At 36.8% G+C, this 72,089-nt stretch overlaps 3 protein-coding genes and 1 pseudogene across 4 annotated transcripts; 2 read left to right on the top strand and 2 right to left on the bottom strand.

Annotated features, from left to right (window-relative positions):
- Positions 1–39,719: 39,719 nt before the first annotated feature.
- LOC136838484 (carboxylic ester hydrolase-like) lies at positions 39,720–53,476 on the top strand. Of its 2 annotated transcripts, none has more exons than XM_067103471.1 (12): positions 39,720–39,911; positions 43,830–44,213; positions 45,743–45,895; positions 46,587–46,731; positions 47,659–47,844; positions 48,253–48,464; positions 48,601–48,751; positions 49,116–49,294; positions 49,990–50,146; positions 51,286–51,415; positions 52,002–52,116; positions 52,659–53,476. In XM_067103471.1, the coding sequence occupies exons 2-12, from the start codon at positions 44,004–44,006 to the stop codon at positions 52,779–52,781; spliced, it is 1,761 nt and encodes a 586-aa protein (XP_066959572.1). In that variant the 5' UTR covers positions 39,720–39,911; positions 43,830–44,003; the 3' UTR covers positions 52,782–53,476. The 2 variants fall into 2 exon arrangements, with proteins under 2 accessions (XP_066959572.1, XP_066959571.1); XM_067103470.1 differs by lacking the exon at positions 39,720–39,911 and adding an exon at positions 41,933–42,022.
- Positions 53,477–54,323: 847 nt separating this feature from the next.
- LOC136838485 (homeobox protein 10-like) lies at positions 54,324–56,683 on the bottom strand. Its single transcript, XM_067103472.1, has 2 exons — positions 56,617–56,683; positions 54,324–55,522 (listed from the first exon to the last, which is right to left on the bottom strand). Exon 2 carries the CDS (start codon positions 55,486–55,488, stop codon positions 54,439–54,441), a length of 1,050 nt encoding a protein of 349 aa, XP_066959573.1. The 5' UTR covers positions 55,489–55,522; positions 56,617–56,683; the 3' UTR covers positions 54,324–54,438.
- Positions 56,684–59,159: 2,476 nt separating this feature from the next.
- Positions 59,160–65,582, top strand: LOC136839057 (probable cyclin-dependent serine/threonine-protein kinase DDB_G0292550). Its single transcript, XM_067104720.1, has 3 exons — positions 59,160–59,568; positions 61,924–62,364; positions 63,099–65,582. The coding sequence occupies exons 1-3, from the start codon at positions 59,160–59,162 to the stop codon at positions 64,085–64,087; spliced, it is 1,839 nt and encodes a 612-aa protein (XP_066960821.1). The 3' UTR covers positions 64,088–65,582.
- A 1,382-nt stretch (positions 65,583–66,964) lies between these two features.
- Positions 66,965–69,401, bottom strand: LOC136839056 (probable serine/threonine-protein kinase DDB_G0284491; annotated as a pseudogene).
- Between the last annotated feature and the right edge of the window lie 2,688 nt (positions 69,402–72,089).

Genomic DNA, 72,089 nt, shown 5'->3' with positions numbered 1-72,089 from the left:
GCCCAAGTATCTGCAGAGGAAAGAGCAGGTTTTGCAAGAACATATTGTCATGCAAGAGCTTCACAGCGTCAGTAGTTGATGTCAGCACTGCAGGCAAAGTCAGACTGCAGGGACATTGTTCTTATCAAAGTTATCGACCTTCAGGTCTTTGTGGACGGAACAGCCGTTGTAATTGCCTTCGATTACTTGGGTAGCGTAGCTTTATATGCTCTTGTTTACGCAAGGACCTGAGGAAAGATGGTTTGTTGGATTCAATTATCTGCAGGAATGCTGCTATTGGGTGAAGGTAAAATTCAATACCGTGACTAGTATGTTATCCAATTATGTGCTTTATGTTACTCTCCGAGGAAGACATATGGCATCGAGCCTGCTTTGTGTTGAGAAGGGATAAATACGATTAATAGTGACATAATTTGAGGGTCTTTCCTACTCATCAAACCTCAATTATTTCCTGGATGTGTGGTACTGACATAATTGAAAGTTTAATGGTTGTGAAGGAGCCATTAATGTGTTTATTCTTTATTTATTCTTTATTCTTTTCGTCTTCGTTAAGTGCCACGAGGAAAGGCTGGTATTGCAAATACGCCTTGATAAATTAACGACACTGAAGGATTAGCCTTGACTGGGTGACAGAGAAAGTTTGTTTGACTCGGCTCACCATTGGTAAGGGTATATGAGGTTACATGATTCTTTTAGTGTGCGGCAGGTGGGCCATTAACTCTTTTGCATGGAATGTTACTGGTTTTGAATAGGTGGGATCAGCTGGTCCTGAAACTGGGTAACTAAAGCGTCCCAGTTCCATTACTAAGCAACTTTTGATTTTTCAACTGCCATAGTTGAGTAAGTTCTTGTTCCAGGTCTTTCACCGGGATAGAAATTAATTTCTCGCTATAATGTGGTTCGAATTCCACAATAAGCTGTAGGTCCCGTTGCTAAGTAACCAATTGGTTCTTAGCCACGTTAAATAAGTCTGATCCTTCGGGCCAGCCCTAGGAGAGCTGTTAATCAGCTCAGTGGTCTGGTGAAACTAAGGTATACTTAACGTTCACTGAGTCGTTTCTTGCTCCTTTTCCCTAACTCAGTAACTCAGAATTAGTGAATACATCCTGCACTTTTGTTCAGAACAAATGCTCTTCATTTTCTGGCAAGCTTTGTTAGAGGGTACTGGATTTCTGTTCTGTTTGAACTTATCCAGCCTTGCGCTGGTTAGTTACTCCGAATGTTTTGCAATCATTGCCTGAGTTTTTTCCGGTTAAAGCCAGAAGTAACCATCCAGTCATGGACTTAATATGCCAATGGCTAATGACATATAGAAGAGAAAACTGCAAATGCCGATGGAAACTTATAATTGAACAACATCACTGAGGTGATATATTACTCTACAATTACTTCAAGAGTGAAATTGAGTAATACACGGTGCGTTGTTCCAGTTTATTGATTGATATGAAGCATACTTTATTGTTTCTTAATGATTTTGTGTTTGTGGAATCCCTTAGCCTAGTGGACATTTGCGTGTCCCATTAATCATGTCACCAGACTTCGTGTGTATGTATGTGTGTGTTTGTGTGTGTGTGTGTGTGTATGTGTTGAAGGTGCACGAGAAGTTTGAGAATGTAGGGAAAAATGAATGTGACCTTTATTGACGTCTGCTCATAAGTATTAAGAAATGTGATGTGGAAGGATCTGAATATATATGACGAAAATACTGCAGATTTTGATGATGAAAGTAAACCCTGTGTAAAAATAATTGTATAGAAGAGTAAATGTCTCAATGTACCTTAGACAGTGTGTGTCATGCCCTCTTTCATCCTTTATTTGACCTTGGAGGAGTGATGAGGAGATGTCAGGTAAGGAACAGATGTGGTTAACTTTGTTGACTTTGAGAAAAGGTCCTGCATCAGATGCGGATTGCTTATTGATTGTTCATACAGTGTTAATTACTCACTGAGAAACATAGTTACAGTGACTAGTGAAAAGTTGAGAAGTTTTGTAAAATGATAAAGTATAGAATTAATGTTAGCAGGAGTAAGGCTATAAGAACTTACGGAAGCTGTACAACAAAATTAGGATTGTTAGCATAGATGGCCGAGGAATGGAAGAGATTAACTTACAAGAGTATTTGGATGACATTGTATTGACAGAAAGGCTTTTTTATATGGTAGGATAAGAGACAAGGTGAAACACAGAATGGGTGAAGTAAGAAAGACAGAAGGGATTATGCAGAAGGTGTGAAAGGAAAGAAGAGTTTCCAGGAAAACAAAATGTTCAAAGGAGGAAGAGAGTGTTGAGCCAACTTTCCTTTACAAAAATGAAGTCTGCGCAGTTAACTACATAAGAAAAGGATAAGCAAAACAAACATATGTTTACTAATATAGCTTAAGCTTTTTTTTCTAGTTTCAATAAACTTAGCTATATTTTGCAAAGTTTTCAGTTTAGTTGGATAGCAAGTAGACTTTACAACTTGATGAAAGTATCAGATCAGAGGGTAAACGTCTATTAATATCATAAAATGTCAGATTAAATCACTTCTGAACGGCATATTTGTTAACAGTAATTTCTTAACTTGTGGTGAATAAAAACTAAATGTAATTTCGTAATTAGGTATTCTTTCATTATATTTATTCCAAGAGATATTACAAAGCAGAAGTCTCGTACTAATGGCGACTATTCAGATACTTGGCTTAGATTCTGGCCCGATATACCAGTTAAGTTGCTAATGACAACTATTCGGATACTTGGCTTTGATTCTGGCCTGCCTTTACCGGTCAAGTCGCTAATGGTCATCCCTCCAATTTGAACCAGGATGACCAGATAGGTCGCCACCAAACTTGCACACTGGAATAAAAATAAATAGAAATTAGCTACCCACATTGTACGTCTCAGCATCTTTTAAGTTAAGTGAATGTTATTTCACTGAATAAGGCTTATTCTTTTGGGTCCTTACATGTACAGTACTTAGCCTCAACTTGTTTAAACTTCTGGATTTGACTGTGACTTCCAGCAAAAACTTCAAGATACGTTACCAGTAAAAGATTATTAGTACTTGATGTTAAAGGTTAATGTCATGTTCGTAGACCTATGTACAGATAAAGAGAGGTTAGAAATACTTACAGACACAAAGGTCCTGAAGTCGAGTTTGTACCATCCACACATCTCCAGCTCCTGCAGTGGCTCTAAAGCCGATAGAAGTATGTACACCTGTTGATACAAAATGGGCTATGTAGACCATGGCAAATGTTTTCTATTGAGAAAGATTGGACACAAATGATTTTTGCATACTTTACAATTTCTAACAATGATTGCTATTTATATTTTACTAAATCTCTAACTCATCTAGATTTTAAGTTTCAAGAAATTTTCCAGCATGAGGGTTTTTGTACATCAAGAACACTTGAAGTTCCAAGTTACTAAAATCCATTCTTCTAACATCGGGAAGTCTGACAATATGTTAACCACAGGCCAAAGGGAAAAGAAAATTTCATGTGTTTTGAGCTTGAAGATATTTTGCAATTGTTGGATTTTAGGTTTATTCCACCAATCAGATTTTCACTTTATGCAACAAGAAAGCATTCTTAACAAATACCTTGAAATTAATCATCGTATAATTTAAGGTACGTGGAGTTTCAGGCTTATTACTGTCATTATTTCAATTTTCTCCCATTATTCATTCTCTTTAACTTTAAGAAACATAAGAGGCTCCTTTCTGATTAATGTAAGTTGTGTAACCAGCGATCAGATCCAAGGCAAACATGATGCTACAATATCCTGCAAGTTCTCTCTTTCCATGAACCATATTAGATTTTGGATCTGTCCGTTGGTATTTTTGTAGGTGCCCTTAAGCAGGATAGCTAGGAACTGCTGTTTAATTTTCTACCAACAGGGTTATTACATATGAATGGGTGCTCATTATAGAAAGCATGCATCAGTGAATGAAAGAGGATTATTTTGTTTCCTAAAGAAACCAAGTTACTGCTTGCTGTGAGATGACTGGGAAATCTCAGACATGTTTGGTGCCAGAGAGGGCGGTCCTTAGTCTTTTACCTGCTCTTTGATGGCTCGGTCAAGTGATCTGCTGCTCTGAAGCCTAAGGATTTCAGCAGCCTTTCCAATCTGAAAAGAAAAACGGTAAATTGAGGGTCCACGGGAGGATGTGTTCTGTGCTTTTCTGGAAGTGTGATGTATTAAGGAAAGTTTTTCTTTTCTTTTCAAACACTGTCATCCTGAAAATATTTTATATGATTTAAAGGTTTAGATCAATCAAGTTTAAAAGTAGAATCATGGGTATATGACACTTCAGTGTAGGCCTTCCAGAAAACCATTCAAACAGTGTTTCAGAATTTGCTGCGCCCTTACTGTTTTTGAGAAACGGTCTCCTGTTCCACAAATGTAAAAGAGGCAAGAGCATCCAGAGATGACCAGCATAACGTTGAAGCCAGATAGCCATATGCCATGGAAAATTGCATAACCACAAGCAATCAAATTCATTGTTGTTGTCATTACACCCAGTGTAATTGTCTCGAAGAAATATCGGGCCAGTTCGTCCTTGCACGCAGTCGTCTGTAAAGGTGGAATTTTGCTTAACCATCTTGAAAAGGCAGTGGTCATACAACTCATCACATTCCATGTGCCTGTTGCAATTGTCAGAAGGTTGGAGCCAAGATTGTTACTGTTATTAGTTTTCTGCCAAATCTATAACCAAGGATTTAAATTATCAGTAGTGGTCAGGGGAGTAATTATTGTGAGAAAATGTTAATTCTACACAGAGGCTGGTGACTCGCCAACACAGACAAGGCATAATAAAAAAAATGCTAACCTTTTGCTTATAAACATTTGACTCTTTCCTTTATTAGACCACTTGATGGTGCTAATCATGGAAGAAAAACAGATTATGAAGTAAAGCATTAAACACGAAAATGATTTGAACTAACAAAATTTAAAATCTTGACTGTAAGTGCGTAAGTGCATGACTGTTAAGATTACTTTTATTACTGGAAACATAATGGAAATGAAAGTGTCTTTGAGACATATGTTCAAGGTCTGTGTCTCTGTCGGACGTTTTTTCTCGAGTTCAAAAGGTCAGGGAACTCCCAACTAACTATCCCTTTCTAGCTCAGGCATGAAGGAAACAAATGCAAGGTAAGAGGGTTGTTAGATTCTTGAGAAACGGAAGCAAGAAGAGTAATTCCAGGGTTGAGCAACAGAGGGAGAGTGACAGTATACTGAAAAGTGCAAAATTATTGTTAAATGAAATCGTAGGGATCCAGGAAGAGCGTCTGAGGCTTGGTTCACAGTGGATGTACCCCCAAGAACAGTCAGACACTTTTCCCGTTAAAGCACATTATCCAAAGAACGAGGACTCTTAAGCAACTAACCCTTACCTGGACTGCTATCGCTTCAAGCTTGCAGAGCAGGTCCAGCTGTGAATGAGTGTCCCACGGACCCTTTTTTGAAATCGTTTCTTCAGTCACTTCAGTTTCTGGGTCTGCAGAATTCCACGTGAAAGTTGAAATGTCAGTCGACTTAATTCTGTTGGAAGGAGACCTTGCAGCAGCAGCAGCAGCCTCTTTCACAGAATGCAGGAAAGAAAGAGACGTCAGGTTGAAGATCACTCTGAAAATTATCAGGTATAACGTACAGCGTGTTATTGACAGCAGAGTTGTCATGGTTCCAAATATCGCTGTTGGGATATCACATATAGAAGGATACTTCAATATGAAACCTACGATTAGGATGATCATAGTGACATTGGTGACCACCAAAACGAGGACCGTACCACGGGAATTAATTCTAGCTTCTTCATTAATCTTTTCAAGGAAAAGGAGATGGTGGCGATGCAAAATGCTAGCCAGACTTCGACTTTTCATGAGAGCAAGCCAGGGCAACACCACAACTGCGACAACTGTCTCGATCAGAGTGGTCACCATAACCGCCATAGTCCCGATGTTTATGTTGTCCAGACTCAGCAGAACGAGATATATGTAGTGAGGCACTGGAAGAATGGTCACATTTAGGAAAGTTGACCACAAGACTAGCTTGACGGATAGTACTGGAATGTTTGCAGGGTGATTACTGTCCCCCAAAGTATACGGGAATATCCCTATCGTCTGCAGAAGCAAGGTTATGTTTCGTGTTGGGGAATAGTTGCCTTCTTTGGCCATTTTGGTTATACAAGGTCTTCGCAAAGACCCCCTCCTCCCACGGATCTTGCCAATAGACTGGCTTGATTGGCTTCTTCCAGCCTTGTGTTTCGTTGGAGGTGTGTACAGATCGAATCTCTTGCGTAAGAATTATACAAACTGTGTATCTCATTATCGTAGGCTACTTTTAACGTGGTATTATGTAAACAAGTATAGATGTTCAGTACTGAATGATTGCCGCTAAACTAGGGTAGGCAATCGATCAATACCGAATGTTATCAGTAAGGGCGAAGTGTTGCCGTCTTTTGAGTATGCTGAGGTGAAGTTGAATTGTGCACGGTTAATTGATTTTATATAAAAAACTGGTGTCACGGCAAATATTGCCTAGGAAAGTAGTTCCTCCAGGCAATTCAAAATTATGAATGCGCTCTTCCCATTAATGTGATCATCATTGGTGTTTCTGATGAGCACCAAATTCTTTGGAAGCTTGAATTTCAAATCATTGGCCCTGTGGGCTTGTTTCATATGAATAGGGTTCATCTTTTAAATAATAATAATAATAATAATAATAATAATAATTTTCTGCTGTGTCTATCTAGGTTTAAATTCCTCTGTAGTTGACACCATCGCCCTTAACATTTTTTAACTTTCCTCAGCACCTTCGTATACATGAATACACGTATCTTAAGTTTTTGTATTAATTTCATTTGCTTTTTCTCTTGTCTGTATAACATCCATTAGCAGGCATTTATCATTATTCTTGAAATGACTGATTAACTTCTTTTGGCGCGGGGTTGTGTCTAACCATAGTGACAATTTCTGTTTCACGATGGCAGGTATCGCTTACCCAGGCTGGTAACTGTTATGAGATATTGAATGTTTATGACATGGCTGATCGGCGTAAGGCATTTAGAGGGTTCTTTGTGCTCTGTGCTGTATGCATTTGTGAGTGAATAACTTGATGAATTAGTGATGGCTTCTAAGGCTTCGTAGTTTTTCAGTTGCTTTTGGGTACGGAGTCTTCTATAGTTTCTTAATTAGCTTTTTCATTTTTTAGTAATGTTTTTCTCCTCTTATAATTTAGATTTAAGCTCCTCTTCTGCAGTAATTTCTTATTCTCTCTCTCTCTCTCTCTCTGTAGTTAAGTTTGTATTTTCTTTTCTTCATTAACTTATTGTTTGCTCTCTCTCTCTCTCTCTGTACTTAAGTTTGTATTTTCTTTTTCTTCATTAACTTATTGTTTGCTCTCTCTCTCTCTCTCTCTGTACTCTCTCTTTGAGTTTGCATTTTGTTTTTCTTCATTAACTTATTGTTTGCTCTCTCTCTCTCTATCTCTCTCTCTCTCTGTACTTGTACTTAAGTTTGTATTTTCGTTTTCTTCATTAACTTATTGTTTGCTCTCTGTCTCTCTGTCTCTCTCTCTCTCTCTCTCTCTCTCTCTCTCTCTCTCTCTCTCTCTGCTTAGGTTTGTGTTCCTCCTCTTATCCTGTACTGTACTTCTCTTTTTTTTTCTCTCTCTCTTTTAATTACCTTTTACCCTTTCCCATCTCCGCTTTCTTCATGGGAAAGGACATTTACGCCTTCAAGAACATCAAGTGCTGGAGGCGTTTCCCATTTTTGAAGGAACACAGCCGGATTTCATTTCTTTTATTTCTTCGAGAATATAAGGAAAAAAAATTTCTGTGACCGAAGCTCCAGATGATTGTGGGTTTAGTTTATGCATCATGTCAGCGCATGTCTGTAATTTTATAACTTAAAATTACTGACATTTTAATCATTTTGAAATGAAAAGGAAATAATTGACTCGACTGAAAGGGCAGCAGAGTTGCCTGAGCGTCTGTTATAGTCTGTCTTTTTTTCTGTGAGAGCATTTCCTCATTATCACTTCTTAGTAATAAACAAGTAAAGAATGCGCCGAAGTTTCTTCGGCGCAGTCGAGTTTTCTGTACATCGTATAATCAAGGCCACCGAAAGTAGATCTATCTTCGGTGGCCTCGGTATAATGCTGCATGAGCATGAAGCTTTAACTACGGCCTGGTGGGAGCCTGGCCTATATCGTTGTCAGACGCACGATTATATTTAACTTTAACTAAATAAATAAAAACTACTGAGGCTAAAGGGCAAAATTTGGTATGTTTGATGATTGGAGGGTGGATGATCAACATATTAATTTGCAGCCCTCTAGCAACAGCAGTTTTTAAGATCTGAGGGCAGACAGGAAAAGTGAGGACGGACAGACAAAATCCAGCACAATGGTTTTCTTTTCAGAAAACTAAAACATAGTATTTTAGCCTGCAACGCTCACCTTCAAGTGTCATCACCCTTTACGGGCTACCCTATGAGCAAGAGCCCGTGCTGACATAAAGCCAACAATCAATAACGTCAAGGAATTAGAAAGAAATAGAACAAACACTTGAGGGCAAAGGAAGATGAATACTGGGGAAATGTCAATCTAGGGAGCGAGAGTTCTTATGAAAACACTAATTTCCTGTAAGTGTTGACTTATCACCATGACTTGCCTTATTATGCATATTGCAAGCCATGACAAGCCACCTGTTATAATGTAGTAGTAAGTTATTCATTTCAAAGTATTTTTTTTTTGTTAGCTTTAGTATTAGATTTAATTGTTTAGGAGTTATTGTTGTTTCTGACTCAAATTTTTGTCTACTCAAATTAATGTTCATCTGTTATGAACGTTGATGATGAATTTGTTTGCGTACTATTTAAGGCAGTGGTTCTCAACCTGGGGTGCGCCCCAGTAGGGGGGCGTCAGCAATTTCGAAGGGAGGGGGCGCGAGCCCAGGGGAAAAATTAAAAATTCTCTAATTAATTATATTCGTTATTCTCTTAACAAGAGTCGCTAAGAAGCGAGTGCCAAGTATCTCACCAGTTCATTCCCAAAAAAATAAAAAGGACCCATTCTTTCTCTTTTTTTTATTTTCCATTACATCTGGGAGGGAATTTTACTCATAGATGGAAGGTGGGGCGTGGAGAGGACCAGTTCTTAGAGGGCGTGGTAATAAAAGGTTGAAGAAGTATGCCTTAGTTTACCAGACCACTACAGGCTGATTAGCAGCTCTCCCTGAGGCTGGCCCGAAGGATTGAACTTATTTACGTGGCTAAGAACAGTGGTTACTTAGTAACGGGACCACAACTTATTGTGGAGATCGGAACCACATTATAGCGAGAAATGAATTTCTATCACCAGAAATAAATCCTCTAATTCTTCATTAGTGGCTGGAACTCGAACTCCGGGCTAGCACAACTCTACCGACTCTCCCAATGAAGAACTGATTTAAAGCAAATTGTCATTTTGACAATAGTTCTCCTGTTGCGTTTTTCCGGAAGTTGGGCTCTATAGCTTGTTCCGTTTGAGTGCACACACCCTAATAATAATAATAATAATAATAATAATAATAATAATAATAATAATCATAATAATAATAATAATAATAATAATAATGAAGGTTATAAAGGTTATAATAATAAGACCCGCTTCCTTTGCGTTAAATCTTGGTATATTGTTAGAAGTACACTCAAAACTCTTTCATTTTTACAGCGATTGAGGAGGCAAGTTTACTTCATTTAGGAAACCTAATGAATCAACAGAAACGGAAATCCATCATTAGATGATGAATGGGTAGAATTTTTTATGATTTCCACAAATATCTGAAGGATTATTTTTAAATACTGTGAACTCAAAACATCTCGAAGTCTGCATTATGATGAAATCTGATGAACATTATGACAGTAGTTCTGCCTTCATATGAAATAGAAGTGACCTAGTGTATTGTTTTATTAAAGAGACTCGAGAGAGGGATGAAACCGAAGACAAGGTCGACTGCAGTCATTCGAATGATAGGTTACATCTTTAACTTGTAGTCTTGTCCGATTCCACGGCCATGCCTCCGATTTGGAGCAGGACTACCAGGTAGGTCGACACCAAACTCATGCACTGAAACGGTAACAGAATAAGTAAAAAAAACAAAATAATAATTCATCTTTAATAAGAACCGGAAGGGCACTGGAATTTGGTTTTAATGACCTTTGAAAGTCTATGTTCATTTTGCTTAATCAAGGAAAATAGGTTAGATTGCTACCTAAAGGAGATGGCAGTGTATTAAGGCGCGAGATCACCTTTATTGATAGATGACTGAAGTAAGTCTTCTGTCTTAGGATCCATAATAACTTACATACAAGGGAAGGCAAATCCTTAGAAATGCTCCAAAGTTTTCAATCCATATATATATATATATATATATATATATATATATATATATATATATATATATATATATATATATATATATATATATATAAAAGTTCATTCAAACTATTTTGTACTTTCCCTTGGTAGACTAAGTTAATGAAAAACGGTTTCGTTTGTCAGCAGAGAATGAATTAGGTAGACGCTAACCGCCTTTAGGAATTCCATAACAGATGATTTTGTTTTGGTTTACTATATTCACTGTCAGGATAATTAGCATTCGCCATAGGATACTTTCCATTGACAAACAAAACTTTTTCCATCCAGTGCAAAGCATTCTTAGCATATGTATATTACTTGATGTAAAAGGTCAATTATATCAGCTTATTACATGTGTTCAGGAGTCTACACATTATTCAGTATACATGACTCTTTATTCGGATATCATGTGAAGTGTTCATGAAAGTGCCATGCAAAATAGAGAGAGAGAGAGAGAGAGAGAGAGAGAGAGAGAGAGAGAGAGAGGAGAGAGAGAGAGGTGGAGGAGGAAGGATGAATGTCGAAAATACCTACAGATACGAAGGTCCTCAAGTCTAGCCTATACCAGCCGCACATCTCCAGATCTTGCAGGGGTTCCATAGCCTTGAGAAGTCGGTATATCTGTCGGAAAATGAAGTACATATGTATATTTGTTATGGGTATGTATGTAACTATATATATATATATATATATATATATATATATATATATATATAATTATATATACATTATTGTATATAATAATAATAATAATAATAATAATAATATATATATATATATATAACAAATATGTATACATATATGTATATATACATAATAATATATACATATATATATATATATACGTACATATACATAAATATACATATTTATTACATATTATTATTATTATATATTATTATTATTATTATTATTATTATTATTATTATTATTATTATTATTATTATCATTATTATTATTATATTATTATTATTATTCAGAAGATTTTACAAACATTTCATATGGAACAAGCCCACCAAAGGGGCCACTGACTTGAAATTAACTCTTCCAAAGAATGTGGTGTTCATTAGGAGGGAGTAAGGAGGTGAAGGGAAATACAGAAAGAAGAGATCTTACTTATTGAAAAGAAAAAATAAATTACGAAGCAGATAAAAATATATTAAAATGGAAGGATATTAGTATTAGGGTACTAATGCATTGCAGCTTCGGCTGAACTTCAGAAGAAGTTCCAGTAGCACGACATCCTCAGGGAAGCTGTTCCACTGTCCAGTAGTGTAAGGAATAAAGGACCTCTGGAACCGAGAAGTTCGACAGCGAGGCACTTTTACTGCATATTGTTGCTGTTGTTCAGCGAATCTGGTTGCTCTCGGCAGGAAAAGGAGATCAGAGATCAATTGTGAATGTGAAAGATCTCTGGTAAAATACAACTTACAAAAAAGTGACAAACAAGAGACCATCCGTCGATGGTCCAAGTCACAGCTGCTAATATAAGGGAACAGACACCTACCGCCGCGAACCACTCTATCTAGAGAGATAAATCTCTAGCAGAAGCAGACATCCACAACGGATAGCAGTATTCTAGTAAAGGAAGGACAAATTACCTAAAACCGGTTGCATTGATTTTATCACTGTTATGAGTATATGAGGCCTTACAATAATACCTAACTTTCATGCTGTATTTGCTGAACTTTCATTAGATGTTTCTCAAAATTATGATGTGAGTCAAAGGTTACACCTAGAATAGTTAAAGCTTCAGACTCATTCAGCAAAGTCCCATCCACTTGAAGGGGAGGATGGGGTGGAAAATCTGTACGAGATCTGCTAATCAAGTGTTTTCGTTTTACTGGAGTTCAGCCTCATACCCCACCGGCTACACCATTCACTGATCCGGTCCATGTCCCGATTGAGGCTGAGGGTAGCTTCCTTTCTCATAAGTGGAGACCTTACTACCCCCACAAGTGTTGCATCATCGGCATATTGAACAATCTTGTTTTCCGGGCCAACGACCATATCACTTGTATAAACTAAAAATAACAGAAGACTAAGAACACTACCCTGCAGAACTCCAGACACAACAGCAACTCGCTGCTGTCTATCTGTAAGGAAATTTAAATGTAATCCTAAAACATACCCACCCACTCCATGATTCTGGCGTCATTTGTCAGCAAATGCCTGTCACAATTATTGCATCATTGCTATCAATATCTCGGTAACTTTTCATTTGTTACAGTAGTAGTATAGAAAAAATGTTCAAATTTACAAGATAAAGTGTAAAAACAATGTAGAAGTAACATGAGTAATTCTGTGCACTTTGTAAACCTTAAACATATCTTCAAATTACCTGTTCCTTGATGTCTTTGTTGCGTGTTTGGCTACTCCGGAATTTTAGAGCATCAACACCTTCTTCAATCTGAAAATGCAAATCAAGAAATTCTAAGATTTTGTGTTGTATGTGGACCAAATTATAGTACAAAAGATTTTTCAAGTTTTATCTTGAAGAAAGACTGACTGATTATGGGCAAACATGCTCAACAAAGACTATGGTCTATAGGGTGTAATTACAGATGAACTTGGAACCCTACACTAAGTACAACATTTGTTAAGAGAGTAAAATTTTCTAGTTGGTGCTTATTTTGTATATTCTACAATAGTTAAATCTTTACATTTAGTATTCTCATATTTCATACTAGCATTCTTTGTTTTTTAATGTTCAAATGCATGAAGAAGCTTTACCCAACCCCTTTCAATGGGCAGTTTACTGGAATGCAGAAGCTCTTAACTGTTTTAGAAAAGCTGTCTCCTGTGCTGTAGAGATAACCAAGAACGAAGATGCACAAGCAGACCACGATGACTGAATTGCCAGCAAGCCACAGGCCGTGGAGGACAGCGTAACCACCAGAAGTCAAACTCACTGTTGCCACTAGTATGGCAACTGTGACAACCTCGAAGAAGTATTGGGCTAGTTCTTTCTTGCACGACTCCATCTGTTGAAATGGCAAATTCGTTTTTTTAGGCAGTTGAAGTGATTACTCATAACTTACACTAAGCTTTCACTCACTGTAGAATGAGATCAACGCTCCTTATTTTAGTCGTCATTCTGTAAAGTTAACACAACTTCAGCTTAGTCATGATAGCTACTGGGAAAGTATAGAGCCAGAGGGGAAAATTCAGAAGTTCTTGTCAGGCTCAGGTTTTCTTTCATGCAAAGCGTTACTCGCCAAATGCCATGGACTTTCAAATATCAGCGAAGCAAAATAGACCATATGTAAGAACAGAGAAACTATGAGACAAGGAAAGGTTGTTTTTAGAAAGGTTTCTGAAGAAGGCAACAAAGATGAAGTAAAATCACCCAGTTTTCTTGGACTTCCACGATCATTGTCCAGTTAATGAATTTATTACTACTCACAGAGAAATATACACCAGAGATGGAGTGTCTTCTTGAAAAACTCCTGAAGACTGATTTATTTCACAGCAGAAGAATCTGAAAATATTTATTTTACATCTGGAGAAAATTGCAAATTAGGTTTTTTGAATAAGAAGAAAGTTATAACTAGGAAAATATAGACATAGATAGTTTAATATTGAATACAAATAAGCTTTGTTGACTACCTATGCTTACCTGATGGAGTGTATACTCAAGGCTGTGCAATAATGCCATCTCTGAATTCATGTCCCTCATAGCTTTTTCCTTGGGAAATGTTTCTGTAGCTTCAGCAAATGGGTTGAAGGCCAAAAATAATCTTAGGTTGTTTGATGCCTTTGTGGTGTAATTAGCTGATTCACTCACAGCATCTTTCACTGAAGACAGGAGCGCCTGAGATAACAGACTGTAAACAACTTTGAAGAACACCACGAACAGCAAACAGCGCACTGCTGAAACGTAACATGAAATGGCTCCAACAATTGCTGATGGAATATCGAATGTCTGAGGGTTTGCTATTCCAAATATTACGAAAAGGAGAGGAATAGGGGTACCAGCAAGAAGGAGAAAGAGAACCATACATAAATGACCTCCGTACTCTTTCATTCTCTCCTCTTGCAAAAGGGGCCGATAGCAGCTGAGAATGGCACTCAGCTTTCGACTTTTCACCAGGACCAACCAGGGTGCCAGTACAAAAAAATATGCTATAGATAAATTAGATATTTTTACAGCTAGATTTCCAACACTCTTGTTCTCCATGCTCGAAAGTACAAGACTGTAGTAATGTGGCACAGGGACGACGTACAAATTAATGAAAATAGACCATAGAAGAAGTCTGATGGAGAATTCTGGAGAGTCGAAAAGTTTCCCAAACTTCTTCCAAGTGTATGGAAAAACGCCAATTACTTGCAGAAGTAACAGCAAATAATGCAGCAAACTCCTAGCTTCTGAGGCCATGGTGGATCCGACGAGTTCTTTTCCAGCAACTGTTTTCTCAACTGTTCAGTGAAGTAGACTGGTGTCGTTTTATCTGTAGTCGAAATGTGATACTTCCTTATTGAACGGTTACACAGCTACAATGATGGTTGATTTGAAATTGGATCATTGGCAAACACTCAAAATGACAATTCCTTGTACCGAAGTTACTCAATAGATCATTCTTTGGTCTGGAAGAGCAAGAAAATTAGTTTTGATTGTTTACTCTAGGTAAAAGATGGACACTCAACTTGGTCTTGTTTACTGTTAATTTATGCTATCTTTTTCACTCACCAGATATTTGAAAGTCACTTGTCTGCCTGCCATTGCGCTTTTTGAAGATTCTAATAGTATCTATCTGACGTCAGTTATTCGGTTAGCTGCTGCAACTTGACATATTGCTGAGAATTTTACTGAAGAAAATAGATTTACATTTGCTACCCGCCTTTGATCTCTGGTGAACTATTCATATTGACGTGGGGAATGTGGCAATGGACTCAGCATAAAGGTGCCAAATAAGGTATGCCAAGTAAGAAATAGTCTTCCTTTCTTTCCCGGTAATAATAAGGACAAACTCTCATGTCTTGACCCCATTTATAGTGTTTACTTTTCCTTCTGCGTGTTGCCAGCTGCACCTTTATTTATATGAGGCTTATTCCCCATTTGTAACTCACTTTTATAACACCCGTGTATTTGCCTCTTTATTGATTTGACAAGTAGTCATGTCCACACGGCACCATACATTCTCCGGGAGGCCAGTGCCTAGAACAGCTTTGTTTAATTCCCAATTCTAATTTCTGTAAGTAGTTTTCTCATATAACCCTTTAGCCCTTTCCTTCCCTCATCAGTCTGTCCATAAACATATTAAATATTCAGGGAGACATAAATACAACCTATTCTCAGACTCACATTAACTCTAAACCAGTCACCCTCCCTTCCACATGTCATAACAAGCATTTCATTTCCATCATGAAAAAGCTTTCAGTTGCTTGCAGCAAATTACCTTAAACACCAGGCATTAATAGCGCCCTCTACTTTTTATCGTTGTCAATTTTCCCAGAAACATTTGTTAGGAACATAGACACCACATAACGTTTTCCCTTTTTCTCTCAAAGTTGTCACACAAATATCAAAAAGTACACTTGTTCCACACACCTTCCGCCTTACATAAACTACACCAAATGCTGTGGATTTTCGTATATCAGAGTAGCAAAGTGAATATGTAAGATAAGCTCTGAAGAGTTGGATTTCAAGCCATCTCAAGTATTGAGGGAAGATGAGGTAAAATCTTCCAATCTCATGGACTGACGTGATCGCTGTCCATTTGAAGAAACTTGTTACTACTAACAGAGAAATATAAGCCAGAGATGGGATATCTGCTTGAAAAGAAAAACCATTTTCATCCAATTTATTCTCTTAAATGATTATAGATCATATTTCAAGATTAGACAAAATTTAAAGGCATCTGACCTCTTTCTACAGATTCTTGGTATATGAAGAAAATTATGCCTCAGAATGTTTAGAAAATAGACAGTTGAAGACAGTTTTCCTGTTTGGTAATACAATTAAGCCTTCTTAAGTAGCCATGCTTACCTGATAGATTGTATACTCAAGATTGTGCAATGATGCCATCTCTGAATTCATGTCCCTCATAGCTTTTTCCTTGAGAAATGTTTCTGTAGCTTCAGCAAATTGGTTGAAGGTCAAAAATGATTTCAGGTTTTTTGATGCTTTTGTGCTGTAATTAGTTGATTCACTTAGTGTGTCTTTCACTGAAGACAGGAGCGCCTGAGATAACAGACTGTAAACAACTCTGAAGAACACCGTGAACAGCACACAGCGCACTGCTGAAACATAACCTGCAATGGCTCCAACAATTATTACTGGAATATCGAATATTTGCGGGTTTGCTATGCCATATGCTATGAAAAGGAGAGGAATTGAGGTAATAGCAAGAAGGAGAAAGAGAACCATATATAAGTGGCCTCTGTACTCTTTCATTCTTTCCCCTTGCAAAAGGGGCCTATAGCAGCTGAGAATGGCACTCAGCTTTCGGCTTTTCGCCAGGACCAACCAGGGCATCAGCGCAAAAGCAAACGCTATAGATAAATTACAGATTTTTACAGCTAGACTGCCAACACTTTTGTCCCCCATGCTCGAAAGTACGAGATGATAATCATATGGCACACGGACAAGAAACAGGTTTATGAAAATAGACCATAGAAGGAGTCTGATGGAGAGTTCTGGAGAGTCAGAAAGTTTCTCAGTCTTCCTCCAGGTGTATGGGAAGTAGCCTATGACTTGCAGAAGTAACAGCAGATGATGCAGCAAACTCCTATCCTCTGAGTCCATGGTGAGTCGGGTGAGTTCTTTCCAGTAACTGCTGTCTTAACTGTGCAATGAAATAGACTGGCGTCTTTTCGTCTTCGGTCAGAAGGTGATCCATATTTATTGAATTAGGTACACAACACCTGTGGTGTTTAATTTCAAGATGGATTGTTGGCAAACATACAAAATATAAAAGTCCTTCATTCTATAAAATTACTATAAAATTACTTTATAGATTAGTCTCCAGTCTGGAATGGCCAGTGCATTCTTCCGTGAAATCAATTTGGATGTCTACTCCAGCTGGAAAAATGAGCAATCAATTATGGCATGTTTACAGGTTTTCCGTACTCTTATCAGATGTTGCATGGGCTGTAGACTTAATTGCAAAGCTATATGCCTGTCTGTCATTTATCCCATTTGCTGCCACAACCTCGGCTCATTGTTAAGAATTCTACAGAAGAAAAAAAGAGACGTTTACATTTGCCACCTGTCCACGGGCTCTGATGAACATTCCATGATGAAGAGGGAACGTGGTATATGGATTCAGTATGGAAGTGCCAAGTAATGCAAGTCACATACGAACTGACCTTCCTTTCTTTTTCAAATATCAATAAGGTCAAACATTCATGTCTAGCCAGAGTTTTATTGTTAATATTACCTCCCGCATATTCCTAACTCCACATTTACTGATGAGAAGCTTTTATGAAGGAGTGAATTAAGATGAAGTAAAATCTTCAGAGTTTCTTGGACTGACCTGATCATTGTCCAGCTGATGAGGCTTATTACTACAAACAGACAAATATAAGCCAGAGATGTAGAGTCATCTTGAAAAACACCAAAAATGTTACATATTTCACAGCTAAGGAATCTAAACCAATTTATCCTCTTGATATTTTATCGCTAGAAAAATATTGTAGATTATACTTCAAGTTTAGACAAAATTTTCATGTGTCTGAACTTTTTCTACAGATTCTTGGAGTATGAACGGATTTGTATCTGGGATGAATATAAATTAGTCAGTTTAAGAGGCAATTTTCCTTCTTTAGAAAACAATCATGCTTTGTAGAAATGACATGCTTACCTGATGTATTTTGTGCTCAAGGTTGTGCAGTGATGCCATCTCTGAATTTATATCCTTGAGAAATGTTTCTGTAGCTTCAGCGAATGGGTTGTATGTCAAAAATGATTTTAGGTTGTCTGATGCCGTTGTGCTGAGATGAGTTGTTTCACCAACAGCGTCTTTTACCGCAAATAGGAGTGCCCGAGATAACACCTTATAAATAACTCTGAAGAACAACAAGAACAGCACTAAGCGTAATGCTGAAATGTAAGTTGCAATGGCTCCAACTATTATTGATGGAATATCGAATATCTGAGGGTTGGCAGTTCCATAGAATATCAAAAGGAGAGGAATAGGTGTGGTGACAAAAAGGAGCACGAGAGTCATACAGAGGAAACCTCTGAACTCATTCAGCCTTTCGTCTTGTAAAATGGGTCGATAGCACTGCAGAGTGGCCTTCAGTTTTTTACTTTTCGCCAACACTACCCAAGGCATGAGCACCAAACCAAATGCTATGGATAAATTGGAGATTTTAACGGCTATGCCTCCAACGCTTCTGTTCTCCATACTCAGAAGAATAAGATGATAGTAATATGGCACAGGGGCAATGAATAAATTACTAAAAATGGACCACAGGAGAAGTTTGATGGAGAATACTGGAGAATCTGCGAATGTCCCATTCTCCCTCCTTGTGTATGGGAAGGCGCCTATGCCTTGCATAGAGAACACCAAGTAATGCAGCAAATTTCTAGCCTGTGAGGCCATGGTGGGTCTGAGTAGTGTTTAACTGTAACTGTTTTCTTAACAATTCTGTATTGTAGACTGGCGTCTCGTAAGTTTGTCTGAAAGGTGGCCTGATGTTATTGAACCAGTAATACACCTCTTATGATAATGCCTTTCAAAACTGAATGTTGGCAAACACAAAATTCTGAAGACCTTCGATTGAAATTAAGTTATAGATTATTCCGTGTCCGGAACGGCTAATGCGTTTTGCCGGAAGATTGGCTTGGGTGTTTACTCTAGGAAATATATAAAGGGATAAATTCTTGCTTGTTTAGTGTTAGTTCTGTTTGTTATTTTCTCTGCTAGATTTTACGGAGGTTATTGACCCGAAAGAGCCACTTGTCTGTCTGTCAGTGAGATAATAATGATCTCAGTAATGAGTGCTAATGTCAGGATAACTGAGTGTTGACGCAGCCTCGACCTATTATTGATAATTACTGCTTAGTTTTCCTAGAGAAAATGGATATATTTACATTGTCCCCTGCCCCCACTGTGATCTCGTGCGATCTTTTCTAAATAGTATCGGAGGATTATTTTATGGATAAAATGCAGAGTTCTATCCATTTCAGGGACAGCGAGTCAACATTTTTCTCAAAAATGGTACTTTGACACAGTGTACAAGACACCTCCCGCTAATTGTTGGTAATATAGTGCATTGTCAAATGGCGTTAGTTAAGGCGTTTACTCTTGAATTACATGGTGTTGCCAAGCATCGCCAACCTATGCATCCGAACGCCCTTTATCCCCATCCCGTACCTCCCGATCTCCCTCCCTCACCCTTCCCCTCCTCATCCCTCCCTCAACCCACTTTCCTGGCCTCCCCGTCTGAGTCCCCCCTTTCTTGTCTATTATATTATATTAAGTAATATTGGACGTTATAAATATGTTGGTTTTTGTAGACTCTGTGTTCATTTAATTATTGTTATTGTACTTTCTCAAGTTCTATAAATGGGGGTAGGCTAAAGAGCGTATGACCTTCACCCTATTCACCCAAGATCACGATCTCTTAAATCCTTTACAGCTCGTATCGACGTGTCGACTAAGAGCAGGTAAGATAAGGTAACCATAATTAAATCTCACAGTTTAACCTAGAACCCAATATATAATTAACACTACTGTATAGAGTGGTAAAGGAATTATGAAATCTCTCTCTCTCTCTCTCTCTCTCTCTCTCTCTCTCTCTCTCTCTCTCTCTCTCTCTCTCTGGTATCTTAAGTTAAGTATACCTTAGTTTTACCAGACCACTGAGCTGATTGACAGCTCTCCTAGGGCTGGCCCGAAGGATTAGACTTATTTAACGTGGCTAAGAACCAGTTGGTTACTTAGCAACGGGACCTACAGCTTATTGTGGAATCCGAACCACATTATAGCGAGAAATTAATTTCTATCACCAGAAATAAATTCCCCTAACTCTTCATTAGCCGGCCGGAGAGTCGAACTCGGGCCAAGCGAGTGCCAGGCCACAACTCCACCGACTTGCCCAACGAAGAGCTCTGGTATCTTAAGGAAAGGCACTGAAAGTCATACATACGGCTAATGGTAAAGGTATGTTTCTTAGGAAATTCACCATGTACAAAGCGGTGAATGCACTAATGGAAAAATTGTCAAAGACACTTGGTGTGGCGTTGAGTGTCGGTGTGCCAGGTGGTGTTGAGGGCGGGGGGCGGGGGCGATTATCTGTCCCAGGATCCGGGTTGCGCTCCCGTCTTACCCCATGACGTCTGCAACGCGATCATGAGGCCTGTTATGGGCAGAATACGTACAGAAGCATGCAGAAAAAAATGATAATATTCATAATCTGTTGAGCAATAGTAAAAAATGAACGAACGTCACAATTTTTTTATTTTATGAATATATATTTTGCATAGATAACGACCTCGTTACTAAAACGAGTGTGGCAGTTGTTGATTGATATGTATAATGTATAATGATATATATACATATATGTATGTATGTATATATTTGTATATATGCATGTGTATATATATGTATGTGTATATATATGTATATATATATATATATATATATATATATATATATATATATATATATATATATATATATATATATATATATGCTCAAAGGGTGAGATAGAGACAAAGTAAAATAGATAATATGATAGAGAGATAGAAACATTGATTGACTGATTGACCAAGATGCGTTTGCTTCTTGAGTGAGTGTGTTATGCAGATTTGCTTACCCGTTGAGATTAATCTTTAATTTATTGTCAGCTTTCTCCGTTGTATATGGTTAGCAGTCGTATGGCAAATGCATTTCTGCAACGACTTGGACAAAGTAACATGGGGGCCGTGACAGCGATGAAAAATCCGTCTCCATCAATTAGGCAGCGAGTACTTAAACTGCAAGTGCTGTAGCCGACAGACAACACCTTCTCATTACGGTATTATCTGACACGCCGAGGATACTATTGACAGAAACGTTTGGGGAAAATTAGCCATTGTTATGGTCGTTACGTCAAACCTCGCTCTCCTTCTCATTATGAACTCTCCAGTTATCTGCTGGTATTGAAAAATATCATGGTCTTATTGCATATTGTAAATTACAGAGAGGAAGGCGGGGGGAGATGAGAAAAACAGCGATGAAGAAAGAGAGAGAGAGAGAGAGAGAGAGAGAGAGTGGGAAGGGGTGGGGGATAGCGGGCGTTCGATTGTGTAGAATAGTCTTAGTGACTCATGCGACTTTGCCTTTAAAAGTCGAGAGTAAACGCCTTATTAACTAACACCATGTGACAGTGCACTATATTACCAAAAATTAGCGGGAGGTGTCTTGTACAAATAATTAGTTTGAAAGATATTTACGAAAAACGATGACTCTTCGCGGTCCCTGAAATGGATAGTAGGAACGTTTTCTTAAGGAAAAAATAATAGAGTAAGATCCTTATCTACAACATGTATTTAACTGCAGTTAAACAAACTTTCAGTATTTTATTTCGAAAAAATAGACTTTACACACTGAAGTAACGTCTACGATATTTATATTTGCAATTTTTACAAGAGCTATGGAATTCAAGGAGTTGTCCAATTTTCACCATTCGTTAATTGCCAATATATATACACACACACACACACACACACACATATATATATATATATATATATATATATATATATATATATATATATATATATATATATAAAGAGTTTTCATTTTTCATTTCAAAGCACAAAGGGAACTGATGTTTTACAAACAGTTTTTCTGTATTTTTTATTGAGAACTGAAAAACAACCAGGAATACATAAAACGGCATTATTAGTAAATTCCATTTTAAAAATAGTTTTATAAAAAAAATCCTTCAATTAATTCACCTTGCTTTGTGTTTTCTTCAGTACTTGACAATGTGGCAATGTCAATTCCAGCATTCTCACCCACACCCCCCCTTCTACGATAGTCATCAAAACGGGATGTGATCAAGTATGAACAAAGGCTTATTTAGGGAGGTTCTCTCGAATTCAGCACAAGCAAAAAAAGTAAAAAATTCTGTATGAGCCGCGGCCCATGAACTCTCAGCCGGCCATGGTGGCCTGTGCCGTTGCGGTGCCAGAGGCAACGTTATGGCTAACTTTAACCTTAAATAAAATAAAAACTACTGAGGCTAGAGGGCTGCAATTTGTTATGTTTGATGATTAGAGGGTGGATGATCAACGTACCAATTTGCAGTGCTCTAGCCTCAGTAGTTTTTAAGATCTGAGGGCGGACAGAAAAATAGCGGACGGACAGACAAAGCCAGCACAATAGTTTTCTTTTGCAGAAAACTAAAAAGTCTTTATAAACAGTCCGGACATTTGCAGAGGCTGGAACCCTGCTCTCAAGCGCCATCTACCATTAACTCAGGTTTTGTACGTTCATGATTGTCCTTCTTGTCTGTTGAGCTTCATCTGTTTGTACATCTCTTCTCTATTTTCTTAATTGTTTTCGTACCTATGGCACCCCTGTTACATGGAAGCTTGCTTTGTACATCAGTCGTCCCTGAGGCCTGATCTAAACTCGTTTCCACACGTTCCGAATTATCTGTGAGGTTGCATGAAGCTGAAGTCGTGGCATTAGGTAGACATTCGAACGCCTAAAAAAAGAACGAGAATGAAGTCTGGTTCAGCTGGAGGTTCTTCTCACCACCGACCGACATCCCTCCGACTTGAACGAGAATCACCAAGTACGTCACGACCAGGCTTAGGCACTGAAATGACATAATAATAATTATTATTATTATAACTGACAGAAAATTTCAGCGGAAAGCTAAAATATACAGGCCCTTTTTTTTTATTTTTGGTAAACAACCACATAATAATTCTTCAGATTTGTTTTGCAGGAGAAACTTTTGGGAATATGGCTTCTGGGAATCCTCTATATTTATATATATATATATATGCCTCTCGGCAATTTTAGGAAACAAATTTTGAGTTGAAGATGGCTGCCACTCTGTATAACTTATTAACACAGTAAAAGTTCAAGACAGTGATAAATGATTTGACTGGACAGCAATATTGAAGAAAAGAAGCGGCAGTGGAGGTAAGGTAAAGTATAAAGCTAAAGAGTGGTGCAGCTAGGAGCCGAAGGGACGCTGGGAACTACCTTTAGTAATGCCTACATTGCACCATGTGAGGTGCACTGACGGCACTATCCCTCAACTGGCAATACTTATGGATAAAAGAACTCGAACCAGTCATCGCACGCTATCTTTTGTTACAGTCAACAAGTTTGGCCAAGTGCCTTTTTCACAGGGCAGCAGGTTTTGAGGATCCTTAAAAAGGTTTGTGAATTTTATGGCCTACAGTTCTTTTCCTTCGTCTTATTCCCTTTTCTGTATCTATTGGAGGTTTCTCCTTATTCGTTACAATAAGGAGAAAAGTCCAGTAGTTGCGGAAAAGGGAATAAGATGTTGGAAATGAAATGTAAATAGTAGAATTCACAAACCTTTTTATGGTTCTTCAAACCTGCTGCCCTGTGAAAGGCACTTTTTCATTATATATATATATATATATATATATATATATATATATATATATATATATATATATATATATATATATATATATATACTACCAGACTGGGGAAGCAGGCCTGAGAGGGGCTAAAGAAATAGCTAATTTAGTGGGAAATATAATGTCAAATGGAGACCTATATATATATATATATATATATATATATATATATATATATATATATATATATATATATATATATATATATATATATAGGTCTCCTGACGACGATGATGATTTTCCAAAATTTGTGTTTCTTTTTTAAAAATATTGATATTTTCGTGGCAATAAAGCTTTCAAGAAAATTTCACCCCAAGGAAGACAAGATCCACTTGGAAATTATTATAATAGAAATAGATGTATAAATATTTGAATAATAAAATAATTTATTTTAATTTCTAAGGGACAAATAGTAAACAATCACTTCTGAACTTTTATTGATCATTTTATTTTTGTTAAATGAACAAAGAGAATGAGAATGGTAACCATTGAAACAATTGAGGCCTAGAGAAACGAATATGCAAAAACAAATTATTTAGAGCTAAACAACTACCAACCTTACCGTTAAAGGAAATATAAACTGAAACCTTATATTAATAATAATCCTAATGATAACAATAAGTCAATCATTGTATGAAAGTATGAACTTCGTTCTGCCCAGCTTGCATTCGGCAACCTCCTTTGCAAAGGAGAGGGAATGAAACGAAGAGTGAATATGGCCATAAAGAGAGAGCAAAGAGAGAGAGAGAGAACAACAATTAAGCTTGTTTGTTATGTATGGCGAGACTAGAAGTGTCAAGTAAGCAAACCGCAAGAAACCGTCTTGCACGAACTGAAAACAGTGAGCGAGTATGTCGCACCCAGGGCCATAAAACCGATCGTAAAATCTGGAAACTGTGCCCTCGCGATTTAGCTGACTAAAAGGATTACTCAGCACCTCTGTCATCGAAACTGGATTTCTGCCCACCTTTTGGATGGTGGCCTGTCTCTTTAAGAAGATCAGCAGCTGTCAGGCCCTCTTAAGGGCCCCATTGACATTACAATCGCCGGATCCGGTCGTCGAACCAGAAGTAAACTCACTGTCCTGGTGTTCCTCCCTCCAACCAAAAGTGGGCGGAGTCCGTCGGCCTCCTGACCAGCTCAAACCTGCCGTTGCTAGGTTCGTGGCTTCCGTTTTAGTAACAGGTGGTCGGAAGCCTGCCATCTATGGCGTGATCTCAAGTTTTAACTAGACGCTGAAAGGGAAACATGGCTGCTACGTCGGCAGATGAGTTCTTGGAGGAGTTTATTGAACGTCGTAGGAAAGCAAAATGAGGGTTATGATAAATTAGTTTGAGAATTACAGGAGAAGGTTGTAGTTTATAGATATATATATATATATATATATATATATATATATATATATATATATATATATATATATATATATATATATATATTTATATATATATATATATATATATATTATATTATATATTATATATATATATATATATATATATATATATATATATATATATATATTATATATTATATATATATTTATTATATATATTATATATATATATATATATATATATATATATATATATATATATGTCTCTGGTAATTAAGTAAGTTACTTGGAAATCTTAGCTTAATGATAAATAGTATTGCTAAGATTAGGAAGAATATTCTTTATTGTACGAGCTGAGGTATAAACCTCATCATCAGGCTGAAAACCGACAAGGATGAGAATCAATAAAATTACAATAAAATGAATTGTCATAATAAATCTTCAGCAAAAATACTAACGAAATATATAAAATGAACAAGTAAATACAAACTAAAAGGGTGAGACGTAAAATAACGAAAAATTAAAAACACAAACATAAAAATATGAAAATAAAACTAAAGTGAAATGTAAAACAAACTACCACTCACAAAGCAAAAATATCTAACGACCTAATTGAGTACCTACTATGAAATACTAATGATAGCTAGTTGAATAATAGACGAGTTGTTGTTCAATTCCAGCTTCATCTTTATTAGTCAGCGACTCTGAAATTAAAAGGTCCAGTCTATTTGAACAAAAAGACAGTACCCGAAAATCCAGGTCAGTGAAAGGATGGTCCTGTGCTAAACTGTGTTCTCTAATGGCAGAAAGGTGGTTTGGAAAGGGAAACCTAGTTCTAATAGAAAGACTCTGTGTTCCAAAATTCTGTGTCTGGAGCCAGCGGGAACTAGATCCCATTTGTCATAGACCACACTGCGAACAAGTGAACAAGTAAACGACACAGGAATTAAGGTCCACAGGCAGAGTAGGCTTCTCTCAAAAGTGATCTTATTGTAAAAGGATTACAGAAAACAAACCGGAAACTGATTCGAGGGAAACAATGCTTGGGTATTTCTTTGTAACTTTTTTGTTGTGATTTAGCTTATTATGATCAAGATAAGGTTTTTCCAAATTATTTTTTAAATCATTCCCATTTTTGTATTTTTTACACCGGTTCTGAAAAACTTTAAATTTAAAAATTTTGTCCCAGAACGGTGTAAAGTACAAATGGATAGTAAAGATGTAAAATAATCTGGAAAAACCTTACCTGATGAAATAAATTAAAATCACGAAAAAGTTACAAGAAATACTTAAGCATTGTTTCCTGAAATCAGTTTCCGGTTTGTTTTCTGTAATCCTTTACAATAAGATCACTTTTGAGAGAAACCTACTCTGCCTGTGGACCTTAATTCCTGGTGTCGTTTACTTGTTCGCAGTGTGGTCTGCGATACATGTGGATCTAGTTCCGCTGGCTCAGACACGGGAATTTTGGAACACAGAGAACTAGGTTTCCTTTCCAAACCACCTTTTCTGCCATTAGAGAACACAGTTTAGCACAGGACCATCCTTTCACTGACCTGGATTTTCGGGTACTGTCTTTTGTTCAAATAGACTGACCTTAATTTCAGAGTCGCTGACTATTAAAAAGATGAAGCTGGAATTGAACAACAACTCGTCTGGTATTCAACTAGCTATCGTACTTTCACAGTAGGTACCAATTAGGGTCGTTAAATATTTACTTTGTGAGTGGTAGTTTGTTTACATTTCTATTTTAGTTTTATTTTCATATTTTTATGTTTGTGTTTTTAATTTTTCGTTATTTTACGTCTCACCTCTTTTAGTTTGTATTTACTTGTTCATTTTATATATTTCTGTTAGTATTTTTGCTGAAGATTTATTATGACACCATTTTATTGTAATTTTATTGATTCTCATCCTGTTTGTTTTTTCAGCCTGATGATGAGGTTTTATACTGAAAGCTCGTACACAAAAGAATGTTCTTCCTGGTCTTGCAATATTTTATATATTATGCATATATATATATATATATATATATATATATATATATATATATATATATATATATACATGTATGTATGTATGTATATATATATATATAATTGGAGAAGAGAAAATGAAATGAGTTCACGCTTATTTATTTAATGAATTGAAAAATTTACTCCTGGTGACGAGCAGACTGACATGGAATTATTATATATGGCCTCCTTCTAGAAATAAAAAGCACATTTGCATTGAGACAACCAATATCACGGTAATGAGAGGTTGCTGGCCGCACTTCGCTTCGGCGCCACTAGTCGTTCCTTGGGGGCAATATAATCCCAGAGACATGTAAAGGAATCATTCAAGTTATGCAACCCGAGTTTACAAAGGTAAAAAAAGTAACCATGTTGCATACACTGCATCCTGCATAGTCTAGTGGTATGTGGTCCAGTATACAGTAGGTCCATGATCCGTTAAAGCAAATAGTCCCGAACCTACATTTCGTAGCTAAGTAAGAAAGTAAAAATTTAACTTTTTGTACAAAGAATTTTTAATTTATACAAGGAAAATTGAAAATATTATTATCATAAACTTATTTTATGTACGGAAGATAATAATTTAAAACAATAGCACGAAACACAACATTGCAGCATCGCAGAACACTCGACATAATCAATGGCGCGGGGATTAGTGCCACGGTGGACTTTGCTGATAGTGCAGCTATAGTTCGACTACGACGGCATGAGAATCATGAGATTCGAACAAGGCCGTATTAATTAATGTACACCATAACCTCCTCAATTTACTAATGTTTATTTTCAAAGGACCCCTTTCAAGAAATCTTACTGCGTATTCTCGCTCACGCCCTACTTTCTGCAGTTTTTCGTCGCGGCTGCAGCAAACCACTAGAAAACATCAGCTCTAATGGCCTTGTTCGAATCTCTCTCATCCCATAGCAGCATTAGACTAGCTTTAGGACAGAGTCTAATTGCACTCAGAAGATACGGTACACATCATCCATGCTAAATTCCATTACTATTTGTGTTCGTACAAAAAGCAAAAATGCTCGATATGATTCGTTGTCAATCGCCAACGAGTGACTTTTCTCAGAACCAACTTGAACTGGGAAGCTTAATCGATATTTCACTTCAGAATTTCACACAAACTTCATAATGACCTTGGAAACTCAATATCGTATTCACAAAGTACTTGTTCAAGTTTGAGACATCACGCAAATTTATTCCATTATTAATGATGTTTCATCGGGCTTATTAATGAATGGGTTAAATATATGAAAGCATGATTACCTTACCCTCATAGGAGGTAGGATATCAGGGAAATCACAGACAAACAAAGCTTCTGCCGTCAAATTTTCCGCCACTTTCCAGGCAGTCAGTGAGTGATGACCCAATTCCAAAGTAATTGATTATCAGTCAACCATTCATAAAATGTAGAAACGGTTAAAAACTCAAATACAAAATTTGGTATAAAATTATTCTACATGTGTTGTTTTTCTTCCTGCCATGTGGATATACATGAATATAAATTTTTCGCCCTTCCGTCATTTCTCGAAGTGTGACGTCATCATCTGCTTTCGGACGAATTTCCGCAAAATCCAGCACCGCCTGCACACACACATCTGACGTATTGCAGACACACACAGGCAGACATACAGACAGACACAGAAAGGCAGCCGAAATTAATATAATAGATATAAGACATCTTCACGATTCCAGGATCCTTTGAAGCCGTCTTGAGCTCCTGAAGCATTCCTGGAGAAACGCCCATTGTGTGTGTTTGTGTGTGTGTGTGTGTGTTTACAGATATGCTGTTACCGTACTTGTGCCTGTCAGCCATGTCTTATTTTGTTCATTTTATTTTTGCAACACCGAAGTTTATTCGAGAGACCGCCCTTGCAGCTGACAAAGTGAATAATTAGACTTTTTTCTCTCACTATACTATTGCCAATTATCACTTTCATTTAGTCACAATTTTATATGTAAATAAGTGACGCTCTTCTTCATATCTTACCTAGCAATTTCTAAAACATTGGCGATGTATGCATAACCACATTGCAATTGCTGGCCATTAGCGATAACCTGATATCGCTACTTATAGCCATACTACATTATGCTATCGATTTGCCTTCTTATGAGGTCTGTTGTGTTTACGTTGAGTGGTGTCAGCACCATTAAAAATTATACTGGGAATTAATTAATAACGCTCTTTCAAGTGACAGTATTGCATGACATTTTGTATGTGCTTATTAAGGTGTGTTTACAACGTCAGTTAAGTTAATAACAGTGATAATGAAATCAACCAGAGCAAATCTACAACTTGGAGTTCATAATCACCTCCGTTTCCTTTGGCTGAAATGTTATGATCGGGTTTGTAATGCCTGAAGCATGCGCGTACAGAACAAATGCGTAAATGGTTGGTTAATTGCGAATTATTTGCGCGTATATTGATGTTAAAAGTGGGTATTACTCTGATTTATATGGTTTTGTTCTGCACGTTATTATAGACCGTATTCCATTAGGGATTGAGATGTACTGAGGACCTATTAGGTCATATTTGTTAACTGCTGCTTTTTGGTCTTTCCTAATTTCACCATTAGAACTCCTTTTTACTTCACCTCTTTGCAGTGGGAGAACTAAATGTAGCCTCGCTTTTTGAGACCTTGGACTCTTCAAGTCTTATTTTGGTTTTAAATTCAACTCTCTGTTTCTGGATGATACGTTCGTTCCTCCGTTAAAGCCCCACCCTTCCAATCCCTAGAATTCCTCCGTGGGGAGTGGTGCCGTCAGTGCGCCCACCCGGTGCAATGTAGGCATTACAGTTTACCGTCCTTCCAGTCATATTCTCTTCCATCTTGCTATCCACACTCTCCAACACTTGCTTCTTAGTGCAACTGCGAGGTTTCCACCCTGTTACACCTTTTCAAGCCCTTCTACTCAGTTTTTTCAAAGCTGGAAAGACTCACAGGTCCAGTGCTTGGCATTTGGCCTAAATTCTAGATTCCATTCCATTCTTCCAGTCCCCAGAATTGCCAGCTCATCCCTTGGCGTCAGTCCTTCAGCCACTTTAGGCTGTTATTCGCCGTTTTACACCACCATGGATGACTACAGGCTCTTCCCAACTGATCTTGGCACCTAGTAAGGGCCAAATATGATCGTTACCTTTAAACATTCGTAGCTTCTTCCATCTTTAATTTCCATCTTATTTTCTGTACTGGTGGATCGCTGGCATATACCTTTTTAAGTACTCCGACCACCGAGCTGATTACCAGCTCTCTTTAGGGCTGGCCTGAAGGATTAGATTTATTTTACGGCTATGACCAATTGTTTACTTAGCAACGGACCTACAGCTTATTAGAAAAATCCGAACTATTATTATAGCGAGAAATGAATTTCTATCACCAGAAAATAAATTCTCTAATTCTTCATTAGACGGCCGGAGACTCGAACTCGGGGCTAGAGCGAGTCGCTGGCCACAACTCTATCGACTCGCCTAACGAGGAACTGTATATCAGTGGCTTGGTATCCTATTGAAAGGAAAAAAAGTTAAGTATCTTAGTTTAACCAGACCACTGAGCTGATTAACAGCTCTCTAGGCTGGCCCGAAGGATTAGAATTAGCTTACGTGGCTAAGAACAAACTGGTTACCTAAGCAACGGACCTACAGCTTATTGTGGAATCCGAACCACATTATGACGAGAATGAATTTCTATCGCCAGAAATAAATTCCTAATTCTTCATTGGCCGGTCGGATATTGAAAAGGAAACAGTCTTCTTGCTACCTCTTCTCTCGGCAGATTCACTGCTTGCGATGTTTCGTACTGGGCCCTTTTCACTGTATGTTTCCATATTTTATCAGCGTGTAAAATACTTTTCTAACCTTCACTTTCTTTATCCTCCTGAAACAATCGGATAGTTAATCCTATCACTTATTCACTTCTTTGTTTTCCTGTGCTTGATAGGCATTTGTATAACCACTGTCAGACGTTCAAGAGTTTAGTTTTCTGCAAAAGAAAACTATTGTGTCGGCTTTGTCTGTCCGTCCGCGCTTTATTCTGTCCGCATTTTTTTTTCTGTCCGCACTTTTACTGTCCGCCCTCAGTTCTTAAAAACTACTGAGGCTAGAGGGCGCAAAATTGGCATGTTGATCATCCACCCTCTAATCATCAAACATACAAAATTGCAGCCCTCTGGCTTTAGTTGTTTTTATTTTTTTAAGGTTAAAAGTTAGCCATGATCGTGCGCTGGCACCGCTATGGTGCTAACAACACAGGCCACCACCGGAGTTGTGGCTGAGTTTTCTATGGGCCGCGGCTGCTGAGAGTTTCATGGGCCGTGGCTGAGGTTCATACAGCATTATACGCTGTCCAGAAAACTCGATTGCGCCGGAAAAATGTCGGCGCATTTTTGTTTTTTTATATCATGGGTACTTCCATAAACCCTATCCGGCGTATTACTCTGCCACTTTTGATGCGTGGTAGAGTCCTCTTTACCATCTCCAGGATAATATCTGCTCTACTGATTTCCTTATCTCTTATCCGTCGTTTCTTTGTTGTTGATACCACTTAGAGAAGACCCTTTGTTATTGATACCACTTAAAAGACCCTTTGTTATTGATACCACTTAGAGGACCCTTTGTTATTGATACCACTTAGAAGACCCTTTGTTATTGATACCACTTAGAAGACCCTTTGTTATTGATACCACTTAGAAGACCCACAACACATGCATCTCATCGAAATAAAACGACATCACCATATGTTAGCAAATTGTCCTCCACTGTTTTGCCCTCATTTGTCGCTGTTTCGTCATTGTATTAAGTCTACACTAGTGACCAGAGAGAAAAGTTCAAAGTTTTTCAAATGGCAGCCATTCAGTAGAGTCTCAAAGACCAGCAATATCAGAAAAGAGAACAATAGTATGAACAGGTTCTAGTGCATGTTGGGCCCCCTGTGATGAAAAAGACAACCGCCATTGAGGAATGCTCACCCTATCTATCTGCCTGAGCTCACTGATAGCCTGAAAATCCACCGAAAACATAATTGCCGACATTTTTCCAGGCAGGATTCGAACTCACGCCGGTCGCAAGATGAGTTCAATAAGAATTGCATTGGGTAACAGATTGCTTTCCAGGACGCACATATATATATATATATATATATATATATATATATATATATATATATATATATATATATATATATATTATTATATATATATATATAATATATATATATATTATATATATATATATATGTATATATATATATATATATACATGATATATATATATATATATGTATATATATGTATTCTTTTTCAAGGGTCCACCTGTCACATCAGATTTGTGGGTAATTTTATTACCTATGATGACCTCTTGACTACCCAGTTTTTAAAGTATGCCTGTAACTTTATGTTTAAGTGTACATTTTTATAAATACATGGATACAAGAGAGAGAGAGAGAGAGAGAGAGAGAGAATATTTGAGAAACACTTACAGAAACGAAGGTCCTGTAATCGAGCGTGTACCATCCGCACATGTCTACTTCCTTAGGGATTCGAAGTCCTTCAGTAATCTGAAAACCTGTTTGAAATGAAGGAAAAAAATATCCAAGCATAATTTCTGCTGCTTAAGCTCTCTCTCTCTCTCTCTCTCTCTCTCTCTCTCTCTCTCTGTTCAACAATATATTTTTCAAAAAACTGCCTTTTTGAGCAATCAACTTCGTCAGTCATTTTTTAAATGAACAAAATTCACACGACAGGGACATTCTGAATTATTGTGAGCAAAACAGAAGAGAAATCTGAAGTGTTTATTTTGACTTGTTTATTTTGGCAGGTTGTCAAATGAAAGTCGTATTGATTTCAGTTTTAACTGACTGGAATGAAATATGAAATTTCAATACAAGCAGATGAGGTCATCAGTGCATTTCAGATAATTGATGTCGAGTTAAATCTAGATAGAGAAAAGTTTGGTCGCTTTATGATCTTATCAAAACATCGAATAAAAAACTTTACAACTATTTCATGTATACTATTACAAATACTTTACAATCATAAAAAGCTTTTGGGGGAATCCATCAAAAGGTAAAGCTTAACCAATGCTTGTCTCCATCTTTCGAGGTCAAGGTCAAATATAATTACAAGGTAAGAAGGCATTTTTTACAAGAGAAATTTTTTAGACACCTGTTCTTTGATGCCCTCGTGGTGCATATTGATGCTTATGGCCTTCAGAATAGCAGCTGCCTTGTCCACCTAATAGGAATAATTACGATAAGAATTGTGGTAATGTTAATGAAAGTAATTATTATTATTATTATTATTATTATTATTATTATTATTATTATTATTATTATTATTATTATTATTATTATATTGAAGGAACAAATCCCTGTTATGTATGGACGAACGCGCCTACATATATTTAAAAGTATTATTATTATTAGCAGGGACCCCTGAAGGCAGACTTATTATTATTATTATTATTATTATTATTATTATTATTATTATTATTATTATTATTATATTGAAGGAGCAAATCCACAGTTATGTATACGCAAGACGAAAACAGAACTACATATATTTAAAGTATTTTATTAACCACGTTATTATTTTATTATTATTATTATTATTATTATTATTATTATTATTATTATTATTATTATTATTATTATTATTATTATTATTATTATTATTATATTGAAGGAACAAATCCAGTTATATATAGGTACGTACATTATTATTTATTATTATTATTATTATTGATTATTATTATTATTATTATTATTATTATTATTATTATTATTATTATATTGTCCTAAATTTTGTATTCAATTCAATTTATATTGACGTCGATTTTCAATGACCTGCTGAATGCACTTCACATCATTATGATTTATGATAATGATTTCTGACGTTTAAACTCTCATGGGCGGCCTTTGAAGAATGACTCGCGCTGGCATAAGGCTGTTTTAATCTAAGCCAACCAACCAACCACCATTTTTTAGGATTAATGGGGCATTGTTCACGAAATCACAAACTCAAGAATAAACTGCCATTTACTTCAAGTTTGCAGAATTCTCTTTCTTCCCCTGTGTTTCCTGGGTCACACAACCTCCAGGGATCTCTGTACTTTCATTTTTAAAAAACAAATAAAAAAATGCCCTGAAGTCTCTTCGGCGCAATCGAATTTTCTATACAGTGTATAATGCTGCATGAAACTCAGCCATGGCCCATGAAACTCTCAGCCGTGGCCATTGAAACGGTCATCCACGGCCTGGTGGTGGCCTATGTTGTTGGTATCCATAGCGTTGCCAGACGCACGATCATGGCTAATTTTAACCTTAAATGAAATAAAAAATACTGAGGCTAGAGGGCTGTAATTTGGTGTGTTTGATGATTGGAGGGTGGGTGTTCACCATACCAATTTGCAGCCCTTTAGCCTCAGTAGTTTTTAAGATCTGAGGGCGGACGGAAAACTAAAATGTCGAAAAAAAGTTGAAAGACTTTCCCCGTGTTTCCTGGTTCATACTACCTCTAAAGATCTCTGTATTTTCATCTTTAAAAACAAAAAAAAATGTCGAAAAAACTGGAATGACTTACCGATTTCGTAAAGTCACTTCCGCCGCTGTAGATGTAAGTCACCAAGAACGACCCGGAAATGGCAGTCAAGGGTGCGAATCGCCCATGGTGATTCCAGACATAAATATGTAACCGAAGACGATAGCGTTGATCATCGTCAGCAGTATCACCACAGTGATGACTTCGAAGAAGTATTTCATGATGTCTCCTTTGCAGGCTTCCATCTGCGGGAGAGACAGACGTTATTTATTTAAATTTTGTTGCTTGAAGGACGCGAATCCTATCAAGCGTTGCATCCACTTTGTGGCTGTGCGTATATGGGCAACACAGACATATTTAGTCGTATCGGCTATAGTGGCACTGACACCAGAAAACAAAATGTCTAGAACATTATACAGGAAATGCCTTAAGCTTCTGCTTGTCAGACTCACTATTTTTAGGCACTGGGCCCCTTGATCCTGGCTTTTTTTTTTATCTTTTGATAATAAGAACGATGAAAAAGGTGCAATGGTGAGAGAGGAATTTAAGCAAAGAGGGATCAATGAAGGAGCATGGAGCATAGAGTAGAGAGATTAAAAGCAGAGGACTGGAATAAGAAAAGAGCGAGAAGATGAGAAAGAAGAGTGAAGAACAGGGAATGAAAAAAAAATGTAAAAATAAGGAAGGATATGATGAGTTACAGAATAATGATAAATCTTTTTATCTGTAAGATATCTTACCGAACAAGAGCCTCTAAAGAGTTAAGATGTATAACGATTATACGTTTGAAGAAGCAAATAGAGATGTATTATCTATATCAGAGCTTGGAAGACCGTTCACTTATATTAATTTTTTTTCAGTTGGGCAGCTAGGGAAGGATCCATTTCAACGAGATTCTAAGAAATTGGAGTCTCTTAACCCCACAAATAAAAAGTTGAAAAAATATATTTTGTTTGACATTTCTAAGACTTGATGGCATTCTTGCTCACTGTCTTCTGGGTGATAATAGATCTTTGAATGACCAACGGCCTAACGTTGAATCGTTAAAGGTATTAAAAAAATTTGTTTTTATATAATTTTCGACATACTGTGTTTCTAATTACGGAAGAGAATTCACTTAAATTTGAAAGATAAAATCACTGTCATGTGTCAGAATGTCTTGTGATGGTAGTGGTGTTATTTTTAAAACGTATTTTTGCTGTAAGTATTATAATTTTATCTTAATAGCCCTTGGTGCCGTACGCCAGAAAAGATGACCCAGTGTCACACACCTGTTTTGAGGACCTAGCGATTGTGTCGACTGTTTCCTCTCAGATTCATGTCGATCGTTTCCGTCGAATACTCCTCCAGTGATAACTGACAGTAAAAGATAAAATAAGCCGACACGATTTACCGGCAGACTTACCTGGAACACGAACCGTTCTATTTTGGAAATAGAACACTTCATTTTGGAAATCTCGTAGGTTGAGGCGCATCCTTCGAGATCTGCGATCGTTGCCCTCAGTGACACTGAACAGTCCACTGGAAGAGACCAACAGTTTGATTTGTGGCGCTGACCGGGCGGATTTCCAACGGTCTCAGTCACGGTATCGAGCACCATCTTTGACATCCAGGCGATCATTGTTTTGAACCACAGAACCTGAAGCATCGGACGAAACGTCGAAGTGTACATAATAATAGGCCCGAGAATCATCGTCGGCAAGTCTAGTATGTGGAGATTTTCTACACCGAAACCAATCCCAACCACAAACACAGTTACAGGGAGGAGGACCAAGAGGAGAAGCTTGATGCGAAGTTGTTTCTTGAACGCGACAGAATTTCCAAAGACTACGAACCCATAATTTTGCACAATGGCTCGGAAATTCTTGCTCTTAGCCAGGAGGAAGAAAGGCATCAATACTGTTGCGGTATTTGAGCATGCGAGAGCCACTAATGCTATCAGCATTCCGACTCTGTTGTCGCTGATATGGAAAAGAAGCATGAAGCAGTAGTAGGGTAGGGCGATGCTGACCAGGTTCTGGAAAATGGCCCACAAGAGCAACACCTTGGAGAACACCGGCCGCCCCTCGCCATCGCCCGTTTTCTTCAGGGTGTAGGGTATAATCCCTGCCACGCGCAGAGTGAGAAACATATCTTGTAAAGCCCAAGCTTCCCCGCCTGTCGCCATGGTTGCAGCACCCAATCGCTGCTAAAAGATTCAGAAAATTTCAGATCCTGTCCTTCACAACTGCAAGCAAGCTGTCTGGCCTTTCGCCTTTAAGGCTGTCTTTCCAAACTGACGACACCATTAAATGTGTCCCCGTGAGACGTGATGGCAGTGGCGGCCGGGCTGGGGATGGGGGACGGGGGGTGCTTTCTGTTTGCTTCAGAACGACCCCATAATGAGATTAGATACGAGTTCTCACAGATGTCAAGAGATAAAATTGGTTATCGATTTATCCGTCCAGCCTTGTGTGCGTTAGAAAATTCGCCGTCAGTGAAGGGCATCGGAGAATATTGTGAATTATGGATTTGCTGCAACCGATTGGAACATCGTCGGGCTCGAAGTATGCCAAAGTAAACGTAAATGTCTTCCTGCTGACTTGGTGATTGTTGACTTAAGAAATAGGTTTTCGTCAGCGTATAAACGGCTTAATGGATCTCTCTTACAAGGCAATAAAAAAATAGATTGTGTGACTCACAATCCTATTCCTGAATTCAGATGATAATGTGATGATATCACGTATCCAAACGCTGTCATTCGTTAGCCTTCGTTTTATATAGTCGTACCTCTCTTGAAATAGTATACACTCAGTACTTGACCTGTTTAATTCATGAAACCTAGCCAATTATTATTTTATTAATTCTTGAAGATTTTAATTAAGAATTACAGTTTAGGTGTGATGTTATCTAAGAGCAGAAGTCGTCATTTTTGAAACAGATACTTTGTAGTTATTTAATTAAAAGTAGACATTCCTTTTACAGTGTGTGTTTGGCACTTTACACGCGTAAATATGACTTACGCAGTATTTATACCAGTTTCTCTCCAGGCGTTTTAGTTACAAAGTTCCATCCCTGCTGTATAAATCTGCAATGACCTGTTCCGATTGATCATAAACCCTTTATAAAGGACAGAAACATTATTTTTCCATTGTGGAATTTTATAATTTAATTTTTAGTTGTACGATGTTTCGACAAACTTTAATAACTTAAATTAATTAGTTTTGGTTACAATGTTCGATCCCTTCTGTATAAATCTGCAATGACCTGTTCTGATTGATCATAAACCCTTCATAATGGATAAAAACAGATTATTTCTCCATTGTGGAAGTTTTATAATTTTATTTTTAATTGTATGATGTTTCTACAAACTTCAATAACTCTAGTTAAAACTAGTTCCTTTGTGATAAAAATTTTTGGGATGTTTAGTTGTATGATTTTTCGCCAAACATTAATAACTCAAGTTAAAACTAGTTTCTTTGCGATTAAAAATCTTTGGGCTCTAATTTTTAGTTGCATGATTTTTCGCCAAACATTAATAACTCGAGTTAAAACCAGTTCCTCTACGATAGAAATTTGTGGGCTGTTAACCTGTGCAGTGAACTTTTTACCCGGTAAGAAGCAGACTTGTCGGTTTCACCTCTGTGAGGGAGAAGTGCTTGGAGCAAGCAATTGGTGGTGAATAGTCTACGTGAATGTTTGCCACAAATTGTTTAAAAAGTGCCTTTGAGCCTCCTCTTCCTTGTGTCTTGAGATTGTGGTTTTTCTTATTTTGTTTTCTAAGCCTTCGCACTGCTCAGCTAAGCAACTGCAGTATCTCCCTTATATGGTGTCGCTGTGCTTAGTGTTTATGCGACTTTTTCCTTTGTTCCATTGTTGTCAACATTGTTATATATTCATGTATTAATCCTGTAATATGTAGCTGGAGAATGATCAGATGTCTGCTGACTATCATTATAATTTTCAGATTTTTTTGTTTTACTGGCTACAAACGTGATTCATGCTTCAATGACTTTCTCTAATTCTTGTAGTTTGAAAATGTACCTCAGTGAATCTTGCTTCTTCGTATTCATTTCCTTCGATATTATCATGAGTAAGTTTCTCTTTCATTTACTTGTTAATCCTGTCATGAGGAATATTTGTATTGTCTCTCTGCAAATAACAAAAAAGGGAACTGTATCACTGTGAAGCGGACGAAATGCCTACCAAAGCGTTTTGCTTAGTTCGCGATATTACAGAGAGGATAAGGTGGTAAGAACGTAAATCCTGACACACACAAAAAAACAGTGAAAGGTTAATAAAATGCGTAATCTTACGCTTATTAGAAAATTATAATATGTAAAAAGTTATTGCATTTGTGTGTTTACTGCTTAATTTTCATCCCATGCCTAATGAGGTCATTCAGCGCTGAAACAGAAATGGACAGTCAAAGTTTAAAAGGTCTAACAGGAGAAAATCTCGCAGATGCACTATGAAACAATTGTTAATTAAGAGAGGGTGGAAAATAAGCGGGAAGAAAGACAATGTGAAAGGGGGTTACAGTAAAAGGAAACAAAGGGATTGCAGCTAGGGGCCGAGGGGACGCTGCAAAGAACCTTAAGTACTGCTTACAGTGCACCGCACGAGGTTCACGGACAGCACTACCCACCTGCGGGGTGTAGAATGTTGCACTAGTGTAATGAGGCTAAGAAGAAAAAGAAGAAGAAAAATACAAAATAATTTCGTAAGATGCATGACAAGAGAAGGAAATCTTCGGTAATCGATTGCTTTTGCCAGATGAGCTCAGGCATCGTGGTGGCGACCGCAACAAGTTTAAGCTGTTTGTCTAATAGGAGCCCCTCGGGGCACCAAGGACTGCGAGTCCGAAGCCGATCTGTTGGATTAGGCCGAGTGGCGAGTCATTCTTTGTCCTTCCCTGAAACGGAGAGCCCGGGAAGGCTCCCGGTGAAAGAGGTTCACTCGGAGGAAAGGAAGGCTGGATTTTGGCTTCACTCAGATCCAGTCACCTTACGAGTAAAGGTTTAGTGCGGACTGATCGGACTGCAATTTTAGGAAGTTTATAAGTTCGTGCCCCCCTCTGGAAAGTGTTAAGGTCGGTGTAAATTGACTGTGTTATTCTATAAGTTCCTCACTTCCAGTCGCTTGGAATCTTGCGGTTAAGGCAACTGAACTGAAGTTTTTAGAAAATGCTTATGACTTTTGAATATTTTCAAAGTTCCCAAGATCCAGTCCCCTGGAAACTTGAATTTAGTGCAACTGGACTTAATTTTTTTGTAATGTGCTAAGATCCAGTCATTTTCCAGGAGGTCGAAGGTTAATGAAAATTGGCTGGAGAATGTGTTTTCCAGATTCTTTTGTTTGCTGTGACGATTTTTGCGGTCATCGTCATAATCGCTTGTCCTTCTGACCCCCGAAAACACGTCGGCACCAATATATATGCCAGATATCTCTTTATGCAACAACTGTGCTGTTATTCGTCCTAATAATAATAATAATAATAATAATAATAATAATAATAATAATAATAATGAAAGATGAACAGTACTCAGAGGGATAATCTTTTGTGTTGTAATAGTGAAATTAAATAATTCAGACCTTGTATATATATATATGGCTTGGGTTCATGCATTATATGCGTGTGTGTACTTGTGTTTAGTGTGTTCTTGTTTTCTTGCATATATTCCGCACACGGACACAATATATATATATATATATATATATTATATATATATATACATATATATATATGTTATATATATATATATTTATATATATATATGTTATACATATACATATAATGCATACACATTTATATATACATTTATATATATGTTATATATAATATACATATATACCGGTAGACAGCGCACAGCCATATAAAGAAATACTAGTGCATCGTTGACGTTGAAGCTGAATTATCTTCATACTTTTTTGTAAGGTTTTGTGAACATTATTCAAAGCGTTTCAAATTGTTATACGCGACTTGTAAATTAAAGCATTTTGCAGTTGGTAAACATATATTATTATTATTATTATTATTATTATTATTATTATTATTATTATTAACACGAAGCCATTTGAAAATAAGAGAAAAACAAGAGACGATAGATTTGGTTCTGCATGGTCTGGTTTGAGGACGTAATTACCTGTTTGTTGTTCAGTGGCCTTGAACTCCACGATCAAGGTTACTTGACCGTTTAGGGTCATGAATGAAGTGCATTCAAGATAAAAGTGATAATATAATAGAAATTCCTCTCTCTCTTTATCTGACATCTGTTCCAAGCACTGCTCTTTAGTTTGATATTATTCTCTCTCGGAAATTGAGAAGAAGTAAAATGCCGAAAGCTAAATTGATATTATATATATATATATATAATAAAATGCATTAAAGCTAAAAATATATATATATATATATATTGTTAACGAATAACGTCTTTTTTATTTTGTATTTTATGTTAAAACTTAACCAAATAACCTGAAAAAAAATAACAAACATCGAATACAAAAGAAACTTTCTCTTTACTGCATAATTTGACAGTGACTTAATGTATGAATGTTTGGTCTAATGACCTGGCACTAGAACCGTGTAGTTATTCAGCACCACAATACGAATAGAGGAATTATTATTAAAAATAAGTGAATAATGAAAAAATAAATTAAAATGCAAAGACGATAAATTATCTGCTAATTTGACTGACAATACGAATATGAAAAAATAAATTACAATCTAAAGCCAATAAACTATCTACTAATTTGACTGACAATACGAATAGAGGAATTATTGTTGAAAGTGAATGAATAATGAAAGTAGAGATTACTATCTAAAGAAATAAATAAATAAAAAAAGAAGAAATTACAATCTAAAGACGATGAATTACCTGCTAATATGACTGACAGAACGAACGGAGGAATTAATTATTAAAAAACGTATTACCATCTAAAGACGGTCAATGAACTTTGCTAATCTGACTGCGTGGATGCGCGGCTCGTCATAAGCAATTGCTTGCAGTCACAGGAAATCCCAGCCAAGATTAAAATGATGTCTCTATACATCGTTTCCTCCCCTCTCAGCTTCTCTCTCTCTCTCTCTCTCTCTCTCTCTCTCTCTCTCTCAGTTGTTCGTCTGCTGCTGTGGCTGTGGCTGTGCCCAGTTTCATATTTTGTCCTAAGTCCGGTGGCTGTGGTGTTTTATAGTCTCTCTTCGTAAGCTCTTGTTTACTTGAAATACTGTGCGGTTTTATTGGCAAAAATTTTTTTTTTTTTTTTTTTTTTTTGAAGTGATAAATAAGTGAAATTAACTTTGAAGAAACGAGTTTAGGTGTCATTGCTTTCAAATGATCTACGTCATAATTGAGTTGCATATTTTCAGCATATACTGTGTATATATACACATATATACTTATATATATGTGTGTGTGTATGTGTACGTATGTATGTATATATATATATATAAATATATATATATATATATATATATATATATACATTAAATATATATATATATATATATATATTATGCATGTATGTATGTATATGTATGTATATATATATTAAATAAATATATATATTTATATATATTTATTTATGTATGTATGTATATGTATATATATATATATATATATATATATATATATATATATATAGATATATATATATATATATATATTATATATATATATATATTATATATATATATATATATATATATTATATATGTATATATATATATAATCATGTGTGTACAGTGTGCGTGTGGGTGTTTGTACAGGTTAAAAAATAAGATGACGAAAGCCATCTCTTGCAAGCAGTGCAGTTTCTTTCGGCTTACTAAAAATACTGGTGCCCTGGTTATTTATAAATCTCGTCGCCTGTATGTCTCCCTCCTTCACAGAGACTGTATATGCGTCCAGTTATTATTATTATTATTATTAATTATTATTATTATTATTATTATTATTATTATTATTATTATTATTATTATTAACAGTAACATTGTATAAATGCTGTTCTTTCGATAGTCTTATCTGAATAATTATTGCTTATCAGATACTATTTTGTTTTTATATTAATTATTATTATTATTATTATTATTATTATTATTATTATTATTATTATTATTATTATTATTATTATTATTATTACCAATGTATAAATATCGTCTATCTTGTCGATGGTCGTATTTAAATAAATATTGAATATCAGATACTATTTTGTTTATATATTAATTATTATTTTATTATTATTATTATTATTATTATTATTATTATTATTATTATTATTATTATTATTATTATTAACAACAGTAACATTGTATAAATATGGTCTCTCTTGTCGATAGTCGTATTTGAATAATTATTGCTTATCAGATACTAATCTGTTTATATCGATCTCTGTTTGACATGAAAATCTAAGAAACTTCCATTGCTTAAATTCCTTTCGTGTAACTTGGCAGTGAAAGTCTATGCACAAGTGATTATTGGGCCAAGGTTAAATCAGGCAGGAGATACGCTCAGTCTTTTGTTGCTTTTCACATTTTTACTGATTTTCCCGGAGGTGGGGAAACAATTGACCTTTGACAGTTGGCTTATACCAGTTTTTTAATTTTTTTTTTTTTTTTTAATCTTTGAAAGACATTTTTCCCGGAACGATGACAGTAATAGAAGCTATATGTATATGCATATATATATATATCGATGTGTCACTTGACAGCTGGTCTGAGCCAGATATTTTTTTTTTAGATTCTGCGTCTATAATAGTCAGTTGTTCCTGTGAGCTGACAGTAATAGAAACTATTTTTCTCGTATAAAATTATCAAAGAGAACTATTGTTCTTAGACAGAAGTATTAAGAGAGAGAGAGAGAGAGAGAGAGAGAGAGAGAGAGAGAGAGAGAGAGAGAGAGAGAGAGAGAGAGGCTGAAATTTTAGTATTACAAACAGAAGTTGCAAAATCAGAGAGAGAGAGAGACATTTACTGAATGAATAATCAGTTCATTTAATTATCAACTTTCAGAAGAGGATTCAGTCTATCAGAAGAAGATTCAGTCTATCAGAAGGAGATTCATTGTAATAGAAGGAGACTCAGTCTATCAGAAGAGGAGTCTGTCTATCAGAAGAAGACTCAGTCTATGAGAAGAGGACTCAGTCTATCAGAGGAGGACTCAGTCTGTCGAAAGAGGACTCAGTCATGTCATTCATAAAAAAGCTTCCGGTTTTAACCATAATAATTGTGTTGGCCATAAGTTGTCATGCCACGTCAATCGAAGACTTCCCAGAGGTGGTCCTCCGCCAGGGCATCATCACAGGGTCCAAGTATGCCCTTGGGAACGGCGGGCACTACTTCGCCTTCAGGAGTATTCCCTACGCTCAGCCGCCTGTTGGAGAACTGAGATTCCGGGTGAGTTTTGTAGGGGTTAATATTTCTGCCTTTCCTCATTAATATTAAAAATTTCTTCCTTATATATTTATTTTTGTCGAATTTTATTTTGTTTTAGGTAATGTTACTAATAATACCCTTTTTTTATCCTAATATATCTAATTAAAACACTTTTCTTAACAATCATAATCTGTATAATTCAACAAAATTTGCCTTCACATATTTACATAGTGACTGTGTGTAGTAGTGTTAGTCTACGGGTAATAAACTCCGTGTTTTTTAGACTTGCCGTCGTCCAATCCGGGACTAGCATCTCTTACCACTGCCTTTTATATAAACATGCAGAGTCAAAGTACCTGGGTCCGGTATTTGGGAGAGAATGTAACGTCTCTGGGATGGAGACAGCATGTTTGCCATCTCTTATCAATGGTTGTGTTGACAGCAATTCTATAACTCTCTTTGGGCCGGCTTCCTTGTCTCAGAAATTCAGATAATTCTCTTTGGGCTTTCCCGGTCTCGTTGTGACTCATTCTCCTAAGGTCTTCTGCAGGATTTTAAGGTTATTGGGAAGGGGGAATGGGGAAGGGCTACCCAGTGACCTTAGGCGACCTAGTGCATCATAATTTTGGTGTTGAAAACAAGGGTCAATCTGGCGAGGAAGCCAAATAATGAGCTTTATTATTATTATTATTATTATTTATTATTATTATTATTATTATTATTATTATTATTATTATTATTGCGCGTTTCACAAGAATTTACAGGTCTTTTGAATGCTAATTGTAGTAAAAATAATAATAGAAATAATTAATTATTATTATTATTGTTAGCCTACGTCGTTCCATATGAATGCTTGTAATATAATAATAATAATAATAATAATAATAATAATAATAATAATAATAATAATAATAATGAACCAAACAAAAACTTCTTCAGTTTTCTGAAGATGGAAAGAGAACCCACAAGATTCTTATAACCCTATTGGTAATATTTAGACATTTACTTTGATTAGAGCCCAACTGTGATTCTTTTCAAGAGATGAGAGGTCAGGCCGGTTCAAGGCCTTGAACCAGCCTGACTACCTGATCTCTTGAAAAAGGGTCACAGTTAGGACCTGAAAGTGCCTGAGATCAAAGTAACATGTAAAATATTTACCAGTAAACAAGTTATACCCAAGAATCTTGTGGGTTTCTCTTTCCAATAATAATAATAATAATAAACTTCATTAAAAATAACGACTGTCTGGATGCCGTTGAGTTTATATTGTAATTTCTGAATCCTTCGAATGAGTTTCTTTCTATCAGTAAGTAAATCCGCCCAGAACCTCAGTAAGCCCACTTGCGGGTATAAATATGGCATTACTGTACCGCTGGCTTCATCCGCTTTTCAGTAAATGGTAGAGAGAACTACCGAAACGTTAAGGCATAAATGAACTTTGGACAGCTTGTATAATTATCATTTACCTGCGAGTTTGTTTGAAGGAAGGTCTTCCGCAGCAATAATAATAATAATAATAATAATAATAATAATAATATCTTTTGACCTAGGATCCCATCCCAGCGGGCAACTGGTCACAAGCAAGAAATGGGTCAGTGGTTCCCGCTCAGTGTCCCCAGCTCAACCTGGCATCGCTGACTAAAGGAAAACTCGAGATCGTAGGCAACGAGGACTGTCTGTATATCAATGTCTACACGCCCAAGGTGAGTCAGTTTAATTGCAGTTATGTATTTCTCTACGTATTTTGAAGTATCATTTTTGCTTGTTTTTTTATAGAATTAATTTTTTTGTGTTGTTTGTTTATTTGACTTTTGTGTGTGCATGTTGTGTTTGTGTTTTGAAAATGTACCTTGGAAATGTCGACTAATTGTGATTTTTCTATTTTGTTTGTGTTATATATTTTCAGTTCGAAAATTAATGTTGAACTTTTCGAATTCCAGTGGCGTCCATTTGTCCAATCTCTTTTAGTTATTTTTCTTTGTTTTTATTGGAAGAATGTTGCTTTGTAATTTTCACAGTATATTGGGCTTTATTCCTGTTCTATTTTCACTTGACCTCTGTTTTTTGAATTCCTATATTCTTAATGTTTTGTTTATCTGTTTGGCCCAATGTTTGCCATGATTAATACAAGATTGTTTGTTTCATCATATGAAAGCACAGCTACTCTTTTCCAGATCCATTTAAGTGAGTAAAAAAGATGCTAATAAGATTGGAGTCTGTATTCAGTTATTATTTCGATAATCGTTCTGCATAAAATAAAAGAAGTGTAATGAAACACAGGAATACTTGTATACAAAAAAGCTAACTGGCACCTTAGGGTATGAGTTGCCATCACACCGCCAGAGAGAAAGATATCTGGAAAGATTGAACGTTTTTTTTTTTATGTTATTACAGCTGTGGGGTTCCGACCTTCCGGTGATGATGTTCATCCACGGAGGAGCCTTCCAGGTAGGGAGCGTCAGGGACACCTCTCCCGCCCCTCTGCTCAAGGATGGGAATGTCGTGGTCGTCACCTTCCATTACCGACTTGGCACCTTAGGTGAGATTAAAAAAAAAAAAAAAAAAAAACGTAAAAAATGCGCCGAAGTTTCTTCGGCACAATCGAGTTTTCTGTACAGCCGGTACGGCATATAATCAAGGCCACCGAAATAGAGATATCTTTCGGTGGTCTCGGTATAATGCTATATGAGCCGCTGCCCGTGAAACTTTAACCACGGCCCCGGTGGTGGCCATTCCTATATCGTTGCCAGAAGCACGAATATGGCTAAATTTAACCTTTAATAAAATAAAAACTCGAGGTTCGCTCTTTACATCTATCTCACAAATTGTTTTAGAATGTCATTCAAACATAATGCTTAGCCTTTGTAACAGAGAACAGTAAAGCTAGCGGGTGTAGGCAGTGCACGTAACGGCTTAACATATTAATATATTTTCTGTGTAAGAACCTTGTACATTTATTGAAAAACTTTGATGTGTGAATTGTAACCCAATGTTCTGATGCGCGTGTCTTTAAATCAAGCCTTTTTTTCTTCACCTTTCTTCTTGTATGATTTCCCTACTTCCTCCTTCTCGAACTCACCTGTGTCACTTAGTCATAAGGTTACCTCCGTAGGTGGGTAGTGCCGTCAGTGCACCTCATGTGGTGCACTGTAGGCATTACTTAAGGTTCTTTGCAGCGTCCCTTCGGCCCCTAACTGCAACCCTCTTTCATTCCTTTCACTGTGCCTCCGTTCATTTTGTCTTTCTTCCATCTTAACCCGATCGCCCCCACTACTCTCTTAACGGTTGTTTCATAGTGTAACTGCGAGGTTTTCCTCCTGTTACACCTTTCATTACTGACAATTTCCGTTTCAGCGTTGAATGACCTCATAGGACCCAGCGCTTAGCCTTTGGCCTAAATTCCATATTCTATTCTACAGTTACGGTTAATGAAGGAACCAAATATATAATTCTATCTTTATGTCAGGCTTTCTGTCCACCGAGGATTCAGTATTGCCCGGAAATCTGGGCCTCAAGGACCAGACATTGGCCCTCCTGTGGGTGAAAAACAACATCCGGGACTTCGGGGGTGATCCCAGCCGAGTCACACTCTTCGGGACAAACGCTGGAGCGGTGTCCGCTCATTTGCAGACAATTATTCCCAGCGCTGCAGGTAAGGCTGGTAAACTCTTTCAGCCGGTTATGTTATGTAATTGTGTGTGTGCATGGATTTAAATACCCACATTTGAATATGTACATATATATGTGTGTGTATATGTATATATATATATATATATATATATATATATATATATATATATATATGTATGTATGTATGTATATGTATATGTATAAATAAATATATATTATATATATGTATATGTAATTATATATATTATTTTATATAAAATATATAAGATTATATTATATAATATACATACATATATATAATATATATATGAAATATATATGTATATGTATTTATATAATTATATATACATATATATGTATATATACATATATATATGTGTTTACACAACAAGAATTATACGACGAAAAATTGTTTCCTTCACTTGCACAGACCTCGTCGCCGGAGGAATCCTTCAGTCTGGCACTGCCCTCAGCCCATGGGCATTTCGGAAGGACCATCGCCACGCGGCTGCAAAGGTTGCGAAATTGCTGAGATGCAGTGGCACTGGCACTGGTGCCAGTGACCTGGACAGCTCGGCACTGCTGCGTTGTTTGCAGGAAGCCAAGCTGGAGAGTCTGGTCATTTTGCCAAAGAATTTCATTGTAAGTTATCGAGGATTTGTAGTCTCTCACGAAGTAACTATCCCCAGAAAAACAGGAATGATAACACAGCACTCTCCAACTATTCAAGAAATATCCTTCACTCGCCTTGAAACTAACCAAAGGGCGTCTCCTACAGGAGTGGTCTAACGAGCCCATCCAGATGGTCCCTCGAGTGGACGGAGAGTACATCCCAGGCGACCCTGCTGCCCTGCTGAAGGAGAACTTGACCAATAATGTCAACCTCATCACGGGGATAAATGCCCACGATGGGGCTATTACCACTGTCAGTAGGTATCTTGACAATGTTGTTATTATTATTATTATTATTATTATTATTATTATTATTATTATTATTATTGGTGAAAACAATCCACAGTTATGTAAGTGTACAATTATGTTTGTTTTTAAAAGTAATTCGCATCTTATAAATAGATATATTTTTACAGTTACATATGTGTGGATGATTTCCTCTATTTTAAGACTTAAGCTCTTGTGAGTATATTATTATTATTATTATTATTATTGTTATTATTATTGCCGTTGTTTTTAACACCAAAATGAAGCAGTTCGGTTCTATAATGGACGAATTTTTTCTTAAGTCATTTTCTATGTTCTCTCTTTTAGTGATAGTATAATATTCATTCCACCCAGGTATTTATCACCGCGATGACCTGAGACAAGCCTTGATAGAGAACTTCACCAGGATTGGCCCTTTAGTGCTAAACTTTCGGGACGGCGATGAAAACCCCGAATATTTGGCCCGCAGAGTATTCCACCATTACCTGGGTGACGTCACGATCACACCTGGCAAAGCGGATGCCTTGACGCAGGTAAGGCACGCGTTCTGTGGGAGTAATTAGGACCTGAAGTAGTTTCTTTGGGACAGGTAGGAACGTTTTGTATGTTTAATCAATACCTGGGTATTTCCGTGGTACAGGCGAGGAAGAATTGTTCTACCTTTAATTAACAAACAAAATAGTTTCTTGATACAGATTAGGGGATGTTCAGACGGTTATCACGGGTGACGGAAATCTGTTGTATGAAGGGAACTTACAGTATATGTAATTAATATTAAATTAATGTTGCTAAAAGTAAATTGTGTTGAAAACATTGATTTAAAAACTGTTTTTCTTTTCTACGTTTGACAGTCACAAAAGCAATAAACATGGAATTTGATTAACTTTCGAGCAGTTTAAGGAATTCTTGATGGGTGCAAGCCTCTATGATTAATTACGCCCATTTAGTGTCAAAATTACTGTTATTTCCAGAGATAACTTTCGATCTTTAATGATGTTCCTATTTCTGTTTGGACGATGCTTCAGTGGTTGTCTATTAATTACTCTCTCTCTCTCTCTCCTGTTATAAGTCCATAATCATAATAAAACTGCTAAATAACTTGCAAGCATATCGTCAAGGCCCTGTCATAGCTGTGAATAAATTTATGCGAGACAAATAAATATAAAGGTTTAGTTCATATTATTATGCCTGAAAGCAGAAGTAAAGCAGAGAAACCTTCCATTAACAGTTATTCACCGACCGGCTGTTTAGCACAAGCAGCGACCGAGTAGCGCTATTGCAAGCAGGCAGTGCTACAGATGAGCACAAAGTGTACATGTACGAGTTGCGCCACCTTGGACAGTACAAGTACCTACCGACATTCGGCGCCCGCGTGGCTGAAAAATGTAAGTCAATCAGTCAGTCATCTGGTATTTGCTGTTTTGTTTCGTTCTAAGCATCACCACAGGTATTTTGATTTTTGATGTAGGTGAAAAAAAAAATAAAAAATAGTGTCTGTCGTTATAGTGGGTTACTGGGCTTTGAAATCAATTTCGCATATGTGACTGGAAATTTTTCCAGGTTAGGTTTATGCATAAATATGTGCATGCTTAGAAATAGCTGTGGTTTCGTGCAAGTGCTCTCTCTCTCTCTCTCTCTCTCTCTCTCTCTCTCTCTCTCTCTCTGTCTCTCATACATACATATATATATATATTTATATATATATATATATATATATATATATATATACATACACACACACACACACACACATATATATATATATATATATATATATATATATATACACACACATATATATATATATATTGGAATTCATGCTAAACATCGCATAGAATATTCAGTAGCGCACAGTTCACTTACATAGAAACCATATCAACAGCACATCTACTTCACTTGACAAATACTGCACTGTTTACTTCAGTGTTAAAATTATTCTCATTCATCCTGGCTAATAAGACCCTTTCTTTCTAATACTCCTACTGCACTATAACCAAGCACTTTATGTCTTCCCTCTTGTCCGTCATCCATGTGCTTCTGAATAGGTCTTCTTGACCAAACTATCTTTTCCTAATCTCTCAACATAACCGAACCACCCAGGTGGTTTGTTATCCATTGTTATACATAAAGCAAATGTGTTTACCACATTGCTATACCTCAGTGTCCCTTGTTTCTTCAGTCGAAATTCTTCGTAATAAATTGCATACATTCAATCTTTCACCATCCAAACACTTTTCTCTAGGTTCACCTTTTGATCAGTTACCTCAGCTGTTCACAGTTAGCGAACAAGCATACACTAGATGGATTAAGGCTTATTCAGTTATATACCTACTTGACTATAAATATAATATATGCATATTCATAAGATCACGTCAATCCCCGCCCTCCTTTGACGGAAGACACTTATACTGTGTCTTCGTCACAAGATTGCTAAAATCCAATTATAGTATTTCACGTCTGACCTTCCATTTGTTTGGAGATGACGAGTTTAACATCCGTTTTCTTTAAATCACCTGTATATCAGGGGTGACTTACGGAGACGAACTCCAGTACCTGTTCGACAGCGCGAGTGGGAGAATGCCCTTGGAGCGACCTGCTGATCTCATGCTTCGCCACATCATGGTCAAACTTTGGACGAACTTTGCTGCCACTGGGTAGGGTAGTTGGTTATCAGTAACTCGAGCAGTAGTAGTACCTGTAATCGGTATTTTTGCTGCTAAATTATTGATGTTAATGACAGATTTTTGTCTATATTATTGCTGTTGTTTTGATAATTAATAGGCTCATTTGTGTATTATTATTATTATTATTATTATTATTATTATTATTATTATTATTATTAGTAGTAGTAGTAGTAATTCATTGGTTCATATATGCATTATTATTATTATTATTATTATTATTATTATTATTATTATTATTATTATTATTATTGCTGTTGTTGTTGTAGGACTCGTATTTTATTTAGCCACACTCTTCATACAAATAAGTTTTGCGAAAAGGTTTGTGGTGTAAATTACAGTGAGCTTAAGACAAGCCTGAAACATTCACTGGAGCGTGAAACTTGTATGTGAAATTTCAATTTTAAAAACTGGAGATTTTGTCCCGCACTAATTATTTCATCGTTGTATGTGTCCAACTGATCTAGCGCAATAAATGTGGATTATCGCATAAAAATAAATATTAAACAACGGTACCTGATTGGTCCAGGTTAAATGATTAATGGATAACATCTTCCAGAAACCCCACCCCAGACCAGTCGCTCGGCTTCCGCTGGAGCCCAGCAACGAAGGATTTCCTGAGACATCTTAACCTGAAGCCAGATGCGTCCATGTGCGAAGACGATAGGACCCAGGTTAGTATTGTCTCTCATTTTTGAAGTGAAAATGCTACTGGGAATGCTAAAGTGATTAGTAATGTTAAGCAGAAATTGATAGTTCTTCTGGCCAGTCATATTAATGTTTAGAACCATAGCCCTGCAAATCTACAGAGAATTATGAAAAGTGACCCCGTAGTGGGGGTTAAGCCGTCAGTGCACCTCATGCGGTGCTCTGTAGGCATTACTTGAGGTTCTTTGCAGCTTGCCTTCGGCACCTAGCTGCAACCCCTTTCGTTCCTTTTACTGTATCTCCTTTCGTATTCTCTTTCTTCCATCTTATTTTCCACCCTAACAATTGATTCATAGTGCAGCTGCGAGGTTTTCCTCCTGTTACACCTTTCAAACCTTTTACTGTCGATTTCAGTTTCAGCACTGAATGACCTCATAGGTCCCAGTGCTTGGCCTTTGGCCTCAATGCATTTCAATTCAATTCAGTTCAATAGGAATGGTGACGGCATAGTTATTAGTGGTGGTTGTTAATTAAAGAAGCATTAATTTCATCTTCGTAACTATTCTAGATCCGAGCCTTCTGGGACGAACTTCCTACCGTCCAGAATGAAATCCTGTTTCCCGAAAAATTTCTACCTGGTTCCTTGCCACAACCTGCAGAGCTCTTTGGATCCTGTTCGGAAAGGAGGTAGAAATGCGACTGGAACTCAAAATAGACTCTTGCATGATAAAATGATCTTTTACTATTAATGACTCTAAATTATCTTATAGATTTTCACTTAGAAATGCAGCTTTTTTCACTCTTATTATCTCAAAAAAATCTCTTGTAGAATTGCACTTGGGAAGGCTTTCTTGTATGATAGAATAGTCTTTGAATATTAGTGTCTTAAAGACATATTGTAGAAATTCACTTAGTATTGCAGTTTTGTATGGTAAAGCAGTCTTTGTTTATTAATAACAGAAAATATCTTGTAGAACTGCACCTGGGAAGGCTATCTTGTAAGATGTAGTAGTCTGTAGCTAATATTATCTCAAATGTGCCTTCTAGAACTGCACTTACAAAAAGTCTTATAGAAGGAAATAAATTCTTAAAAAAAGACTTATAGAAAGATACAAAGTCTTAGATTAGTAATACTTCCAATAGATTGACTTCTAAACTTGCTTGTGATAAATACAAGTTCTGAATCTTAAGTATTTATAGTAGTTCAACAATAGGCTTATCTTGTTTGAATGCTTGTCACATGCCAGTTGAAGATTCCATCATTTAAAGTTGACAGATACAGATATCTGTCCTTGTAAGTTCTTAGCTTCCCATTTCCTCCATAGAATAGTAGTGGCGCTTAGGAATTAGCCATGTGATTACTTTTAAATATATTCCAATATCTGAGAGTCTTTTATTTTATACAGCATGAACAGTAAGCTAAGTGAACGACTGTGACAGAGATTAATACCAAGACCAGGGACAAGAAATGTAATGTAACTCAAATTTTTGTCCAACATTTCAAGATGCGAGTCATCTGCTGAAGATCAAACAAAGGAACAATATTTAAAACTTTGCAGAATAAAAGAATTGAAACATTTCGTAAGGACAGACAAATCCAGAGAAGCAATGAAAGACCTCTTAGGTTCCAGATTTGTTTATGTGTAGTTGAAGAGGTAGACCCGAAAGGGGCTAAAGGTGATGATATGTCCAAATTCTCGTTCCTGGCCGTCTTGTGATGTCAGCATTAGCTACCCGTCACTACCATTAAATTAGATCTTTGAATCGCAGCTTGTAGTGTAACCCCTGTATTGATTCTGGTTTGAACTGTGTGCAGCACAGTTTTGTGAGATTTTTGTCTGATACTGTTGGCAAATTCTGTATTTTCTTTACGAGGTGAAAAACATTTTCATATATCAGTGACTGGGTTTTGCCGATGGGGAGAAAATCATGCAATGTGCAATTTTACTTTGTCAGTATGAAAATCAAGTTAGACAAATAGTTTTCCCACTTGAAAGTAATAGGATTACATCATTGTGATTGCCTTTCCTGTTTGAGTTCTTAGAATCTATATAGTATAAAGTAACGACAAAGGTGTTTACAGGGGTTGCATCCTCTACAAGTAAAGGGGAGAATGAAACCCAACCATGATCATTCTGGTTTTATTTTGATTCTTCTTTGTGCCTGAAACTCCAATGAAGACCCTCCGGCAAATACATTGTAGTTCATTTTAAATATGCTGAATAAACTTGGCCAATAATCAAATAAAAAAAAAATTCCATATTTTTCAACTGATCCCTATTAAAATCACACGATTTACTCAGTTTCAAATGACATTTATTAAATCTTAAAAATACATTTATGATAAATCACAGACTTTCATTAAATAATGCTCTGAGGTAATTTCTTAGATTACCATCAGTAACGTTACTAAATGCATCCAACAGCTCTTTCGTCGATGACTGAAAAGAGGTATTTACTTCGGCTTCTGTTTTAGGAGAATTATGCCTCTTTTCGCGGGAAAATCTCTGACCAAATATTAGGTCTCTGAGCATGACGTCATCGGTGACGTCAAGCCAATCGTTGTCGTGTAAACTTCTGCGTCCCATGTTATTGTTGTTGTTATTATTATTGTTGTTGTTGTTATTGTTGTTATTATTGTTGTTGTTATTGTTTATGTTGTTGATGATGTTGATTGACGTAGATAAAGTGCCGATGAGGAAGACTAAAAATGGGAATATTATGAAGGATCCACCGCACCCATCGCGAGACACTCTTTTAGAAGACTTTTCTTTCACTCTTTCAAAAGTATTGGAATTACTCATCCATTCATCAGTTAACTTCATTAAAGGAGATAAAACTTTGGATTCGGAAATCCTTTTCGAATCTGTTTGGAACGGATCCTTATTTTGGTCGTCTAGGAAGAAAGGTTCCGAGTCTGTCATCTGGAAGCCTATTTTACCAGCCTTATAATATGACCTCAGAGCACCTTCCATTATAATTCTGGCCTTGTCTTCAAACAGCTTTATGTTTTCTAGTTGGTTTGTGCAGCTACTGGAAGCAGGAGTGGGTTCTGAGTCCTTTATTTTCCGAGGATCGTAATCCAGACGTCCGGTAGATCCCATACGATTATCTGATTGCTGGTGATAGTCCGTCATATTCTTTCCTGTGACTTGACGCAAAATCGCACTGTCACGGGAGATGATAAGTTCTTCTGTCTCTTTATCTCGCACTGGAATTGAACCATCCCCGACCAAACCGTTAGCCTCATTATTGGCTACGGAGCCGCCGTATAGAGGCGTATGCTGAAGGATATCATCGGATACCTTCATACGACTACCCATAGAAAAGGCACAAAGTAGCTGCAGAAAAATGAGTATCAGGATCCAGGCGATGGTCTTAGGCAGCCACGCTTCCATGGCTGTGCCCGAAGGAACAGTACTGCCCCAGTGTCTGGAAGTAAAGGGATATATCATCAGTTTAATGACAAGATTTAAGAGTGAAGCAAAATATTATTACCTTTTTTTTTTAGCGTTAGCAATGTGACAGTTCTTCATAATTGCTCTTATTTTATAATGTAAGGCATTTTTAAAATACAGGAAACTGAGGTGTTCAAATTACGGTTTTACAGCTCTCTCTCTCTCTCTCTCTCTCTCTCTCTCTCTCTCTCTCTCTCTCTCTCTTATAAAAATCAAGATATTTACAAGAAAAATAAATAGAAATGAAAGGAAAAAACATGTTTAGTCAGTATCTTCCCTAGTGGTAATAATCTGCCATTACCCACACAGAAAAAAATACATAGGTTACAATATCGATTTTGAAACTGCCAAGCTGAGATAAATATTTAACAGTAACAAAACTACAAAAAGCAGCATCTACCTCTCATAAGGAGGTCGAAGGCATTTGACCCTCTGAACTAAACAGTAGGAAAGCCGACGGAGTTTGAGCTGTCATGCAATTTGTACAGAAAACCAGGGTTATAGTGACCGAGTAGTATTAGTAATAGTAGAAGCAGTAGTAGTAGTAATAGTAGTGGTAGAGAGAGAGCGAGAATGTGGGAGATGCTGCATATTGAAAAATCAGTCATTTCTAAAACACTGCAGAATATTATATTAAATGTTGTAGAATTAGGACTACTGTACCTACTCTGCGGCATATATTACTTTGTACACGTTTGAGAATTTTCTCTTATTTTAAGGATGTGTTGGTTACTCTAGTTACTCTTTTTCTCTTGTGTTATTATTGTTCCTTCCTTTGACCTGATGACTTCAGTTTAAATTTTGTCATATTCTCCAGAAACAGGTGTTCCAGATGGCATGTACAGTAAGTACACATATGTTTCCCCGCTCGCATGCACGCACGCACACACACAAAACCTATATATATATACACGGGTATATACAAACATCCACAAAGTTTCCTACTCTTTACAAGCACATATAACCCAAGTTTACACCGAAAGTCAATCCCGGAATGGGAACTGCAACTGGGAATGGTAACTGCACCTAGAAATACTCATTTGCTCAACGAAAATCTACGCCTCTTACCTTGGTAGCCTTGAATAGCGGAATACGACCGAGTGGTGAGACGCTCAGCGGTACAAATGACTTGGTAACACTGCGCTTGGTTAACGCTTCCAGAATTTCAAAGCCTTCTCTACTACAACTTTGTTGTCAACGGATCCTCGTTCCGACACCTCCAGTACACTGCTGTTCGATCCGCGCACGCTGTTATGCTGTTCTGTTCTTCGGCAGTCGCCATCAGCATGCCAGTACAGTATGCGTTATTATATTGTTTTGTTATCTGCTCATGCATTTCACGTAGTTTGCATCGCAGATTTATTCATAAGTAATTTTGTCTCCTGAAAGCTTAGTTAGCAGCACGGTACCATAAACGTCAGCTGATGATAGCTAAGTATACCTTAGTCTAACCAGACCACTGAGCTGATTAACAGCTCTCCTAGGGCTGGTCCGAAGGATTAGATTTATTTTACGTGGCTAAGAACCAATTGGTTACCTAGCAACGGGACCTACAGCTTTTTGTGGAATCCAAACCACATTATAGCGAGAAATTAATTTCTATCACCAGGAATAAATTCCTCTTATTCTTCATTGGTCGGTCGGAGAGTGCTAGCTGAGAACGGAACCCACTTTCCCTACGAGGAACGCTAACTATAGCACCTTGTATCAAATATTATAGGTTGCTTTTAACTTACTATTTCAGATATTGTTAATTGTATTTTTTTCCCCGACGTATTTTTTTCAAAAAACGAAGAAAACCTCTGACTTCCTTGAATCCTTAATCCCACGATTGAAACTACCTTCGAATTTATTTTTTTTATCATGTTCTCTTATTTTATTGTTAAGTTTATTTTTTCTCAGAAGTATTGTTTTTTCAAAACACGAAGAAAACCTCTGACTTGCTCGAATTCTTAATCTCACAACTGAAACTACCTTCGGATTTATTTTTTTTTTTTACCATGTTCTCTTATTTTATTGTTCATTGTATTTTCCCATTGTTTTTTTTTTTTCAAAACCGAAAAAAACCTTGACTTGCTTTTTCCATGTTCTCTTATTTTATTGTTTATTGTATTTTTTCCCAGAAGTATTTTTTTTCAAAAACCGATTGAAAATACCTTCGAAATTTTTTTTACCATGTTCTCTAATTTTTCGTCTTTCTATCCCTTCTTTGTTATTAATTTCTGACAGTCATTGTGTATTATATACTTTAAAGGATTTCTACAAGAGGCCTTCTCTTTGTTGAAAGTCACTGTATTTTACCGGATTTCTGCAAGAGGCGCCATGTTCTTTGTTACCTAGTAACCTCTCAAAAGACCAACGATCGTAAACTTCACCATTACATCTCATAACCCACCTCCTTATCGTCTTGTAACGGGACAGCAGGTGACAGTCGCCACACCTCACCTTAACCGTTACGTCCGTAGCCTTTTCATTAAGGAGGTTACTCATGCACGCAACACTTTTGGAGTGAATAAGGCGCAAACATCGTACCGCGCACGGATGGCCTGAAGTTCACCAAGAACCAACATGGCTTCCGAGTCCACCTCTTAATTCGCTCGTCGTCACGAATTTCGTGACGAATTACAGAATAAATGTACCGATGCAGGGTGGCCTCCGTCAACGAATCTTGACGGAGGTTATGCATTCAGTATGACCCGTATTTGTTTCTTTGGCAACACGATAACTCATAGGGTTGTTGAAAAGATTTTAGTGACATAAATTATTTATGTAGGGTTTTGTTATGAGCTATGTAACAGAGGATTAGGTCTTCAGATGGTTCTGCATCCGTTAATATTGAAAGATTTTTCTTTTTTTTCAAAATTGAGGTTCTGTTGAAAAACTCAACAAAATAAGCACCAGGGTAATAAAATTTTACGATTTCATAATGAAGAAGGTAAACATAACTAGTAGATTATAACTTCCCTTAATGGGGTCCTGTAAATATGCCCTCTCTTGGGTCCTTTATAGATTTCTGGTGTCTATCTGAGGAATGTAGATTACAGGAATCTAACAAAGTAAATAGACTTAGGAGATCTTAACAGTTGAAATTACTTCAAGCGCGAATGCTGTTTCCCGTTGTATTACTTACTAATATGTTTTGGCAGAATTTCAAATGATTGCCCGCCTCTTTCTCAGTTCCAGCATTGACTCAGGTGTACACCTGGATCAGGTGACTTCGTCGGCAGGTAGATCATCAGAGCTAAATGATCCGTATGGTACAACCTCAATATGGCGCTTGAAAATTTTGCCTTTATCTTTGACGTAACCTCCGTTGGGAGGAGAGCTAACAAATTATCTTAATGCTTCGGCACATTCTGTAATGAAACTCTCAATCTCTGAAGAGTCACAAACGTAACAAAAACTTGAGCCAGGTAATAGAGATGAGAAGACTTCGGAACGTGCCGTATGCCTTCCTTTCCTAATGTTAACATAGCGGGTCGTCCAAATCAATAATATGCGCGTTTCTGTTTAATATAATCTCCGTTTCGTGCAGACGATGCTCCAGTTCCATTCAGTAAGTACTTAGCTCATCGACCCATCACACGATCCCCTTGTCAGATTAGTCCCGAATGATACCCGAAAGAGGGAGTTTTCAGAAATGGATATTACTCACCACGTCGACATTGCTCCGTTTGGCGAGCGCTCTCCCGTCTGCCACCAGTTCGCCCGCCTTCGTGAGATATCCCCAAGACCTAGGCCTAGACTATGCTACGAGTCACAGCGACAACATCACCGACAACTCTGATTACGATGACGACTACAGCGACTATTACTACGGCGAAATCTACTCGAGCGTTTACACCGATTTCTACGACTTCAGCGACACGGCGTCGTTCAGATGCCAGGGTTTCGAACCTGATGTCGCTTTGGCGAGGTCGCTGGAAAGGGAATTGTTCAAAGCGACACCTCGGCTGTATAAAAGGGCTTTGAACGCGTTGGGTATTACGTACGAAGATGGTGACTCCTCTTCGATTAATGGTGAGTATAGACGCTGATATTGATGCACGTCGTCAGAAAAATGAGTGACGACAATGCTGGGATTTAAAAATCTCAAGGTATCTATCAAAGTGAAAAAGTTTGTACTTAGGTGTGTATAGTTATATTTGCAGTTTTCTAAAGAAACAGTAGGGTATTAGATGTAACTTACGGTTATATTCATGCTAAAAAAATTGTCCTACAATTCTGAACCCAGCTAGAAACAGTGTTTAGATGTTACATATGGCCAGTTATATTCATACTTGAGAAACTTTCACATCATTTTGATCGTAAATTTATGACGCTTTCGTTCTCCACGTTCCATCTCGTTTCCATAAGAAGTATAGATAGATGATGATCTGCAAAAAAAAAAAAAAAAAAAAAGCCTGGCAAACTGATACACATTTAAGGTACCTTCAATATCAGCATGTTATGCAGTTAAATTGCTAAGTTCTATTTATTTGCTCACATCAGCCCTTTATCCTATCTATGTCATATTCATATATATGTATATCCAGGTTCGGAATAAGAAAAGTATATGTTAAAACTGAGATTTATAGAACTATAACACCCCCTTATTGTATACCTTATTTTTGCGTACTTAATTTAAAATGAGCGTTTCATTCATGTCTCGCTTGTTATTTTAGATTCTTTTAATTTTCCAAAACCATTTGATTCTAAAGGGAGAAATTGCGTCAAGGTAAAGAACATACTTGTTTGTCGAGCGCTTTTGTGTTTTAGGAAAATAAGAATTATTTTTTGTATTAGTTCTGTGTAAAACTTACTGTGTTATAAATGAAAATCCTATCGACAGTAAATGTTAATGGAACAGCATTCAGGTTAGAAGGGAACGTTGATTTGCCGCACCTGTAGATCCGATAGCGCAGTGGTTCTCAACCTGGGGGGGGGGCGTCCCCTTAGGGGTGCGTCAGCAATTTCCAAGGGGGCGCGAGCCCTATGGAAAAATTAAAAATTCTCTAATTATATTCGCCTTTCTCTTAACAAGAGTCGCTAAGAAGTAGTGTCAGGCATCTCACTAATACATTCCCAAAAGAATAAAAACACACCTTCTCTTTCTTTTTATTTTTAATTTTCCTTTAAATCTGGGAGGGAATGTTACTCATAGATGCAAGGGGGGGCGTGGAGAGAGGGACCAACTCTTAAAGGGGGCGTGGTAATGAAACGGTTAAGAACCACTGCTGAAAGCAGGAAAGATAAATATTAGACTGAATCCGAACATGATAAATAAGATATCGTAAGAGACGCGTATTTCTAGAAGGCATCAAAATCAATTTTGTTCATTATGCATGATTGATGTTGATTAATATAAAGACAAGCAGGATCCAGTGCTTGTGTTAAGGGATAGAACTAAACTACCGATTTTGAAAAATTACGGGAAGATGAAACTGGCGTCGACTAGGCAAAGTTTCCCAGATTTTGACCTAAAATCGATTCTCTTACGAAGAAAACTGGGTCACGAAAAGTTGACTCGAGAGTTGATTATCACATGATTAAGATTGAATAATGTTGAGAAGGTATCACATGCAGATAAAAAGAAAAAAATATGTTGGTAGTGAGGTCTTCACATTCTTCAAGTGAAATACTGAGAAGAGAAATGAGGTTGCTAAGCTCTTGAAGGTATTCCAATTATTGATACGATATCTACCTCTAATGCCAAAGTTTGTTTTAATTTGTCAATGGAAGCAGAAAAGATAATGCCCCAACTAACATACCTATCATGGTAAAAGGACCTATTAAAAATAGATTAGAAAACTGAAACCAATAAGTAATGTTATTCAAGAAACCTTTCTTATGATTTTAAAGTTCTAGATGCTATTCGTAGTGATAGTGATAAGGTGTTGTAAAAACGTCCGTATGATACTTGACAGATATCCCGTGCTGACCTGCTTTTACTCCTGGAGATAGGGTCATATTGAGAGCGAACGTAAGTTCAAAAATGACGATAGATTCTATGGCATATGTGTTAATGGTAACCATGTAATAGAGAACGTGCTGTGGATTTTATTAACTGCATATTATCAACTGCAGGAGAAAGAAAGACAAGGTAGTGGCTGTTTTTTGTTACTTGGATGTTTATAGTTAGGCGAATAAAAGTGAATATAATATTTGCCCATTAACATAATTTTCTTGTTAAATATCTTTGTATTTATAATTTCGTCTAGCCATATTCCTCTATTTTATTGACTTGATATTTCACTAATGCTGTGCAAACGATTACATTAATATAGCATTGCTTAACTTATATTACAATTGCAATACTTATTTTCATTGTCGTTTGACCCCTGAGGTAATTTATGCTTGAGGTAGCATGCTGATTATTATGATTTCCTCCAACAGACCACCACTTGAGAAATATTGACGGAAGGAAAAAGGAAATAGACAAACAAGCTGATGTTAACCAAGGGCAGTCCCGCCATCTGCATTATCGTACCCACCACGGACAAGAATTATCGTACTCAAGGAGAGGTTATCAAAACAAAACGAAAGGTCTATCAGTATTTGAGAGTCAGTGGAAAAGTTTGGATGTACGCCGTGATGCATTTAATATTTCGTGGAATTCGGGTTCTGGTGTTTCAAAAGTTCCTGGGGAGACTTTAAACCACCATATCAAACGCAGGGATCATGGTTACAACAAGGGATATCATCCAATGCCTTATCCGGAAGTGAAGTGCAAGCATTCCAACACTGGGATTTATTCCTTCCTAGCCTTCTGCATCCTCTCGCTGGACATAACAGCAGACATCATGAAGAGTATCAATATATCTATTGATATTGGAGGTAATTTGAGAGTTTATATTTTTAAAATTTGTTCCATTCGTAGGACGTACTAGTGTGTAGGTTAGTCTAAGTCCACCCCATTAGCCTATCTTACATTCCATGGTGCTCTTTAGGTGCACTGATGGAGAATTTTAACAAGTGAAATAGTGTCTTCTCAGTTGTGGGTTTCTTCATCTGGTTAACTGCTGCCAGTGGCTAATTAAGAGAGAAAAATGTGGCTTCTCCATCCATACGGGCCAAATGAAGCCTTTGTAGAATAATGCCTTACAACTATGTAGGTTTTGACTAATGCCGCTACCTCAAAGGAGTTACTTCCATGGTCTATAACCAAACTAATATCAAAGAAATCTCTTCTAATTTAGTTGGTCTTTTGGCAGGTATTGTGTTAGATTAACATTATAACACATTAATGTAATGACTAAGAGGGCAAAACAACCCATGCCAACGTCAATTAAATCAATTTGAATTTTTAATCCATTAAATCATGAATTATTTAATCCATTTCTGTGCTGCCAATAGTTGCCTATGTATGGGACACAGCGCTTTGAATATGGCGTAGCATTTGCACGTTGCTTTCATTCACCTGGAGAGACTATTGCAGTTTACCAATAATAGTAGGATTTTATATGGGCATAACTAGATCTTTCCATTATTAATATGGTTCCATTGAAGTTATTCACCATAATTGTTGACAGTTAGTCTTGTAAGTTTCATAAATTTATTTTCCTTTCCAGGAGGTTGTGGGTGTGGTTGCAACTGTGGCAATGGCACTTGTTGTGGTAACAACAACAACAATAATAATAACAATAATAACAGCAACATTAACAATAATAACAATATGATTGGTAGATCATTCTCATCAGAAGGCGAAACAGGACGGAAGCTCTTTGGTGGCTGCAGGTGTTGCTGCTGCTGTTGTTGTAATAGCAATAATAATAATAACAATAATAATAATAATAACAATAACAATAATAACAACAACAACAATAATAATGTTGGATCAGCTGCTGCAGTGCTCAGAAGAAAAGGGAGTAACAATGTTAACAGAATTTCTGCTCCTAGTGCGAATGCCATAAACAATGGGTATTTTGGATATGAACCCCTGAGATATGGGTATTATTATGGGAGGTCCCTTGTTGATGGTTTTATGGAGAAAATTGCAGATTATTTTACCCAAGAAAATGATGCAGAACCTTATGTACCTTATTATCTCGACCTCACTGACGAAGGAGAGGAAAGTGATGCTGATGAAGGTGAAGAAGAGTTGACTGCAAATGGGAGTGAAGATTTAGCAGTTAGTGATGTTTCTGAAGACAAATATGATAAAGGGCAGTTTAGAAATGACAGTGAAAATCTTGATAGTGTAGTGGAAACTCACAGAAGATTAGACAGAAGTATTGAAGTTAATGCAATTGTAAAATTACAAGGAATTCTTGTCTCTGGTGAACACGAGTCACAACAAATGTATTCATCTGATGAACAAGTGACATATGAAACTGGCGAGACTTTTGGGAATTATGAAAATGTGGAAACTGAGGAAGAATACGCAGCTGAAGACTTCAATAACGCATCTTCAGGGTACACCAGGACCTTTGGACCAATTGTCTCTGCTTACTTGACCCTTCTGGAGTCAAAACTCGAAGAAATTGAGGAAGGACTGGATGAAGCCCTTTTGCAGAGTTGGTTTTTAAAGATGGTTGACCTTTTGAGACATCATGTATAGCTAAATGTTAGGAGTTCATACACTTGGTAGTTGAGTCAAAAATAGACAATTATTTTAGTGTTTTACCGGGAAATGGATTCTGTGTATCGAATGAGAGAAAATAATATAGAATGCTGATGATGAAACCATGAGAGAAGAGGTAGGTGGATGTTTCCGTGTACAGTACTGTATGGGTAAATGTAGAGGTTCACATCTTATAAGACCTCTCATTATGACTTGAGTGAGAATTATTTATTTCGTTTTTGCATTTATTTTTAGTATTTATGCATCTGAAGGGACTGGATGAGCTAGCTCCTGCAGTGTTCAGGTGATCCAAATGTCATCCTTAGTTACTTCTGTTGTTAGGAATCAGCAGTACTGTAATAAAAGTAGTTTTTATAGTGTCACACTGTTGTGAATCAAGGAGTTTTGATGTTGGGTGAAGTTAAGGCAAAAGTCGTTATGTTAACTGGTTAGTTAAGTTGAACACATTGTGCAGAAAACCTACATGGCTTCACCCAAAGAGTTTTAGACTTTAGACAACTCTATGTAAATAATCCATCACACACACACACACACACCGCATTATCTTTGTATAATCTTAAATACTCCAATATGTTTTAAGTCATTGCTTGCTTACCCTTTAATATTCCACCATTCGAGATTGATCTCTTGGAATTGATTCTCCCTGTTCCATGAAATCATTCACAGAATTGTCCTATGCAGCACTACCTTTCTAGTAGTGTTCCCCCACCCTCCTTTCATCAAAATATGAGCAGATCACAGCATACCCACTCCTCAAGTGAAGATTTTACTTTGTCCTTCCTCATTCTTCCAACTCATTGTTTCCAAATATATTTAACAAATATAGATTAGTTTGAGCATCCTTCATCCTAACTCTTTCGTGCAGACTCAAGATCCACATTTGTCTCAACATTAATTGGTCATTTAGTCATAAACAGTGTAATCCAGTGTCTCTCTCTGTCTCAGATATTTTTGTATAATCCTCAAAATATTTTAGTTGTTAAATATGAGGTTGAATCTTCAAAACCTCATTGAAGACAAAGGAAAGCGTAATCTGTCAAAAATAGTAATACTAACTTGTGACGTTTCCTTGCTTTTTGTATATGATATATACATATCGATATATATCCTAGGCCATTTATTTGTATTAACATTGAATAAGCAATTCCATGAATAGTTCCTACAGGTGAAAAAACTGGTGACACTGTGTAAGACTAAATGAATTTTTGGACATTTTCCGCTTCTCATTTTGTTGTAAACATTGGGATTGACCATAAAGTTCTTGAAAAACATTTTAAAGAAATTGTTTTGATGAATCGCCTGAATTGCAGTGTTAAGTAACCAAAAACTTTTAATTATACCATTGAGGAGTGTGCTTTGGAATCACCTGATGCTTTAGGCATCTTGCTTTCTGATAAGTAACTTAACAAAACCTAATGTTTCAAAGATCTTATAGTGTAACTTAAATATTAAAGATATCACACAGTTAAAATTAATTCCATGTAACTTTTTATCTAAGCTGAACTGTACTTAACACTTACCATTTAGTTTATGAGGTATATTTGTGAAATGTATCATGTCTAAAAGGGTAGGTTGGCAAAACCATCATCATCAAAATGTAGCTAATTAGTAAAGAAGTCTAAGTCTGATAAGATGGGAGGTTAACGTACAGTACAATATTGCTCCTTTCCTGTGAATGTGCTGTCAGGTGAACCTGTACACTAATCAGTTACTGTAGTTAAAGTCCAGGCAACCCTTGAAGTAATAGAAAATACTTCCATAATTAACAAAATAAGTTTTTTTTATGGCAGTCCTCTTGGTGTGCAAAACATGGTCATTCTCCTGTTATGCATCCTGTGTAGAGGAGGCTACTTCGCAATTGATGGATCGATTGATTTATAAATTTCAGGCATACATGCCAAGCACTTGGGCAACTTAGGAGATTCAGCGCTGAAACGGAAATTAACAGTAAAAAAAGTTTGAAAGGTGCAGCAGGAGGAAAACCTCGCAGTTGCAATATGAATCAGTTGTTAGGAGAGAATGGAAAGTAAGATGGAAGAAAGAGAATATGAATGGAGGTGCAGTAAAAGGAATGAAAGGAGCGGCAGCCAGGGGCCGAAGGGAAGCTGCAAAGTACCTTAAGTAATGCCTACATTGCACCGCTTGAGGTGCAGTGATGGCACGACCCCCCTAAGGGGGCTACTTTGCTATTGAGAATGGCATTTGAGCTCACCTTACTTGAAAAATCTCAAATAGCTGGCAGTAGGACCAATGAGCTGCTACAAAATCATAAGTAACATTCTTCAGACATGGCTGATCCTCACCTAACCAGGCAGTACTTATTCTAGTCAATGAACCAAGGGTGCAGAACTAGAGGAGCCAATTTCTTTTTAGGAACTGGTGTTGACCTTTCTCATGGGGGACTTTGGAAATAAGTTCCTCATAGAGAAGGACTTAATGAAATAAATTGGAAGAATTCCCAGGTCTATGGACACACTGTTGTGGTGGGTGCTTAAGCTCAGTCGGAACTTTTGCTGACCCTCGTGAATATGTGAGTAATAAAAGCCAGGTCTTTGGTTCAGGAGGTACGGCTGCTTTGCAATTTGTGGTTTTTTGCAATAAAAAATTTACAAAGTCGAAGATATCTTAGAGGATACAAAACAATTACTTTTGACATTTTTGGAAATACCAACCATCTCAAGGAATTTTTTCAAGAATTGTGCAGAATGATTTATATTACTGACATGAAGTTACCACCATTGACCTTGGGAAGAAGAAAACTACTTAAAGCATGTAATAAGTCCACTCCTGAAGGATCTGAAAACCGTAAGTAAAAGTTTAGATTTATTCTTAATGCAAAATGGCTGTCAGTCATCCACTGGAACCATATGTATGAAAAATTTTTCCAAACTCAACGAACTACATAAAACCATCATATTCCTCAAGTCTGGAATTCTAAATAAACGCAGAAAGTTTCTCAAGAAGAACCTGGAACCAGGCTTTCAGATAACCTTGAGAATAACTTCTCCTCAAAGCACCTCCCCCACGTTTCAAGAGCCTCCGGTGAACCGCAGGAAAAACTTGGTGCAGACGTTCAGGTATTTTGATTCTGGCAGGTTCTTCGTCTTTGTACCCCTCGGCTGGAATTTGTGCCTCTCCTGTAAAGTAGTAATCCTCAGAATTGCCAAGATGATGTTTTCCCTCGAAACTCTTATTTGTTTCACCCACATTTGTATTCCCATTTTCTTTGATCGGGTTAGCGCCGTTTTCTTTAGTGCTGCGTGTCCCACACATCCAATGAAATTCCTACTTCAGGATTGAGCGTTCCTGTCCACCTCCTTCTCCTCCCATTGTTATTGTTATTGGTGTTGGTGTTCGTGTTCGTGTTCGTGTTGTTGTTGTTGTTGACGTTCGTGTTGTTACTGACGTTCGTGTTGTTCGTGGTGACTGTCGTCCCGGTGATGTTGATGTCGATGTTGATAGTTGCCATGATGTCAGCTGTGATGTCTAGGCTCAGGATGGCGAAAGCCAGGAATGAGTAGAGACCAGTGTTGGAGGTCTTGCAAACCACCTGAAAAAAGAGAGCGTTTATGTTTACATCAAGGAGGAGCTGGTCGTAGCTGAGAGTGTTGCATTTGCAGTGTTTTAAAATCACAATATACGCAGTTAATTTATTTCTGTTCAGTTGGGATAAATGTTCACAAAGGATACTGTATTTTGTAGATAACAAATTGCAAATTTTTTTCTGTATGAAGCTTTATTTATTACAGGGTATTTTAGTACAGATGTTGTATAATTGAACGGTGTACGTTGTACTTTAGGTCATCGTTGGTCTTAGATTCATGTACATAATTCACATATTGGTCACTTTATGTTAAACGTTTCCAACTCTACTGGAACTGTTGGGGCTTTGAAATTAAGCGAACTACTCGTTGTAAAGCCGAATAAAGATAAGATTGTGTAGCCGTATATAATTAATTTCATGTGATGATTATTAAATATGATGGTTGTACAGTCATTAATATGACGTGAAATAATAAAAGGTATATAATCAGTATTAAAGATAATACATTTTCCATTTTTGAGTGATAAATTTAGTATTTTCTTTATATTTCGTATATTTATTGTATATTCACTGCGTTATTTGTTGAAAAAAAACCTTCTCAAAGGAAATTTCTGTCCGCGGGAAATTTTAGGTTAAAATTCACAGTAATGAACTTTACCGAAGAAAAATATGCACATTCCTTAAACTTTGTTGAATTCATTATACGTATTTCTTCGGTACCTGCATTTCTGTTGAAAAGACTCCCCAGTAAGTTGGAATTGAATATACATCACTACTAGTTCATATTACAAGAAAAAATTCCCTCAAATTTCTTTTACAAGAAAATGTAAATTTCTCAGTCTGGTCTTTACAGAGAACATATTGAGAATTTTTCGGCCTAATATCAACAATGGCCTCCCTGTGTCACAGAACACGTAATACTAGATGTAATGTAGAAAACTTGGTTTTTAAGCCCTCATAAAAATCAAGTATTCAGATAAACTCGTTAGCCAGCTTAGGTAACTTTTTCCATTTCCAATATGCAGGGGAAAACGTGTAATATTTTGGCTTCTCAGTTACATTGCTTAGGTATCAATAAACCTTGAAGTAAGATTCATCTACTTCAGCTGACCATCCGAGGAAGAATGCCTGAACTTTATCGTTTTTTTTTTTTGGCCAGTTTTCAAATTTTATTAATTGTTGTAAATCACTAAATTGTTTGTAGGCTTATATGTCTCAGTTCAAGAATAAAATTGACTTTTGGGTGCGGTGAAATACATATTCGTAATTAGCTCTATACTGAAAAACTTTAATTTGTTGTGTGAGTTGGTAAGTATAAACAAAAACTTTTCTGATAAAGTTGCGAGTTGATCATCTAACTTTCAAAGTTAACAAATCGTTGGGAAATGATGAGACTTACCTCCGGGTATCCGCCGGAATCGCGCACAGTCCTGCCAGGTGAACGCTCTTGTATATCGTCCGAACGAGGAAATATGAGATTTGATGAAACATTCTCTTCACTTTTTCCGCCATCCCTCTCATATTTTCACTTCCACTAACCATGGATGATCCATGCGTAAGATTACTGTTGCTTAAGCTCTTCACCGTCGATGCCATGCCAGCTTGCATGACGTCATTCTTAAACAAATAGTCGGGCGGCTCTTTCTGATACGATTTTGCCGATGTATAAACGTCCGTTAGCATATCTTTCGAAATAGTCCCAGCTTTTACGCCTTCACCTTGCTTCCACATCATTTTTGGAACCATGGTCGAATCCAGGTACAAATTCGAACTTGAGTTAGCGTTGTGGGTATTTAAAAGTTCGTACGCTCTCTGTTCGAAACCCTCAATGAATTCGTAAACCCCGAACGTCAGCTGGTTGCACAGTCCTAGCATAGGGTGCGTTGGAGTAACGTACGTTAGTGAAGCATTATTAGCAACGTTTTCATTCAAACCTTTTGGAACGAGAAAGAAATTTGTATGAGGCATATCGATAGTCTTAAATCGCTTATTCTGTTTTTCATCATTCACTGAATGTGATCATTACGACTGTCACTCGGAGCTTCTCAGAACTTAGGCTTATAGCGGGTATAGTGTCCTTAAGTTATTTATTAATAGGCTCATATCTTTTACGTGTTCCTCAAGTTTTAAAATATTCCTCGAAGTTATCAATCTCAAAAACACTGCATATTAATTATGTGAACACGAAGAGTTTTAACGTGAGCTATTTGCTCTGCCGAAACAAGCAAGCCTCGTGCTGTCGATGCCGGCGACTCGTAACACATACTGGCGGCAAATTCTCCGGTTGCTGATTGGAGCGAAGTTTATGAGAAAAGTAACTGTTCTTTATGCTCTCCCCCGACTCGCCATGCCTCTCTCTCTCTCTCTCTCTCTCTCTCTCTCTTCTCCCCGGTTGCTCGCCATATGGTAGACGCCCTTTGTGATTTCAGGTTTTCGTAACCTTTATATCGCATTGCAAAGGAATTCCCCAATGCGATTGCGTATAGAATAAAAGTAGATTGTTTTGGCTTCAAATGAATTCCATATGACATTCATTTCAACATTGGATTTCACAATTCCTGTGGAGGTAGCATCACATCGTTGACCAAAGCAGTAGTGAATATTATTGTAGAAACAGGTTGTTCAAGGAGTAAAAGCCAGTGCTGGCATAAGGCCAACTTCTCTCAAGGTAACTTGTGATTGCGTGAAAAATAGTTAATGATCATTTTAGTGACAATATCGCGGATGGATGCATGCAAGTTTTTGTTAAAAACTGATGCTTTTAATTCAACTGTTTCTTGTCTGTCATTTGAAACGATTTCAGGCCATCTCTTTGCTTATTAATTTATTGATGGCCATCGCTGCTGATGTTTTCAGGCATAACTATTATCAGTTCCTCGAATAATTCGAGGAACACATCTTTAGTTATTTATGACCGATGCTTGAAATGTTAGCGGGAATCTAATGGATTGATAATTTACTGACTGAACTTTGAAGTTACTGAAGGAACTATGGTCCTAGACTAATGAATTATGAACAGTTCTATTTGTGACTAGACCTTGAAATATACATTGCTTTACAATACTATAGTCATGTGTTACCCATAATATGAGGTGTTTTGTGCAGTTATCCCATTTAAAACTAATTTATTACCATAAACTAAAGGACCCAATGATAATTTGGGGTTCGGGGGTGGTCATAGGGAATTTTCGCATTTTCCGTGTTTACTGTGTAGGAAGACACTGTGAAAAACTTAGTAGATGAATTGCCGTACTTACAAGAATATGGAACATTTTAGGATGACCTCTGAAGTTGGGTTGCATAGGGTTATTCATTGTTGCGCGTAAAGGAAACATTGACCTTTTTTATGCACTGTAAGGTCCTTCACACAATTTTTAAAATTAGTCCTCAGAAATAATGACTTGTTATAAAGATCTGCAAACCAATTTTATCTTAGTGTAGCCTATGTGTGTGTAGGCATGAGAGAGTTTTGAATCTCGATGTTTTTTTTCAGATTTTCTCTCAAGTTCTTATATGTCTTGCTTTTTATCATCTGTTCCATCATTTATAGCGTCATAGCTTTCACGTCGCCAACAGGTGTCGCTGCATGACGTATGTCAGTGAAAATGATTCTTGAGAGTCCTTGGTTTTCTTCTGGGCCAGTCAGAAGCCGGTTTCTCCTACTTAGTTCAATGTTGCCATTTCAGCGGTTTTCAAGCGAAAACTGGACATTTATAGCAGGTAAATTTTCAGTCTAGGGAATAGCTGGATTTCTGGAGGTTTTGAATTATCTGCCCAGCGGTTTTTCTGATTTATTTTATGATTCATGAATACAACATTTGTAACTTCATAACAGAGACGATTATATATATATATATATATATATATATATATATATATATATATATATATATATATATATATATATATATATATATATACCTGTTTAGTATATGAATCAAATAAATGGAAACCGTCTTCAAAAATTATTCCTCGTTCTGAATTGACTGTTATGTATTGCGTAGAGCACATGTTCCTAACAAGTCAGCTTCTTATTTTATGATTGCTTTCTGCGAAATATTTTAGCAGCATGTTTGATACTTGGTTCATCAAAATGTCATTGCATCATGCACGATAGACCGTGACTAATCTGCTATCTCTTTTATTATTAGTAGAAAATGCGATTTATTAAGCTTAAGGAAAATAGCAGAAAGTAAATTATTTTTTAAATTACCTGGCTTCACCACTTAGAAGATAGACCGAGGCAGAAAAATATAGAGGAACTCGTCATATATTTTTCCAAAAGGTAAGTCATATAAAGCTGTCGTAAATCCAAACTTCAACCAAAGCAAATGTTTCATGATAAGTTCTTGGAAATAAGTTTTGTCATAAATCAAAACATCCCATATCCTTATTTTATTTAAGAGTTGAAATGACGCCACTAAATCTAGCGGG

This window comes from Macrobrachium rosenbergii, chromosome 5, assembly GCF_040412425.1.
Source record: "Macrobrachium rosenbergii isolate ZJJX-2024 chromosome 5, ASM4041242v1, whole genome shotgun sequence".
Taxonomy (NCBI): Eukaryota; Metazoa; Arthropoda; class Malacostraca; order Decapoda; family Palaemonidae; genus Macrobrachium; species Macrobrachium rosenbergii.
The sequence above is the reverse complement of the archived record's forward strand: the minus strand, read 5'-3'. Positions and strand labels throughout refer to the sequence as shown.

Coding starts and splice junctions, on each gene's coding strand:
- LOC136838485 (XM_067103472.1), bottom strand. CDS start 55,488: ATGGAAGCGTGGCTGCCTAAGACCATCGCCTGGATCCTGATACTCATT.
- LOC136839057 (XM_067104720.1), top strand. CDS start 59,160: ATGATACCCGAAAGAGGGAGTTTTCAGAAATGGATATTACTCACCACG. Junction 59,569..61,923: donor TGACTCCTCTTCGATTAATG/GTGAGTATAGAC, acceptor TTCCTCCAACAG/ACCACCACTTGAGAAATATT. Junction 62,365..63,098: donor TATATCTATTGATATTGGAG/GTAATTTGAGAG, acceptor TTTCCTTTCCAG/GAGGTTGTGGGTGTGGTTGC.
- LOC136838484 (XM_067103471.1), top strand. CDS start 44,004: ATGTCATTCATAAAAAAGCTTCCGGTTTTAACCATAATAATTGTGTTG. Junction 49,295..49,989: donor AAGCGGATGCCTTGACGCAG/GTAAGGCACGCG, acceptor TTCCATTAACAG/TTATTCACCGACCGGCTGTT. Junction 50,147..51,285: donor CGCCCGCGTGGCTGAAAAAT/GTAAGTCAATCA, acceptor CCTGTATATCAG/GGGTGACTTACGGAGACGAA.